The 72,089-nt window shown below is 39.3% G+C and overlaps 3 protein-coding genes across 3 annotated transcripts; all 3 read left to right on the top strand.

Moving 5' to 3' along the window:
- The first annotated feature begins 31,832 nt into the window (after nt 1–31,832).
- On the top strand, nt 31,833–34,090 carry LOC140152399 (uncharacterized). The gene has a single exon (XM_072174705.1). It carries the CDS (start codon nt 32,054–32,056, stop codon nt 34,088–34,090), a length of 2,037 nt encoding a protein of 678 aa, XP_072030806.1. The 5' UTR covers nt 31,833–32,053.
- Nucleotides 34,091–40,500: 6,410 nt separating this feature from the next.
- On the top strand, nt 40,501–43,988 carry LOC140153720 (iodotyrosine deiodinase-like). The gene is made up of 3 exons (XM_072176546.1): nt 40,501–41,030; nt 42,259–42,575; nt 43,547–43,988. Exons 1-3 carry the CDS (start codon nt 40,577–40,579, stop codon nt 43,727–43,729), a joined length of 954 nt encoding a protein of 317 aa, XP_072032647.1. The 5' UTR covers nt 40,501–40,576; the 3' UTR covers nt 43,730–43,988.
- Nucleotides 43,989–50,556: 6,568 nt separating this feature from the next.
- Nucleotides 50,557–66,625, top strand: LOC140153719 (uncharacterized). The gene is made up of 8 exons (XM_072176545.1): nt 50,557–50,770; nt 58,217–58,295; nt 58,408–58,507; nt 59,558–59,682; nt 60,938–61,172; nt 61,947–62,084; nt 63,075–63,182; nt 63,926–66,625. Exons 1-8 carry the CDS (start codon nt 50,653–50,655, stop codon nt 64,016–64,018), a joined length of 996 nt encoding a protein of 331 aa, XP_072032646.1. The 5' UTR covers nt 50,557–50,652; the 3' UTR covers nt 64,019–66,625.
- Nucleotides 66,626–72,089: the final 5,464 nt, after the last annotated feature.

Genomic DNA, 72,089 nt, shown 5'->3' with positions numbered 1-72,089 from the left:
GGCGATCTTATACCTTAAAGTCATACCAGAAGATTGCGGAGTAAGGGGTAATATCGCGTGGGGCGATCTTATACCTTAAAGACATACCAGAGGATTGCGGAGTAAGGGGTAATATCGCGTGGGGCGATCTTATACCTTAAATTCATACCAGAGGATTGCGGAGTAAGGGGTAATATCGCGTGGGGCGATCTTATACCTTAAAGTCATACCAGAGGATTGCGGAGTATAGTAAGGGGTAATATCGCGTGGGGCGATCTTATACCTTGAAGTCATACCAGAGGATTGCGGAGTAAGGGGTAATATCGCGTGGGGCGATCTTATACCTTAAAGTCATACCAGAAGATTGCGGAGTAAGGGTAATATCGCGTGGGGCGATCTTATACCTTAAATTCATACCAGAGGATTGCGGAGTAAGGGGTAATATCGCGTGGGGCGATCTTATACCTTAAAGGCATACCAGAGGATTGCGGAGTAAGGGGTAATATCGCGTGGGGCGATCTTATACCTTAAGACATACCAGAGGATTGCGGAGTAAGGGGGAATATCGCGTGGGGCGATCTTATACCTTAAAGTCATACCAGAAGATTGCGGAGTAAGGGGTAATATCGCGTGGGGCGATCTTATACCTTAAATTCATACCAGAGGATTGCGGAGTAAGGGGTAATATCGCGTGGGGCGATCTTATACCTTAAAAACATACCAGAGGATTGCGGAGTAAGGGGTAATATCGCGTGGGGCGATCTTATACCTTAAAGACATACCAGAGGATTGCGGAGTAAGGGGTAATATCGCGTGGGGCGATCTTATACCTTAAAACATACCACAGGATTGCGGAGTAAGGGGTAATATCGCGTGGGGCGATCTTATACCTTAAAAACATACCAGAGGATTGCGGAGTAAGGGGTAATATCGCGTGGGGCGATCTTATGCCTTAAAAGACATACCAAAAGATTGCGGAGTAAAGGGATAATATCGCGTGGGGCGATCTTATGCCTAAAAGACATACCAAAGGATTGCGGAGTGAAGGGGTAATATCGCGTGGGGCGATCTTATGCCTAAAAGGATTGCAGAGTAAATTAGTAACATCGCGTGGGGCGATGTTATGCCTGAGAGGTACCTCAACTAAGTCTGAGGAGTATTGTGGCTTTTGAGAGGATATCATTTTGGTGAGTTTTATATTTTATAAACAAGAGAGGATTTTATTTGGTGAGTCATGTTTATTTTTATTATGTACGTGATTAGTGCACATGCTGTTGGAATCATATTGTTTTATTATGTGTATATAGATTTTATGATGATACTTTACCAATACATGCTTGCATGCGTTCGTAAGTGTCATTACTATTAGCATGCGCTGAGCGGGGCTACTATGCCCAATTTTTCATTTAGTACCAAAATAACTTCGACTTTTGTAGGCCTTTCATGTTAAATTGTATTAACACATTTTCCCTATTGATTCTCATCCTTGCTGTCAGGGGGTGCTAGCTGTGTGGTACTGCAGGGGTAGTGTGGGAGTAGGAAGCTAAAGTATAGGATGGGTGTGACTAAGTCTTGTATGCTGTAGTTTGGAGTAATAAAATATTGTTGTGGATAATTAAGAAAACTACTACGTGATATTATTTGGATGCATTTCTGCTTGTAAGAGATATTCTAACAGTGGGGTTCTGCCCCACGACTTACCCACGTCTCACGCAAAACTTTTCGTGTTCCTATTAAGGAACTGGTGTCAATCCGGCCACCTGACTTTCACATTCAACATTACTGAGCTAATCAGGTTTACATTAAACACTCATTGAGACATTCACTCATCTCGGCAATCGGCCGTCCCGCCACAAATTGGTGTCAGGAGTGGGATCTGAGTATTATAAACAGACCTAAAAGTGCAGTCAGGATGGGGAGAAGAGGCAGGAGAAGGAATAGGAGGTTGCGTGATCGCCAGGAGGAGGTGTGTGAGGCCGTTATGGTGGAAGCAGGTGAAATAGACTGGTTCATCGAGATTATGACAGGCAGGTGTGCTGATGATAGAGCCCAACGTGGGGATATGAGTAAGGAGGAGAGAGTAGATAAGGATGACGTGGATGAGAGAGGTGAGGAGTTACCACCGAGAGTAGAGGATACTTGTGAGCGGTATTTGGAGCGCAGTGATGGGGAAGACAGTCATGACAGCGGTGTATATCTTTTTGGAGACTCAGGGGTGGAAAGCGTAGACTGGGGAAAAGTAGGAGAGGCAGAGGAGGTAGAGGACATACCCGTTGTGGATGTGGAGAATAGTGCTGATGATACTCAGCCTGTGGTGTTGAGATTGCTTGGAGCCGTCAGTGACTCTGAGATTGACCCGGGAGATAGCACCAAGGAGGGGGAGTATAGAACCGATCACTTGTGCGCTGGAGAGGAGAATGTGTATGATGACCCAGACTCTGGTAATTATGACATGAACGGTGAGGTGGATTACCAGTTAGAACTTGCTAATGTCGTAAAGGAGGCAGAGGAGAAAATCAACGTTGAACTAGAGACGTTGACTGCGATGAAGAGAGGGCATAGGATGGAGGTGGAGTTGTGGGAGAAGAGGAACGTAGAGGAGAGAAAGGAGGTGTTCGAACAGATGGGGTATAACCAGCAACGGAGGAGAGAGTTAGAAGAAAGAGAGAGGGCATGGGAAGGTGAAAGGAGACGTGAAGTTAGTAAATTGGAGGAGCGACGAGCTGCCTTTGACTCGCAGGTGGAGGCCTGGGAAATAAGCCTGTCTGACTGGAAGGCCGGGATTGAGGAAAGAGAGAGGGCATGGGCAGTTGAGAGGGGACGTGAGGTTGCTGAATTGGAGAGGCGGCGAGCTACCCTTGATATAGAAACGAAGACGTGGCAAGAAAGTAAGAGCAGTGAAAAGGAGAGTTTTCTGGCAGACGAGAGAGCTGAGGAAGAAGGAAAGGAGAGGGCGCGTGAGATTAGTGAATTGGAAGAGCGACGAGCGGCCTTTGAGAAAGATATGTACGTTCTCAACATACAACATGATAGACGGGAGTGGGAATTGAACTGTAAGATGAGTACCCTGTCTGATAGGAAAGAGGAAATTGAGGAAAGAGAGAGAGATGTGGGAAGCTGAGAGGCAACTTGAGGTAACGAAATTGGAGGAGCGGCGAGCTGCTTTTGACGCCGAAGTCGGGAAGTGGGAGGAGATTAGGAGCAGCGAAGGGCAGGATATGGATGCCAAGAGGAAAGGGCATAGGGAGAAGTTGAGAGTTAGGATAGCAGAGATACATGATAGGGAGGTGAGGTGTGAGCATGAGAGAGAGGAGTGGGAAAGAGAAGTGCAGATGTGGGAGGAGGCGAAGAGTAAAGAGATAGAGGAACTTGGTGCTCGGGAAGTGGAGTATGATAGACGAGACAGAGTACTAGAGCAGAAAGCTGTTAGTTTGAGTAGTGAAGCGACTAAAGCCGAGAGGCGACGCACAAAGTTTGAGACTGAGAAGAAAACTTGTGAGCAAGTGTTCAGGGAGAGGCAGGAAAATTTAAAGAAATGTGAGGCAGAGTTGAAGGAAAGGGAGCAGGGTCTGAGAGAATTGGAAGACCAAATAGAGGTGAGATCAAAGATGGTGGAGAACCAATGTTCTCCTGCTGTTCATGATGGTTCGTCTAGTGAGCATTTAGTTGAGGCGAGAAATGAGAAGTGTCCGTTGGAATTTGATGGGGGGACCCCGTGGAAGGATTTTATCATACACTTTGAGGCATGTAGGGAATACAACCAGTGGACAGAAGAGGCTGCCAAGTACCAACTGGTTACGTGCTGTAAGGGGGATGCCCTAGCGGTTTTGAGTGTCAATGATGTAGATGCGAGGAATATATCCTATAAAGATCTAGTGGCTTTATTACAGAAAGAATTTGGGCCCCGGGAGTGCCCGGAGAGTTATTTTCAAAGATTATCCCAGAGAGAGCAGCTCCCAGGGAGACCATTGCTGCCTTGGCCCGTGAGATTTTAAAACTGGTGGGGTTAGTATACCCCGAAATGAGCCAGGAGAAGAGAGAGGAGATAGCCAAGCTGCATTTTGGGCGAGCGCTGGGGACTGTGGAGCTGAGAGAGGAGGTCTTTCGGGGGAGGTCCAAAACTTTTGGGGAGGCAATAAGTAGTGCAGAGGCCATGGAGTCATTTCTCCACAGTGAGGAGGAACGGGTGAGGAATGGTGTTCATGGCGAGAAAGTTGGGCCAGGAGGTTCGGTGTCGGTAGGAGTGTATGCAAGGCCAAATAGTGCTAGGTCCCAGCAGCGGGTGGCTATAGCCGAGGGACAAGATTTGCGAGCCGGTAATTTAGAGTATGGTGAGCAGTGTATGTCCCGGCTGGAGGCAAAGACAGATAGTAAGGTGGCAGAGATGGAAGCGAGAATGGACTCGATAGACACCTCACTGAAAGCCGTTGAGGTGATGTTGCGGAATACTGCCCCAAAGAAAGTAGAATTCAAAAGTGCACGGGCCCCTCAGACAGCTGAAAGACCACCGAGGGGGTCAGTGTCAGCAGGAGTTTATGTGAGACAAAGTGTGTGTCTCGGCTGTTGACCGTAGAGGGGGATAGTAGTGTCAGTAGTGACACGACTGAGGTAGTCGGAGAGAGTCAGGGCAGCATGGGAGGTGATAGGAGGCTAAGGAAGAAGGAGGTAGTAGGAAGGTCGGAAGGAAGTGTGTGGAAAGGAGATCAGGACTGGGAGGGGGCAGTAGTAGAGAAGGAGGTGTACACGGTGATAGGAGGCTAAGGAAGAAGGAGGTAGTAGGAAGGTCGGAAGGAAGTGTGTGGAGGAGAGATCAGGACTGGGAGGGGGGGCTGTAGTGGCGAAGGAGGTGTAAGAGGAGGATCGATTACTTTGGAGAGCATAAGGGACATGCAATTACGAGATAGGGTGACTGGCCCTGTTTTGAGATGGAAAATGGAGGGTAGGAAGCCGGTGTGGGGAGTAGTAGCGAGGTTTTCTTCTGCGACACGGGCGTATATGAGGCAGTGGGACATATTAAGTGTGAGTGAAGGGGTGTTGGTTAGGAGATGGGAGAGCGATGATGGCAGGTCGGTGAGGTGGTTGGTTGTGTTGCCGGAGAGACTGCAGGAGGAAGTACTGAATGAGTTATGGTCAAAGAGGGGTACATTGACTCGGGTGAGAAAGAATTATTATTGGGTGGGGATGTATGATACTGTGCAGAATTACCTGATGGGACGGGGAGTTACAGTTGCTGAGACTTTTCATAACCAACGTGGAGTGGATGCCGGTGTACGACCAATGAAGCCAAGTTTTCGAGTCAAGCCTGGAGAGTTTGTTTGGGTGCGGGGTGATGGGCCCTATATGGTGATGGCTAACCTAGCGGGAGGCGCGGTTCGTGTACAGAGGAGCAGGGTTAGTAGGCCAGTGGTTGTCAGTGCGGACGGTTGACAGTATGCGAGGGACTGAACTTGGAGCCTTGGAAGTGTGGGGTGCCTGTGGTGGAACAGGAGCGGCGGCCTTTGGTACATGTGCGAGCTCTGAGGAGTGGAGCTAACTAAAAGTCACCAGTAGTCAAGAGTAGTCAAGAGGTGGAGGAGTGTAAATAAGTGTTGTTGCAGATTTTCTTTTTGTTGTGTTTAAAGTTGCGTGAGGTTGTTGTATTTTCAAGTCAAATCAAACGTGAGGCTGAAGTAGTTTGGAGATGTCTTCATCGGTGATTTTTGTAGCTGTGTGTGAGGGATGAGTTAATATGGGTGCATGGTTCTTCAAATAATGTGTTTTCTACGGACGAGACAGGGAGACTGTACTTTGGGACTTGTCGCGTTTATTTCCTTATAGGAGTATGGAAATGTTGTCAGGACAACGGGGAGTCAGTGATAGTTTCAGGAGTTATATGCTATGTGTTGTGCCAAATATAGATGGTGGTGATGTCTGTACGTCACCGGACTCCTTGGTAGCGCCTTGAGGACGATAGCTTGGGAGAGTCAAGGACACTGGTTCGGAGTGAAGGTCCAAACCGTCCTATTACCAATGCAAACAAGTAGAGATGAGCTTACCAACCAAACTCCCATGACCATGACTTATGAAGAGAATAGAGGAGGGGAATAGACAGGGAACCAGGGAAGAGACGGAGGAAAGGAAGACGGGGAAGCGGAGTAGCAGGAGTATCGGGGGAACTTATGAAATTCTGGTGGTACACGCATGTTAGGGTGATAGGCTGGTCCTTTACCAGAGCGAGGGGACAAGCTCCCTCCACCGCCTTAGCCGTCTTTGTACTGCACCTTCTGCAGTACCCTTTATTATTTTGTTTTTCTTTCCGAGTGACGTTTGGTATTTGCAGTGGTTTCTTAATGTTATGAATCACAAGGAGGAGTGTTCAGAGCACTAGATTATTCCAAACTTATATGTATAGCTGCGGTGTTTGAGGATACTTACCGTGGTGGGACCACCAGACTTTCATTCCAGCAGTATGGAGATAACTGGGTAGAGTGACGGTTACCACCAAACCGTCTCTTCTTCCAATACCTTTCTAGCCGTAAATCAGCCAACCATTTCCCCATGACCATGACGTACATACTTCAGAAGATGGTAGCAGTTAGACATTCGAGTGGTTTTTGATGAAGGACAACCAGCATCGCAGATGTCAGAACTGACAGACTGATACAGACGATAACCATGAAGACCGCAGTGCAAGATTGAAGACTTAGGCCATTTCCATTTAGTTAGGAGTAGAGTAGTGTAGTACTAAGATAAGGCAGCATTTACCAATGCCGTTTTTATTTTTTTACGTCCATGTGCCAGGGACGGCACATTGTGGGAGGGGTGCTGTGAAACGGTATTGGTAAATCAAGCCAACACATAATATTATTTTTAGGTAATTCCCATTTCATTTTCCTACCCAAATCGCGAGTGTTCCTTTAAATTGGATTTCCTGGTACGGAGAAATGAAACCCGTATTTATGGTCGCTCTGCGCATATTCGGTTCAATTAATTATCACCCGCGCTTCTGCCCATGTGCGGTTCAATCAATTATCTCCGTCAGCCAATTAGCGCGCCGTACGTATCCAATCAATTAACCGTCAGCCAATTAGCGCGTCCGACATGCTAGCCGGCTGGGCGACCTCATGTCATTCTCATCCTTGCTGTCAGGTGAATATATACAGCTTTTCTTTGTCGTATTTTTAAAATTATTATTTTTAGAGTATTATTATGTTTTCGGAATTAAAGAGTTCCAAATTAAGTTAGGATATTGGTATAGAACGCGTGGAGGTGGTTTTGAGATCGTGGAATCAGTTTTTAAATGTGTTTTGGACGATTTTCTTCATGCGTAAGTTGGGTGATTTGGCTATGTTGTTTCGCACGTGTAAGCGGTGTGCATGGCGCTGCATCCAAATTTCTTGTCGTTCATGGTTTCAAATGCACCTCCAAATTCATGATTTCTCATTCTAGTATTTTATCATCATAGGTCCGAAACCAGACAGCATACCTTTGCCCTTACTATGGTGTGCAATTCAGCTTTCTAGGTAAAGTGGGAAGTGAGAAAGAGCTGAATTAGTTTGGTGTTGTGAATTATTTTATATTTGTAATTAAATATGGGTTCCATCATTGTGTGGGTGCTTACGTGCGAAGGTGATGGATGACCTTTCTTCGAGGTCATAGGTGCGTGTACAGCACGGGTACATTACTGGGAGTGCATACAATGTACATGTGTTAATTGCGTCAATACGGGGTTTCCCCGTTTTATATTTTCGGATCTTTTGATTTAATTAATTATTTTAGACGTGGCATGTTGTGCATTAATAGGGATCATTATATTTTCGCGGTGTATTATTTTCGTTTGGAAAATAATATTCACACTCTTTCTCACATTTCACAAATTATTATGTGTTGCAATGTTGCCTGACCTTTGACATTATTCGCGATTATTATCCAATATGCAATAGGCCTCAACCAAAAGTAGTCTTGTAACGGAATTACAATTTGTTTCAGATCATAGAGGCTTTAACATTTAGATCATAGTATTCATGTACAAGTCACACCCAAATGCTACTTCAAGATAGTTAGGTTTTTGTTATGAGATTGTCATATACAGGGCCTATAATCTTATTTAGGCATATGTGTTGTGTGAAAAGGTATATTTAAATATTCATATATATAATTATGTGAATGTTAAGCGTTCACTGAAAGATGTGGTGAGTCGATATGGTATATTGATTATTATTTATTTTATTATTGATTCCAACAGAAATGTGTTATGGCTCCGTGCACGTGATGTTTGCTTTTCAGATATCAAAAGATTGCGGAGTAAAGGTGTAATATCGCGTGGGGCGATCTTATACCTTAAAGTCATACCAGAAGATTGCGGAGTAAGGGGTAATATCGCGTGGGGCGATCTTATACCTTTAAGTCATATACCAGAGGATTGCGGAGTAAGGGGTAATATCGCGTGGGGCGATCTTATACCTTGAAGTCATACCAGAGGATTGCGGAGTAAGGGGTAATATCGCGTGGGGCGATCTTATGCCTTAAAGAGATATCAAAAGATTGCGGAGTAAAGGTGTAATATCGCGTGGGGCGATCTTATGCCTTACATACATACCAGAGGGTTGCGGAGTAAGGGGTAATATCGCGTGGGGCGATCTTATACCTTTAAGTCATATACCAGAGGATTGCGGAGTAAGGGGTAATATCGCGTGGGGCGATCTTATACCTTGAAGTCATACCAGAGGATTGCAGAGTAAGGGTAATATCGCGTGGGGCGATCTTATACCTTAAAGTCATACCAGAGGATTGCGGAGTAAGGGGTAATATCGCGTGGGGCGATCTTATACCTTAAATTCATACCAGAGGATTGCGGAGTAAGGGGTAACATCGCGTGGGGCGATCTTATACCTTAAAGTCATACCAGAAGATTGCGGAGTAAGGGGTAATATCGCGTGGGGCGATCTTATACCTTAAAGACATACCAGAGGATTGCGGAGTAAGGGGTAATATCGCGTGGGGCGATCTTATACCTTAAATTCATACCAGAGGATTGCGGAGTAAGGGGTAATATCGCGTGGGGCGATCTTATACCTTAAAGTCATACCAGAGGATTGCGGAGTATAGTAAGGGGTAATATCGCGTGGGGCGATCTTATACCTTGAAGTCATACCAGAGGATTGCGGAGTAAGGGGTAATATCGCGTGGGGCGATCTTATACCTTAAAGTCATACCAGAAGATTGCGGAGTAAGGGGTAATATCGCGTGGGGCGATCTTATACCTTAAATTCATACCAGAGGATTGCGGAGTAAGGGGTAATATCGCGTGGGGCGATCTTATACCTTAAAAACATACCAGAGGATTGCGGAGTAAGGGGTAATATCGCGTGGGGCGATCTTATACCTTAAGACATACCAGAGGATTGCGGAGTAAGGGTAATATCGCGTGGGGCGATCTTATACCTTAAAGTCATACCAGAAGATTGCGGAGTAAGGGGTAATATCGCGTGGGGCGATCTTATACCTTAAATTCATACCAGAGGATTGCGGAGTAAGGGGTAATATCGCGTGGGGCGATCTTATACCTTAAAAACATACCAGAGGATTGCGGAGTAAGGGTAATATCGCGTGGGGCGATCTTATACCTTAAAAACATACCACAGGATTGCGGAGTAAGGGGTAATATCGCGTGGGGCGATCTTATACCTTAAGACATACCAGAGGATTGCGGAGTAAGGGGTAATATCGCGTGGGGCGATCTTATACCTTAAAGTCATACCAGAAGATTGCGGAGTAAGGGGTAATATCGCGTGGGGCGATCTTATACCTTAAATTCATATAGTATAGTGCCTTAGGGTCGAAATCGTTACACGAGTGACAAAAGTGCCAAATTTGGTACACAGGTTTGTATGACCCTAAAGTTCATGAAAAGAAGCGGCTCCAAAAATATGGACTTTATTTTGGCCTTTTTGGGCTAAAAACCCAATTTTTGGTCAAAAATACAACTTTTTTGATATTAATGTATCTAACCTATAGTCTAGGGGTGGGCACTGACCCAAATTTTTTTCAGGAAGCAGTTTTTCTATGGCCATATTTCATCAGGAAAAAGAATCTGTCAAAAAAAATTTCACCAGATGAAGTCTTCGGTCGGGTTTTGGCGAAAATTCAAAATGGCCGCCAAAATAGGTGTTTTTAGGATTTTACCACTATTAGTATAGTTTTAGTCCAAAAGCACCAAGTAATATGTCTTTCTATATGTTTTTGAGACCGCTTATTCTATATCTGCCATTAATATAATGGCCATATGAATATCTAGATGGCTAAAATTCAAAATGGCCGCCAAAATAGGTGTTTTTTCAAGATTTTGCCACTTTTTGTATAGGTTTAGGCCAAAATCACCAAGTAATATGTCTTCCTATTTGTTTTTGAGGCTGCTAATTCCAAATCTACCATTTCTATAATGGCCAAATGAATATTAGGTTAGATAATGGTAACAATTCAAAATGGCCGCCAAAATCACCTTTTAAAAAAAAGACTTTCTGCGGACAGTGAGCCATTTATATTGATATATTGAGTAATGTGTCTTTTTAGGTGTTTTCATTTCGCAGACTATGAATCTCTAGATATGATTAATAGTGGCAATAATCACCGCAATAATCAATGTACCGCACCAAGGCATTTGTTTTTTATATTATTGGTAGGCACGACTGTATATGGTGTCAATTGTGTCATTTCAGCTTCATAACAGCTCACCATATAACAGCGGAAAAGCAAATATGAAGCCATAATATCGCTAAAGTGTTGCTGGATCACCGGCTAGTTCAGCTCTACAGCGAGGAATGTATGGTTATTAGTCTTTCGCTAATCTAAGAAATGGATCCTTTGTGATCGGTAGAATGATATTTCAGTGTCTAAGGGCTAAAGAAGACAATGAACAATAGAAGCAAATGGTGCCAGCCAAATTGAGGCAAGTGAAATGACAGAGGACTGGATCAAGAAGAGTGTCTGATGACAACATAATCTCTGGGCAAAAGAATCCTCGCTGACTATGACCAATTCAAATCTCTAATCAAAAATCTGAAGATTGGTTTGATAAAGTCAGGCAATTCAATTGGGATGAACGAAAATACTTAGCAGAATTTGATGTCAAAAATGACTATAGAGGACGAAATCTACATGGAAAATTGCATCGGGGAATACTTTTTACAAAGCTACTTTCAATGCTACTGTTTCCAACTCATGGATCCGAAAGAATAAACAAGGAGCATCCAAAACCTAGGGCTAGAGAAAATGTGAGAATCGGAAAGAGAGAGACAGAGAGAGAGAGGAAGGTGTTGTTAAGAGACTGCAGATGTAAGCCTTGAATTTTCGATAAAATGTCACTTGGAAAATCAACATTTTCTTGTTCCCAACTCCTGACCAAAGACAATGTTTACTGTGTGAAATATGATGCCTGCTAGATCATCCAGACTGACTTCATAGTCTGGTAGGCATGACCATATATCTGGATTTGATTTACCATTTGAAGCTTAACAGAGCTCGGAGTACTTAATGGCATGCTTCTTGTAGTCTAATTGCTAGTGTATAGGCATTCAAAGTGCTCAACTCTGACAAAATATTGAAGTCAGGGTATACCAACTTGTTTATTGGATTCAAGGCATCCTGCATCTGCAGGCTCTTAGCAACACTTTCTTCTTGAATCAGTCCTCTGTTAGTTCACTTGTCACAATTTGGCTGACATTATTTGCGAATATTGCATGGCTACTGTCTCTTTGACACTGAAATATCACTCTACCGATCAAATTCAAGCATCCATTTCTTAAATTAGCGATAGACTTGAACTTGCATTCCTCATTGTAGGGCTGATCTACCCGCTGACCCAGCAAGACTTTAGCGATATTGTGGCTTCGTGTTTGTTTTTGAGCTGCTATGGTTAACCTGAAATTACACAATTGACATACAGTTGTGCGTACTAAAAAACCTTGGTGCAGTACATTTGTCATAATGGTGGCTCTTGTACCATTATAAATATATTATCAGATATTGCCACAATGATTAATCAAATTTGATTATTACCGAGTAGAGAATCATGGTCTGCGACATGAAAACACCTAAAAAGACACATTTTTATTACTCAATATGGGTCCCTGTCAGCAAATTCTTTAAAAAAAGGTGATCTTGGCGGCCATTTTAAATTTTTGCCATATTTTGATCTAGATATTCATATGACCATTATATTAATGGCAGATATGGAATCAGCGGCGTCAAAAACATATAGAAAGACATATTACTTGGTGCTTTTGGCTTAAAACTATACAAAAAGTGGTATAATCTTGAAAAACACCTATTTTGGCGGCCATTTTGAATTTTAGCCATCTAGATATTCATAAGGCCATTATATTAATGGCAGATTTGGAATCAGCGGCCTCAAAAACATATATAAAGACATATTACTTGGTGCATTTGGCCTAAAACTATACAGAAAGTGGCAAAATCTTGAAAAAACACCTATTTTGGCGGCCATTTTGAATTTTCGCCAAAACCCGACCTAAGACTTCATCTGGTGAAATATGTTTTGACAGATTCTTTTTCCTGATACAATTTGGCCATAGAAAAACTGGTTCCTGTGTAAGTTTGCAGAAAAAAGTCCTTGTCAAATACATTAATATCAAAACAGATGTATTTTTGACCAAAAATTGAGGGTTTTTAGCCCAAATATGGCCAAAATATTGTCCATATTTTTGGAGCCGCTTATTTTCTTAAACTTTAGGGTCATACAAACCTGTGTACCAAATTTGGCACTTTTGTCACTCGTGTAACGATTTTCGCCTTATTTGACCCTAAGGCACTATACTAATACCAGAGGATTGCGGAGTAAGGGGTAATATCGCGTGGGGCGATCTTATACCTTAAAAACATACCAGAGGATTGCGGAGTAAGGGTAATATCGCGTGGGGCGATCTTATACCTTAAAAAACATACCACAGGATTGCGGAGTAAGGGGTAATATCGCGTGGGGCGATCTTATACCTTAAAAACATACCAGAGGATTGCGGAGTAAGGGGTAATATCGCGTGGGGCGATCTTATGCCTTAAAAGACATACCAAAAGATTGCGGAGTAAAGGGATAATATCGCGTGGGGCGATCTTATGCCTAAAAGACATACCAAAGGATTGCGGAGTGAAGGGGTAATATCGCGTGGGGCGATCTTATGCCTAAAAGGATTGCAGAGTAAATTAGTAACATCGCGTGGGGCGATGTTATGCCTGAGAGGTACCTCAACTAAGTCTGAGGAGTATTGTGGCTTTTGAGAGGATATCATTTTGGTGAGTTTTATATTTTATAAACAAGAGAGGATTTTATTTGGTGAGTCATGTTTATTTTTATTATGTACGTGATTAGTGCACATGCTGTTGGAATCATATTGTTTTATTATGTGTATATAGATTTTATGATGATACTTTACCAATACATGCTTGCATGCGTTCGTAAGTGTCATTACTATTAGCATGCGCTGAGCGGGGCTACTATGCCCTTTTTTTCATTTAGTACCAAAATAACTTCGACTTTTGTAGGCCTTTCATGTTAAATTGTATTAACACATTTTCCCTATTGATTCTCATCCTTGCTGTCAGGGGGTGCTAGCTGTGTGGTACTGCAGGGGTAGGGTGGGAGGAGGAAGCTAAAGTATAGGATGGGCGTGACTAAGTCTTGTATGCTGTAGTTTGGAGTAATAAAATATTGTTGTGGATAATTAAGAAAACTACTACGTGATATTATTTGGATGCATTTCTGCTTGTAAGAGATATTCTAACAGTGGGGTTCTGCCCCCACGACTTACCCACGTCTCACGCAAAACTTTTCGTGTTCCTATTAAGGGAACTGGTGTCAATCCGGCCACCTGACTTTCACATTCAACATTACTGAGCTAATCAGGTTTACATTAAACACTCATTGAGACATTCACTCAACCGGCAATCGGCCGTCCCGCCACAACGGCATCCTTAAAGCCTCTTGCTGTAATTCTCTAATCGATATCTATTATAGGACAGATTTTTTGAAATCCATACAACCGTGTCAAATGAAATAGTCTCGAATCATAATTTGTGCACGATACAACGTTGGGAGTAACTACAGAATACCCCTCTCGGGGGTATAGTTATCCCGGGGGGGCCACTCGAATGGTGAAGGGGGGTATCAGGCGCGTCCGTAAATGCACGTAAAAAGGGTATTTTTTCAGACTAGGGCACGTTACGTGCGTAACGCGAATAGGGTATCAAATCCATGTAAAATTGGTGTAAAAGGGTATGTTTTTGGAGCTCTTACGTACTTAAGGTAGTTTTGCCCCGGGGTTTTGCTAACGGACTCAATTCTTTTGACACTAGACACTTAACCCATACCAAACTGACAAAAATATACATCATTTTTCTCCCGACCTTCGTTGATGCATGCACATTAAAAAATTATTTAATAGACCTACGGAAACCATCTTGTTGTAGCCTACAACAAGATGGTTTCCGAAATAATTTTCTCCTGCACATTAATATTTTAATAACCATCTAATACTATGTCTTCTGAAGGTATTCAGTTAACTATTTAGCTCTAGTGGTGCAAAAGAATAAGAATAAGCCTACGGTTTCCGACTGCGTTATTCTCCCGACTTTCGCATGATGCATGCACATTAAAAAAATTATATGGATAGGACTACAAGATGGTTTCCGAAAGAATGTTCTTCCGACTTGCTGATTTTTCATGCACATTAATATTTTACTTAAAACCATCTGATGCTATGTCTTCTGAAGGTATTCAGTTAACTATTTATAGCTCTATTGGTGCAAAAGAATAAGCCTACAAGATGGTTTCCGACTGCGTTATTCTCCCGACTTTCGCATGATGCATGCACATTAAAAAATTATATGGCTAGGCCTACAAGATGGTTTCCGAAATAATGTTCTTCCGACTTGCTGATTTTTCATGCACATTAATATTTTACTCAACCATCTAATGCTATGTCTTCTAAAGGTATTTAGTTAACTATTTAGCTCTATCGGTGCAAAAAAATAAGCCTACAAGATGGTTTCGGACTTTGTTTTTCTCCCGACTTTCGCATGATGCATGCACATTAAAAAAACAACTATATAAGCCTACAAGATGGTTTCCGAAATGATTTTCTTCCAACTTGCCGATTTTTCATGCACATTAATATTTTTTATTAACTATCTAACTGCTACACATGCATTGTCTTCTGAAGGTATTTAGTTAACTATTTAGGTCTATTTGTGCAAAAGAATAAGCCTACAAGATGGTTTTCGATTTTGTTTTGTAGTGACTTTCTCATGGTGCAGCACGGGAACATTAATTTTTCTTTAACCATGCATAGACAACTGCTATCATAGTATTCTAATTGACATTGACACTTGACTGTTTTAATGATGTATTGATCAATGATTTTCTGAAATTAGTGGGTTGCCAGTCCTTTTCATTTAAATTAATAATTGATAAATACTAAAAAATGATGTTTGACCACTTTACTGATGTCCTATTAACTCCAAATTCAAAACCTGGTTGTTTGTTTTTTCGCAATTTAGCCAGTTGCCAAATTGAATAAATTAATAAATTTAGGACTTACTTTTTTAGGGATTTTGCCAGCTCAAATTTTGAGAAAACATAGTTGTGCATCCTTAAACTATTGTTTTAATGGAGGCTACTACTAGTACTATAGGTAAGCTCTGTGAATAAGTGACTTGTGATTAAAAAGCAAGCTCTTGGAAACCTTAAATTTCTCTGTCAGACGGCGGAGCTCTGTCCAATTTTTTCAGAAAAGCTTTATTTTAAAGAGCTCTAGGCCTATCTCTTGATACAGTTCATATGTACGTAGGGGGCTCAGTTTTCAAGTTATGAACCTTTGAAGTTGAAACTTTTACATTCAACATGTTCAAACTTTTCATAACATGCATTTATTTAATAAAGGATTAAGCAAAAACACGTTATTTCCAAAATTGACCAAGGCAACAGCTTATACTTATTTTATGGTTAAAAGCACCTGTTTCTTAGTGTTGTTTAGGGGTAATAATTGCATCAATTGTTTAGGGGTAGAGAAAAGACAACTACTTGTTTAGGGTAGCAAATCACGCTACTTATACTTGTTTAGGGGTGCAAATTTCGGTCTCAGCAATACTTGTTTAGGGTGCTTTTTGTGAGTCCACGGACGCGCCTGATACCCCCCTTCACCATTACAGTGGCACCCCCGGGATAGTTATATAAAGTTGTAACATGTTTGTATGTATTGGAATAGGGTGTTTTGTGCTTGAGTGGGGTATTCTGTTTTAATGATTTGTGTATGGTAATGTTGTGAGTGTGTTATTCTGGAGACTAAGTATAGGTCTTGGTTTTTTTTGGGCGCAGTTGGCGCAGACGTAGTCGAAAAACCGACAGAGTTGGCGTTTGACGTGGACGCAGTTTAAATTGGCGGGTTGATCAATGCAGCGTAGATGCATTATTTAAGTTGCAGTTGCAACAAAGGAAGTATGTTTGCTGGTACTACTCGGGAGTAGGCCTATAGGCCCTATAGGTGTCGGTTTTTAACAAGGCGCAGTCGGCGCAGACGTAGTTGAAAATTGACAGGTTTTTATAAATGGGGTGTGGACGTAGTATTGCGGGGGGATTTGTCCCCGTTATACCGTTGAAGGAGTTCAAAATGTGGTATTTTTTGTGTGATTGTATTTGAATTAGTTGTTGGTACATGTATAGGCCTACTAGGACAAATTCTATGTCTAGTTTTTATGTCGGCGTAGTCGGCGCAGACGTAGCTGAAAATTAACAGGTTTGGGCTTTGGGCTTGGACGTGGATAAAATTGGTGATTTTATGAATGGGACATAGTGTTTGGGGGATTTGTGCCCATGATGTTGAATTAGTATAATATGTTAAATTGTGTGTGAATGTGGTGGCAGTACATGAACAGTATGTTGGACATAGGTCTTGGTTTTTAAGTCGGCGCAGTCGGCGCAGCCGTAGTTGAAAATGGCATTTTTTTTCGTTTGGGCGTGGACGTAGTTAAAAGTGGTGATTTTAAAAATGGAGCGTGGACGCAGTATTGCGGGGGGATTTGTCCCCCAATGGCGTTGAAGTAGTAGGCCTACAAGATGTTGTTTTGTGTTTGATAGTGTTTGAATTTGGGTGATTTTATAAATGGGGCATGGACCGGGGCATGGACACAGTGTTGGAGGGGGATTTGTCCCCGTTGAAGTTGAATTGGGATGGTATGTTGTTTTGTGTTTGATACCAGAAGTGTTTGAGTGTTTTGCTGCTACATGTTGTGTTTGGACCGTAGGTCTTGGTTTTTATGTCGGCGCAGTCGGCGCAGACGTAGTTCAAAAATAGCAGGTTTTGCGTTTAGGCGTGGACGTAGTTAAATTATGTTAACTGTATCAAATAAATACCCTTATCTGGAATGAACTTTTGTTTTGACTTTTAATACTGGAACATTTACGAAAATATTGCAGGCTATTCTTTATTTTTTGCTTCAGGACTAATGTTGCTAAAGTTTTTACAGCCCCCCCCTCTAAGTGCACAAAAACTTTTTAACCCCCCTGTTCATACATCCAAAACTTTTGAATCCCCTCTATATTCAGAACTCCAAAATTTTATAACCCCCCTACATATTTTTCAGCCCCCTAATAATTGAAGATTCAGTATGTTTTGAAAGTGATATTAGTTCTTTAAGGATGACTTTGGCTATAGGGGTGGGCTTTGGCACGATTTTATGGCACATGATTATTTTGTTCATTGCAATTTTTTCGCGCGCATTTGTCCGGGTAATTAATGTTTTTTAGTTGAATGATGCGATGTGGAAATTTTGGCCCCTGACTCCGGTATCCCCCTTCGCATTTTAGCATTGATAGCAAATTTTCACGGGAAAAGAGATTTTTTGGGACAGCTTGGAAAAGTTAGGTTACAGATCTGAAGGGCCAAAGCTGAATCATGTTGCCTTGCACAGGGCACCCCCCGAGAAAATGGTCTCTGGCAGGAGTGATGATGAGTTTACTGACCTTTACAAGTTCAACCATGGTTCAACAAAAGTCAATACGATTACGTAATTGTTCATGTGATGACACACACAGAGGGAAAGTCAATATTTACATTTCTTGGTCATAAACCTCACCTCCATGCAGTAGCCCTTATAATATTAATATGTTACGCATTATAGCTGATCTGGGTATAAATCAAAAACCAGAGAACATCTTCTCTGTCAAAAACAAATCTACCCATCGTGGCTTAGGGTTTTAATAACATGCTCAATTTCCGGGATTGATTGAATTTAAATAATGGATACACATTTTAAGTTTAGCATCAGTTTTTGTTATTTAGTTAAGTTGGGTTTTGAGAATTAAAAAAATATTTTGCTTAAATCATTAGAAAATATGTACCATATTGGCTGAAATTTTAGGTTGAAAAGTCGGGTATGAGAAGTTAGGGTCACAAATTGTACCAACCCGAAGTTTTTATCACTTTGTAATATTTTCATTTGGTATGTTTCTTATTAATATTTTTTGAGGAAAAAAGTGAGGATTTTTTATCACTTTGTATAAATTTTTTCATTTGTTATGTTTCTTATTTATAGTTTGTGAGGAAAAGTGATAGTTTTTCATCACTTTGCACATTTTGAATTTTGTATGTCTTTTATTATTTTGTGAGGAAAAAAGTGAGAATTTTGTCATAACTTTGCAAATTTTTTATTTATTATGTTTCTTATATTTTTCTGGTGAAAAAAGTGAGGATTTTTACTACTTTTATATTTTTGATTTTAATGTTTTCTATCATTTTGTGATGACAAAAGTGAGGATTTTTCATCACTTCGCAAATTTTTCATTTGTTACGTTTCACATTATTTTGTATGGAAAAAGATTTTGAAATTACTTCGGATTTTTTTAAATTTTCTGTATAATGTACAATGTTGCTTTAAGCCCATGGATTGAGAAATTTAATATTATTATTCCATGCCTTGATATTGTTTGATTGCATTTTGTAATACTGTTTTCAAAGTGATGAAAAAAGTGATGAATTATTATGATGTCCAAAAAATAGGTGCCAAAATGTCTCCCCCAAATCGTGCCATATCTAATTATATTTCGAATGTGATAGAAATCCTCACGTATCTCATCACAAAATAATTTAAAAAAATGAATGAAAAATTGGCGTCGTAATAAACAACTTTTTTCATCACAAAATAATAAGAAATATAACAAATGAAAACATGCCAAAGTGATACCAAAATCCTCACCTTTTCCACACAAAATAATAAGAAACGTTAAACATAACAAATGAGAAGTTGGCGAAATGATGAAAATAATTCTCACTGTTGTCATCACAAAACATGATGATAACAAGTGAAAAATTTCCAAAGTAATACAAAAATTCCTTACTTTTCCTCACAAAGTAATAAGAAACATAACAAACGAGAAATTTCTAAAGTGTTAAAATATCCTTACTTTTATCATCACAAAATAATAAGAAACATAAAAACTGCAAAGTGAGGATTCTTTCTCATTTTTAACTTTCCTTAAATCGGGCCTCAATTGTCTGAAATTGATAACATTTTATTTTTAAAGAGGGACTATGAATTTAATTCCAATATCATATTATTGAAATTCTCATCAATATTAACTGTATAGCTACTACTAGCTAAAACTACTGTTCTTTGAATGGTACAAAATACAGATGTTCAATCGAAATACATATTAGGCCTATGCAATATAGGACTGTCCGCATTTTTTTAGGTGGGTAATGTGTATAAAACAAATGAATATCTACGTCATTATCATTTGTTTCCCAATTTTAAAACAAGATGTTTTAGAAAAGGAAAACAAATCATACATACACATTTTTGACCAAAAACACCTTCCAACCAAAAAATCACATTAATTTAGACCAAAAGTCACATTTTTGATTTTGACCAACAAAAAAATCAAATTATTGATCAAAAAGCACATTTTAGACCAAAAACTAATTTTTTGATCAAAAATCACATTTTAAACCAAAATATCACAATGTAAACCAAAAATCACATTATAAACCAAACATCACATGAATTGAGTAAAATTACCCGGTGTTGAGTAAGGGGAAAGATTTTACTCTGCTGTTTAGTAAAATTTTGCACAATACCGTACCTGGGCAAATGATAGCATTTTTTGCAAATCATTTTATTAGACGAGTGGATTCTATAGCCATTTTGGGTGCTTAAACCGAATCCGGAAAGCTTTTTTGCCCCGGGAGGCACTCCCTATCTGAAATGGCAGGGATGTGCCTCGGCCATGTTAAAAAGTAGGGGCATTCAGGTCAAATGTACAATGACAAAAATATGGGGTCATTCAGTACACAACCTGAATAAAAATGAGGTCATTCGGTATTAAACTTTGAAAAAAGGATGGTCATTAAGGTAGCAATTTGTAAAATGGGAGTCATTGGGTACAGGATTGCCAAAAGAATATCATTAAGTACACATAAATAAGTGCGAAAAAACAACTTGGCCAACTTGGAAATTTGAGAAATCTCATTATTTCTGGAGGAGGACACAAATACCACCTAAATTTGGGAATTAAAAAGGGGGGGCATTGGGTAGCAGGAAATAGGAAAAGGGTGGTCATTGAGTACATTAATTTTTTTAAAGGGGGTCATTGGGTAATAGGTAGGACCATAACACAAAAAAGGGGGTCATTGGGTACAAGGCGGTTTGAAAAAGGGGGTCTATCCCGAGGCACATGATGCATATCTGTTATGGAAATGCCCCCCCCGGGTTTTTGCATAAAATGTATCTACATTGGTTCAGTGGATTTTTTCAAAATGGCCGGCAGTATATTGTGTTAGGGTTAGGGTTAACCGGCCAATATTAAAAGTACATGACCTAAAATTACAGCTAGGTTAGATGTTCAGAAATTTGGTACTTTGGTAAAATAGTGAGTGAGGGCAAGGCATAGCTAGCCAACTCCCGTGTTAATTGAATGGAGATTTGACCGAAAATGTTGGTAAACGGACCGCTCACTTCTGAAGAATGCCACACAAAACGGTACAAGCTACATTTAAAGTACTCTCTGTTCGATCATCATGATGAGTTTCTTATATAGTATGCCGAAATGGGGTACTGAAGGTGATTGACAAAGGGTCGTACTTCGCTGATGAGTAAGTGACAGTGAACATGAAAATCAGCGCCCATAACCCAAGTTAGTAGCTAGTTAGCGGAGACCGTCGCGGGACTGATTATTGATTATTGAAGTGCCTTATTTTATAGATATACGCACGATTTAGGGCAAAAAAAAAAACCCGGGACACTTTTGGAGACATCATCATCATCATCATCATCATCATCATCATCATCATCATCATCATCACTTTCTTTTTTTCTAAACAACATACTGTTTTAATAAGATTTTTTCTTAAAATGCATGTAACTATAATTATTGTTTAGAGCGTGATGAAATAAAACATCACGATTTTCATCACAAAACAAATATAATGCATAAGAAATCGTTTGTTTTAGAGCGTGATGATGAAATAAAACATCACGGTTTTCATCACGAAACAAAGTAATACATAAGAAATCAATTTTTCGAGAGTGATGAAATAAAACATCACAATTTTCATCACGAAACAAAGTAATACATAAGAAATCGTTTGTTTTAGAGCGTGATGAAATGAAAATTGAAAGTGTTATACAACTCCCGGATACATCTTAAAAAACAAATTTCCATCTCATGATTGAATAGGAAATTTGGTCAAATAGAGTATAAGGCATGATATTGATAATAAATACATCAGTCTTATAGTCTTAGGAAGCAAAAACATTGTTTAAAATTTCAACCATTTACTAGAAACATTTTACCTTCATTTGTAAATATTTATAAAAACGAAATATTTGGAGTAAACATCGTTTTCAAAATATTTTTTCAACTCCAAAATAACATTATGTTTAGAATGATTTGTACAAAGTTTTCAAAAATGTTATAAGAACGTAAAACATTTTAATAACATTTCAATGTCGCATTATATAAAGGTCGTGAAAACATTTTAAAAACGTGATTGTAAATACTTGGACAAACATTTTTTTCAAAATATTTTTTTCAAGTCCAAAATAACAGTCTGTTTAAAATGATTTGTACCAAGTTTTCAAAAATGTTTTTGGAATGTTATAAAAACGTAAAACATTTTAATAACATTTAAATGTCGCGTTATATAAAGGTCGTGAAAACATTTTAAAAACGTGATTGTAAATACTTGGACAAACATTTTTTTCAAAATATTTTTGCAACTCCAAAATAACATTCTGTTTAGAATGATTTGTACCAAGTTTTCAAAAATGTTTTAGGAATGTTACAAAAACGTTTTTACATTGTTGAGCAACGATAATGCTGTAGGATGTAAAACATATAGCCCTTAAGTTAGGCCAAATAAACAAAATTAACATGTTTCACGTCTTCTTTGTTTCCTTTGTTGAGGTTTCTTCAATTAAATTTGTATTTTGTGAAAGTCAGTTATTTTAACAAAACAAATATTCTTCATATAGCCTTGCTAATAAACTAGAAACACTTTAGGAATGTTTTGAGATAAATAAGGGGGTCCTATATGTCAGTATAACAAATAAAAAGATTTCTCCTCTTTTGTGCAGACATAGTGTATGCTAGAATAACTATAATTATGGGTATTCACGATTCTGCTCTAAAAATAAAATGCCCTTTCCTCCACCTTGTTTTGAATAAGTCGGATGTAAAACAGGTTGTTTATTATTGAACTTGGCCTTCACTATATAATACATTAAAACATATTAGAAACACTTTGACCAAGTTTCAGGGCAAATTTATGCAAAATAAAAGTACCCCGAACATTTATGCATGGATTTTTAGCAAAAAATTGACAAAAATATATGTTAATGAGCTTCTCCAGTCATTTTAGCTTATTGACTTGATTGATTATTGATAAAGACAATACGATACAAAGAAAATATAAATTGATGTATTTTGAAAACCGTAGGCCTATGTCCGATTCATTCCAAAGAAAAGGTATATTGATCAGTGTACTTTGGTCTACTCAATTAATCTGTTTAGAGCACTTTTATAATGCCTGCATACCCACCTTAAACAGCTCAAGACACAAAATGTAGCTAAATGTTAGGCAGTAGTCCAGTTTAAATATTATTTTCTTCATGTATTAATTTGTAAGTATTTAGTGGTGGAGGGTTTTATGTAATGTTATTCTTCTATTTTGTACAGAGCACAGTAAACATACGAACACATTGTTCACCCAATTGTAATTAGGTAATGTAAAACAAAGCTTTAACATAGAACTTATTATGTGTTACAATCAACAATATCATTCGGAATCCGGCAATCGTACTTTCGTTTAATATAAGAACATCAAGAATGTAGCAATGGAAACAGGGCTTCCTGTTGAAGTCAAATGTTTATTGCTTCGGAATGACAATGGGCTGAGATTGAACGTATCAGCCCAGAGGATGATTTAAGGAAGGCCCATCATGCACTGTAAAAGTGTTATCACTAGAGTTTCAACTGCCACTATATTTTTCAAATCCCATTGAACTCTGTGCAAAAGATGTTGTTTAAGAATTGTCCGTGTGTCATTATTACTTGGTCGATTTCAGATGTAAAGTGATGTATGCATGAAGGATAAATCACACCTTCTGTAGATAAATCGACCAACTTTTTGAAGGTGTTTTTATTGTAAATATATCTGTCCAAATTCAAATTGAACCATGCACGTGTACGTGTGTATGCAGTGGGCGGGCAGTGGTGTCATGTTCACCCCCACAGCTATGCTAACCGCAAGACTTGCTGGGAAGTGCTTAATTCATCCTCTGGGTACCAGCCGTAGGACGTGCAATACATCCTCCCCGTTTTGGGCCCGTGCTCCATAGCCAAAATTATCAAAAAGTATCATTATCACCTTCAAAACATGCGGAATCTTCAATTACATGCTTATGAAGCTTGCATATTTTCAAAAGAAAACACAGTTAACATGAATGACACATAGCCATGATTACCATTATCAACTCTATTGTACACCATTCTGTATTTCTTAATAAGGCAAACAAATTCGTGTACATTCTAATCTTGATATAACTGTATGACTACAATCATCTCACTTATATTTGCATCCAATTTTGTAAGTATATTTTGTTATTACTATCAATAAACCATCAAGAATTTAACAATAATTGTGTATATCTCTGTCTTTGAGTCACATTTGTATAACTTGGACCTCGGGGACAGGGGGGCACTCAACTTTGGAAGTGACGGGTATGTGCCTACCGGAGTCGCGAAGTAGGGGCCTATCGCCATCGGGTACAAAGCGTTATTTTTAAAACTAACGGGGTCATTGGGTACAAACAAAATAAAAAAGGGGGGCATCGAGTATAAGATTGAAAGAAAGGGTCATCGGGTAGAAAATTGTGAAAAAATGTAGCAACATTTTGAAACTTTCGGCATAATTTGGAAAAAATGAAGCAAAATTGGACAGTTTCGGCATTTTTTAGTTGCATTTTGATGATGCTATTATAGAAAAAAGGGGGTTATGGGTAGCCGCAACCAAAGAAAGGGGTTCATTGGTTCAAAAGGGGGGGTCATCGGGTATGGATTGTAAAGTCCATTTTATCACGTTAAAATTGGGACAATTCTCCCGCGAATTTATGGCTTTGGAATAAACTGAATTCTAAAAACAATAGAATCCAAATTATATGAGTTTGGTCTTGTTGCGATGCATTGCACTATTACACATGTTCTTATACCAACAAACAGCAAAATAGATAAAAAATTAATGAGACTGATTGAGACTCTTTTTATGGTTTTTACAACTAAACTAAAAATTTGATACGATTGATTCTAAATATATTACAAAAAGTAAGGTCTCTCGTCCCAACGCCCAGTCGGGCTTTCTTGTTAGAACGAGGCATTCCCTCATACATTATGTTTAGTCGTGCATTGTGTTTAAGTAAGGAACACTGCGAGTTCTCAACTATGAGGTCTATACCTACACGCAAGTGTGTCCATTAATTACGGAACACTGCGAATTCTCAACTATGTCCACGCCGACTGCGGCGAGGTCAAAACCTACACGCAAGTGTGTCTATGTCCTGTTAAGAAGCATGCTGTTTTCAAAGCCCCATATCGCATTCAGAACTACGTCTACGCCGACTGCGCCAACATAAAACCAAGACCTATAAGCCCTCTATCGAATTCAGAACTACGTCTGCGCCGACTGCGCCAACATAAAACCAAGAATTGCGTGCATATCCTATTTGGACATGGACGCATTTGGTTAATGGCCCATGGTGCGGAACCTTGGACGTACTCAAATAATGAGTTTTCAATTGCGTCTACGCCGAATAATACCTTATGGCTAAATCGCCCTCTCTGTGTACAAGTGTGTTCGGTTATTTGCCCAATTACCAGAATCCAAGACATTAAGACGTGACTGTAGGGGATTATTTGTCCAACTACTAGATAGATGGCGCTTCGTTGAAGACACTGCGTCTACGCCGACCAACACCGTCGGGCTGTTTTCAATCAACACGCCCTCTCTGTCTGAAATTATTTGTCCAAATACCAGAATCCAAAAAGCCATGTCGTGACTGTAGGGGGATTATTTGTCCAACTGCTAGATAGATGGCGCTTCGATGAAGACATTTGTCCAAGAACCAAAATGTAAAAGAAATTATGATGTGACTATAGGGGGATTATTTGTACAAGAAAATATCAAATTGAGGGGGCTATTCCCGTCGAAGCAGCTCGGGCTGTGCCCATGGTGTGGTGGGTATTGTGTAGTTATGCCCAACGTTGATACGTCAGATTTCGGAATTTTATTAAAAATAGGCATAAATCACATTGAACAGGTTGAATGCTGGCAAAAGTAGATAAAATAACTATGGGGCGAATTTACATTAATCAGTGTCCTGGGCCAGGATAACATTTAGGACTCCTTCGAATTCTAAAACAATACTTCACCAAATGTCCTTGCTTTCATTTTCTCATTTAATTTGTTTTAATTTTAATTACTTCTCGTCCATTACCCGTGTTAATCTATTTACTTATTAAAATGCACCATCTATTAAATTCCTGTAATACAATGTATAGGCCTGGTGTATTTGATAACAAATTTGTTTTTATTTTTGATTGGAATTTTGGTTCCATTACACGATTTCATATATTATATAAAATATGTTTGGGCATGGCGGAATTAGTATATGATTAAAAATAGACATACTCTTAGGCCCCCTTTTTTAATGTTTGTATATTATTAATATTAATATTTATGTACAAAATGCAAACGAATGTATATATATTTGATTGTTTTGTAAACATTAAATTTGATGTTTACTCATAATTATGTCTGGAAAGTCAGGGAAAAGCTAAGGAGTATCGGTATTAGTTTCCTGGGAAAGTGGATCAGATGAGCAGTGAGTAAAAACATTCGCCCTAAATCTTTATTTGATTTTGATTTTTTATGAATTTATTAGGCCTACTGGTAAAGTGCAGAAAAAACCTCCAAACGCACTCTAGGATTTGTCATCAGCAGCAGTAGAAATTTCTCTTGCATAGATTTTCTGGTGACCTCGCTTGGATTTAGCAAACAATGAGTTATAGCGCGTTATTTAATCTGATTCAACTCGTCGTGGCACGTATATTTATTGCAAGTGTAATACTTTTTGACGTCACGAAAAGTATTGTACATACAATATATTGTATACGTACAATACGGAGTCTGAAGCCCGCTTTAATCTTTGGATACCGGGGTCCAAAATGATGAGTATCTCCCGTAAATGATTTCGTTTAAAGAATGGCAGATCTGGTTCCTTGCACTTGAACATAGGCCTATATGTTCAACAGATATTATCGTCGGTTAGCTAGCGTCTTGAGAAACTAGCGTGCGTCTTGAGCTCACGAAAAAGTGACCAAAATTCAGATTTTAAATAGCGCAGCGTAGACCCTCGTGGAGGTAGTCTCGGGCCAGACTGTATGTGGCTATCACGAACATACAGGATCGACGAGTGTCAGACCGACTGACACAAACTGGCTGTGTAGGAGACTATCGTAGAGGCAGTCAATGACAATGGCGTATGTATGCTCGCTGACCGTACAGAGGTCAGTCACAGGCTAATGTCATTAGCCTTAGTCGGATGTCCTTCAGCCCATTATCCGTTTAAAAACTATTAAACAGGTGGGAACCATGGCCATGCGTGGCTGTGGATTCAACCTACCATGGCATTTTCTGCCATGAAGATATCGGGGCGATGACACTGTGCAGCGCACCTAAGAGAATGACAGCAAACTGTAACGCCCAGCCAGCACTTGAAGTCTACAGTATACCATATATATTTCATTTCAAAAATACCAAATGACAATTTGAATGACTATTATCCTTCATGAAACGGTATTGGTAAATCAAGCAACACATAATTTTATTTTTTTAGGTAATTTCCATTTCATTTTTCTACCCCCAAATCGCGTGTATCCCTTTAAATTGGATTTCTTGTAATTTTCAGTCAATCAATTATCTCTGTCAGCCAATTAGCGTACGTATCCAATCAATTAACCGTTCAGCCAATTAGCGCGCCGTACGTATCCAATCAATTATCTCCGTCAGCCAATCAGCGCGTCCGACATGCTAGCTGGCTGGGCGACCTCGTGTCATTCTCATCTTTTGCTGCAGGTGAATATGACAGTTTTTCTTTGTCGTATTTTTAAAATTATTATTTTTAGAGTATTATTATGTTTTCGGAATTAAAGAGTTCCAAATTAAGTTAGAATATTGTGTATAGAACGCGTGGAGGTGGTTTTGAGATCGTGGAATCAGTTTTTAAATGTGTTTTGGACGATTTTCTTCATACGTAAGTTGGGTGATTTGGCTATGTTGTTTTGCACGTGTAAGCGGTGTGCATAGCGCTGCATCCAAATTTCTTGTCGTTCATGGTTTCAAATGCACCTCCAAATTCATGATTTCTCATTCTAGTATTTTATCATCATAGGTCCTAAACCAGACAGCATACCTTTGCCCTTACTATGGTGTGCAATTCAGCTTTCTAGGTAAAGTGGGAAGTGAGAAAGAGCTGAATTAGTTTGGTGTTGTGGATTATTTTATATTTGTAATTAAATATGGGTTCCATCATTGTGTGGGTGCTTACGTGCGAAGGTGATGGATGACCTTTCTTCGAGGTCATAGGTGCGTGTACAGTACAGGTGCATTACTGGAGTGCATATACAATGTGCATGTGCTAATTGCATCAATACGGGGTTTCCCCGTTTTATATTTTCGGCTCTTAGATTTAATTAATTATTTTAGACGTGGCATGTTGTGCATTAATAGGGGGCCATTTTATTTTCGCGTTGTATTATTTTCGTTTGGAAAATAATACTCACACTCTCTTTCTCACATTTCACAAACTTATTATGTGTTTGCAATGTTGCCTGACCTTTGGCATTATTCATGCTTATTATCTAATATACAAACTTAGGCCTCAACCAAAAGTAGTCATGTAACGAAATTATAATTTGTTTCAAATCATAGAGGCTTTAACGTTTAGATCATATGTACAGTCACACCCAAATGCTACTTCAAGATAATTAGGTTTTTATTATGAGATTGTCATGTACAGGGCCTATGATTTTATTTAGAACTTTGTGTGAAAAGGTATATTTAAATATTCACATATATATTTATGTGAATATTAAGCGTTCACGGAAAGAGGTGGTGAGTTAATATGGTATATTGATTATTATTTATTTTATTATTGATTCCAACAGAAATGGTTATGGCTCCGTGCACGTGATGTTTGCTTTTCAGTGCATCAGAAGATTGCGGAGTGACTTAAAAGGCGTAACATCATCCTGAGGGAGGTGTTATACCAAGATTGCGGAGTAACTTAAAAGGCGTAACATCATCCTGAGGGGGGGTGTTATACCAAGATTGCGGAGTAACTTAAAAGGCGTAACATCATCCTGAGGGGGGGTGTTATACCAAGATTGCGGAGTAACTTAAAAGGCGTAACATCATCCTGAGGGAGGGTGTTATACCAAGATTGCGGAGTAACTTAAAAGGCGTAACATCATCCTGAGGGGGGGTGTTATACCAAGATTGCGGAGTAACTTAAAAGGCGTAACATCATCCTGAGGGAGGGTGTTATACCAAGATTGCGGAGTAACTTAAAAGGCGTAACATCATCCTGAGGGAGGGTGTTATACCAAGATTGCGGAGTAACTTAAAAGGCGTAACATCATCCTGAGGGGGGGGGTGTTATACCAAGATTGCGGAGTAACTTAAAAGGCGTAACATCATCCTGAGGGGGGGTGTTATACCAAGATTGCGGAGTAACTTAAAAGGCGTAACATCATCCTGAGGGAGGGTGTTATACCAAGATTGCGGAGTAACTTAAAAGGCGTAACATCATCCTGAGGGAGGGTGTTATACCAAGATTGCGGAGTAACTTAAAAGGCGTAACATCATCCTGAGGGGGGGTGTTATACCAAGATTGCGGAGTAACTTAAAAGGCGTAACATCATCCTGAGGGAGGTGTTATACCAAGATTGGTGGAGTAACTTAAAAGGCGTAACATCATCCTGAGGGAGGGTGTTATACCAAGATTGCGGAGTAACTTAAAAGGCGTAACATCATCCTGAGGGGGTGTTATACCAAGATTGGTGAGTAACTTAAAAGGCGTAACATCATCCTGAGGGAGGGTGTTATACCAAGATTGCGGAGTAACTTAAAAGGCGTAACATCATCCTGAGGGAGGGTGTTATACCAAGATTGCGGAGTAACTTAAAAGGCGTAACATCATCCTGAGGGGGGGGGGTGTTATACCAAGATTGCGGAGTAACTTAAAAGGCGTAACATCATCCTGAGGGGGGGGGTGTTATACCAAGATTGCGGAGTAACTTAAAGGCGTAACATCATCCTGAGGGGGGGGGTGTTATACCAAGATTGCGGAGTAACTTAAAAGGCGTAACATCATCCTGAGGGAGGGTGTTATACCAAGAGTGCGGAGTAACTTAAAAGGCGTAACATCATCCTGAGGGGGGGGGTGTTATACCAAGATTGCGGAGTAACTTAAAAGGCGTAACATCATCCTGAGGGAGGGTGTTATACCAAGATTGCGGAGTAACTTAAAAGGCGTAACATCATCCTGAGGGAGGTGTTATACCAAGATTGCGGAGTAACTTAAAAGGCGTAACATCATCCTGAGGGGGGGTGATATACCAAGATTGCGGAGTAACTTAAAAGGCGTAACATCATCCTGAGGGAGGGTGTTATACCAAGATTGCGGAGTAACTTAAAAGGCGTAACATCATCCTGAGGGAGGTGTTATACCAAGATTGCGGAGTAACTTAAAAGGCGTAACATCATCCTGAGGGGGGGGGGGTGTTATACCAAGATTGCGGAGTAACTTAAAAGGCGTAACATCATCCTGAGGGGCAGTGTTATACCAAAAAGAGACACATCAGAGGATTGAGGAGGTCTGGGGGCCTACCCACTGAGTAGAGTACCTTTTGGTGAGTTTATATTTTATAAACAGGAGAGGATTTTTATTTGGTGAGTTATGTATATTTGTTTTATGTATGTGATTAGTGCACATTCTGTTGGAATCGTATTGTTTATTATGTCGTAATTTTAAGAGGGATGATGCATAGGGATACATACGTCATGTATCATAATGATACATACATATGTCATTTTTATGTATTGTTGAAAATCTGGTCAGCACCTAGAGGGGAGCCTCTATGTGCAAATTTTCAATTGCGTTCAAAAACTTAGATGTTTTGTCAAAATATTAATATGTGCCAATGCATACTAGTATGTCATTTGCATGTATTATACCTATTGGCATGCGCCGCGTGGGGCCATGCTGCCCAATTTTTCGTATGCCAATGGGTAGTTGTGTTTTATAGGATTTCTGAAAATATTATGATGATACTTTACCAATACATGCTTGCATGTGTTCGTAAGTGTCATTACTATTAGCATGCGCTTAGCGGGGCTACTATGCCCAAATTTTCATTTAGTACCAAAATAGCTTGGATTTTTGTAGGCCTTTCATGTTAAATTGTATTAACACATTTTTCCTTGTCATTCTCATCTTTTGCTGCAGATGAGGGAGGGTGCTAGCTGGGTAGCATTGCAGGGGTAGTGGAAGTAGTAGGAAGCTAAAGTATAGGGGTGTGACTGAGTCGTGTACGTTGTAGTCTGGAGTTATGGAAATAAAGCACTGTTGAAGTTAAAGAAAGAGAACTCATACGTGATATTATTTAGAGGCACTTCTGCTTGTAAAAGGTATCGGAAGGTGGGGTTCTGCCCCACGACTTACCCTAGTCTCAATAAAAACTTTTCGTGTTCCCATTTTGGGAACTGGTGTCAACCCGGCCACCTGACTATCATATCCAACTTACAGTTAACCAGGTATCCATCTTAATAACCACATTGAGACGTTCGTGCTCTGCTCTCGGCAATCGGCCGTCCCGCCACAAATTGGTGTCAGAAGTGGGATCTGAGTATTATAAGCAGAACTATAGGTGCACTACTATGTCGGGGAGAGTAGGAGAGGAAGGTAGAGGAGGTCGTCGGGGGAGAATGGGGAGGAGGAGTAGAAGGAGGAATCGGAGGTTGCGTGATCGCCAGGAGGAGGTGTGTGAGGCCGTTGTGGTGGAAGCAGGTGAAATAGGCTGGTTTATCGAGATTATGACAGGCAGAGGTGCTGATGATAGAGCCCAACGTGGGGATATGAGTAAGGAGGAGAGAGTAGATAAGGATGACATGGATGAGAGAGGTGAGGAGTTACCACCGAGAGTAGAGGATACTTGTGAGCGGTATTTGGAGCGCAGTGATGGGGAAGACAGTCATGACAGCGGTGTATATCTTTTGGAGACTCAGAGGTGGAAAGCGTAGACTGGGGAAAAGTAGGAGTGGCAGAGGAGATAGAGGGTGTTGATGGGGCTGAGGGAATATGTGATGGCCCTGATAGTGCTGAGGTGGCTGGGAGTGCGGATGGCCCTGGAGGAGTTGGATTGTATGTGAGGCCATTGGATGACGATGATGACCCAGATGCTGGTAATTATGACATGGGTGGAGAGGTGGATTACCAGTTAGAACTTGCTGATGTCGCGGAGAAGGCACACGGGAGGATTAGTGCCGAATTAAGGTTAATGGAGGTGATAAGGAGGGAGTTGGATGAGAGGGAGAGTGCTCTGTCAGACAAGAAGGCCGAGATAGAGGAAAGAGAAAGGATGTGGGAGAGTAAGAAAGAATTTGAAGTAGCTGGATTTGAGGAGCGACAAGTTATCTTTGATTCACAAGTGGAGGCATGGGAGATAAGCCTGTCCGACAGGAAGGCCGGGATTGAAGAAAGAGCGAGGGCATGGGATGTTGAGAGGGCACGTGAAGTGGCTGAATTGAAGAAGATACAAGCTACCGTCGAGATAGAAGCGAGGTCGAGGGAAGGAAATAAAAGCAGTGAGAGGAATAGTGCCCTGTCTGACAAGAAGGCCGAGATCGAAGAAATGGAGAGTGCCCTGTCAGTCCGGAAGGCTGAGTTCGAAGAAAGAGAGAGGGTATGGGAAGGTGAAAGGGAGCGCGAAATTAGTGAATTGGAAGAGCGACGAGTGGCCTTTGAGAAAGATGTGTACGTTCTCAACATACAGAGCGATAGACGGGAATGGGAGCTAGGTAGGAGGATTAGTGCTTTGTCCGATAGGGAAGCTGAGATAGAAGAAAGAGAAAGGGCATGGGAGATTGATAGAAAGATAGAAATAGCTAAGCTGGAGGAGCGACAAGCTACCTTTGGTGCAGGAGTTGAGACGTGGGAGAAGTCTAAAAGCAGTGAAAGACAGGCAATAGATGCTAAAAAGAAAGGGAATAAGGAGAAATTGAGAGAGAGGATAGCGGAGATACATGATAGGGAGGTGAGGTGTGAGCATGAAAGGGAGGAGTGGGAAAGAGGAGTGAAGGTGTGGGAGGAGACGAAGAGTAAAGAGATAGAGGAACTTGGTGCCCGGGAAGTGGAGTGTGATAGACGAGACAGAGTACTGGAGCAGGAAGCTGTCAGTTTGAGTAGTGAAGCGACTAAAGCCGAGAGGCGACGCACAAAGTTTGAGACTGAGAAGGAAACTTGTGAGCAAGTGTTCAGAGAGAAGCAGGCTAAGTTGAAAGAATGGGAAGCAGAGTTGAAAGAAAGGGAACAGAAAATGAAGGACTTGGTAAACCAACTAGATGAGAGAAACGAGTTGATGCAGGGGCAATGTTTACCTTCTGGTCACGGTGATGAGAAGTGTGACGACTGTGTCGAATTGAGTCCGTTAGAGTACAATGGAAAGACCCCGTGGAAAGACTTTATTATCCACTTTGAGGCGTGTAAGGCATATAATCAGTGGACAGAAGAGGCGGCCAGGTATCAGCTATTCACCTGTTGCAAGGATGATGCCCTGGCGATTTTGAGTGTCAATGATATAGATCCAAGAGAGATATCTTATGAGAATTTAGTTGAGCTATTACAGAAAGAGTTTGGGCCTAGGAGAGAGTGTGCCGAGAGCTATTTCTTGGAGTTGAAGAGGCGTGAGCAGAGTAGTGGAGAAACTCCACGGAGTCTGGCCCGTGATATTGTACGGCTAATGGGACTGGTGTACCCGGAGATGAGCCGTGTGAAGAAGGAGGAGGTTGCCAAGTTGCATTTTGGGCAGGCTCTGGGAGCAGTGGAGTTGAGGGAGGAAGTCTTTCGGGCGAGGACTAAGACTTTTGAGGAGGCAATAAGTAGTGCAGAGGCTATGGCGTCATTTCTCCACAGTGAAGAGGAACGGGTGAGGAATAGTATTCGTGGCAAGGAAGAGGGGCCTAGGGGGTCAGTGTCAGCAGGAGTATATGTGAGACAAAAGTGTGTGTCTCGGCTGTTGACCGTAGAGGGGGATAGTAGTGTCAGTAGTGACACGACTGAGGTAGTCGGAGAAAGTCAGGGTAGTAGTAGAGAAGGAGGTGTACACGGTGATAGGAGGCTAAGGAAGAAGGAGATAGTAGGAAGGTCGGAAGGGAGTGTGAGGAGAGAAGATCAGGACTGGGAGGGGGGCAGTAGTAGAGAGAAGGAGGTGTACACGGTGATAGGAGGCTAAGGAAGAAGGAGGTAGTAGGAAGGTCGGAAGGAAGTGGGAGGAGAGTAGATCGGGACTGGGAGGGGGCTGTAGTGGAGAGGAGGTGTGAGAGGAGTTACCGTGGAGAGCATAAGGGACATGCAATTACGAGATGGAGTTGTTGGGCCTGTGTTAAGATGGAAAATGGAGGGTAGGAAGCCAGTGTGGAGAGTAGTAGCGAGGTTTTCTTCTGCGACACGGGCGTATATGAGGCAGTGGGACATATTAAGTGTGAGTGAAGGGGTGTTGGTCAGGAGATGGGAGAGCGATGACGGCAGGTCGGTGAGGTGGTTGGTTGTGTTGCCGGAGGGACTACAGAAGGAAGTACTGGATGAATTATGGTCAAAGAGGGGTACATTGACTCGGGTGAGAAAGAATTATTATTGGGTGGGGATGTATGATACTGTGCAGAATTACCTGATGGGACGGGGAGTTACAGTTGCAGAGACTTTTCATAACCAACGTGGAGTGGATGCCGGTGTACGACCAATGAAGCCAAGTTTTCGAGTCAAGCCTGGAGAGTTTGTTTGGGTGCGGGGTGATGGGCCCTATATGGTGATGGCTAACCTAGCGGGAGGCGCTGTTCGTGTACAGAGGAGCAGGGTTAGTAGGCCAGTGGTTGTCAGTGCGGGACGGTTGACAGTATGCGAGGGACTGAACTTGGAGCCTTGGAAGTGTGGGGTGCCTGTGGTGGAACAGGAGCGGCGGCCTTTGGTACATGTGCGAGCTCTGAGGAGTGGAGCTAACTAAAAGTCAGCAGTAGTCAAGAGTAGTCAAGAGGTGGAGGAGTGTAAATAAGTGTTGTTGCAGTTTTCAGTGTGTTTCAAGTTGTGTTGAGGTTGTGCATTCGAGTAAATTAAAACGCGCGGTTAAGTAGTACGGAGATGACTTCATCCGTGACTTTTGTGGTTGTGTGTGAGGGGTGAATTGATGTGGCTGCATGGTAAATATGTGTTTTCTACGGACGTGACAGGGAGAGTTTACTTTGGGGCTCGTCATACTTATTTCCTTATAGGAGTAAGGAAATGTTGTCAGAACAACGGGGAGTCAGTGATAGTTTCAGGAGTTATATGCTATGTGTTGTGCCAAATATAGATGGTGGTGATGTCTGTACGTCACCGGACTCCTTGGTAGCGCCTTGAGGACGATAGCTTGGGAGAGTCAAGGACACTGGTTCGGAGTGAAGGTCCAAACCGTCCTCTTACCAATGCAATCAAGTAGAGATGAGCTTACCAACCAACCTCCCATGACCATGACTTATGAAGAGAATAGAGGAGGGGAATAGAGAGGCAACCAGTCGGCGAAGAGACGGAGGAAAGGAAGACGGGGAAGCAGAGTAGCAGAAGTATCGGGGAACTTATGAAATTCTGGTGGTACACGCATGTTAGGGTGATAGGCTGGTCCTTTACCAGAGCGAGGGACAAGCTCCTCCACCGCCTTAGCCGTCCTTGTACTGCACCTTCTGCAGTACCCTTTATTATTTTGTTTTTCTTTCCGAGTGACGTTTGGTATTTGCAGTGGTTTCTTAATGTTATGAATCACAAGGAGGGGTGTTCAGAGCACTAGATTATTCCAAACTTATATGTATAACCGCGGTGTTTGAGGATACTTACCGTGGTGGGACCACCAGACTTTCATTCCAGCAGTATGGAGATAACTGGGTAGAGTGACGGTTACCACCAAACCGTCTCTTCTTCCAATGCCTTTCTAGCCATAGATGGGCTGACCAACCATTTCCCCACAACCATGACGTACGTACTTACGAGGATGGTAGCAGTTAGACATTCGAGTGGTTTTTGATGAAGGACAACCAGCATCGCAGATGTCAGAACTGACAGACTGATACAGACGATACCCATGAAGACCGCAGTGCAAGATTGAAGACTTAGGCCATTTCCATTTAGTTAGGAGTAGAGTAGTGTAGTACTAAGATAAGGCCGCATTTACCAATGCCGTTTTATTTTATTTTTACGTCCATGTGCCAGGGACGGCACATTGTGGGAGGGGGGCTGTGAAACGGTATTGGTAAATCAAGCAACACATAATTTTATTTTTTTTAGGTAATTTCCATTTCATTTTTCTACCCCCAAATCGCGTGTATCCCTTTAAATTGGATTTCTTGTAATTTTCAGTCAATCAATTATCTCTGTCAGCCAATTAGCGTACGTATCCAATCAATTAACCGTTCAGCCAATTAGCGCGCCGTACGTATCCAATCAATTATCTCCGTCAGCCAATCAGCGCGTCCGACATGCTAGCTGGCTGGGCGACCTCGTGTCATTCTCATCTTTTGCTGCAGGTGAATATATACAGTTTTTCTTTGTCGTATTTTTAAAATTATTATTCTTAGAGTATTATTATGTTTTCGGAATTAAAGAGTTCCAAATTAAGTTAGAATATTGTGTATAGAACGCGTGGAGGTGGTTTTGAGATCGTGGAATCAGTTTTTAAATGTGTTTTGGACGATTTTCTTCATACGTAAGTTGGGTGATTTGGCTATGTTGTTTTGCACGTGTAAGCGGTGTGCATAGCGCTGCATCCAAATTTCTTGTCGTTCATGGTTTCAAATGCACCTCCAAATTCATGATTTCTCATTCTAGTATTTTATCATCATAGGTCCTAAACCAGACAGCATACCTTTGCCCTTACTATGGTGTGCAATTCAGCTTTCTAGGTAAAGTGGGAAGTGAGAAAGAGCTGAATTAGTTTGGTGTTGTGGATTATTTTATATTTGTAATTAAATATGGGTTCCATCATTGTGTGGGTGCTTACGTGCGAAGGTGATGGATGACCTTTCTTCGAGGTCATAGGTGCGTGTACAGTACAGGTGCATTACTGGAGTGCATATACAATGTGCATGTGCTAATTGCATCAATACGGGGTTTCCCCGTTTTATATTTTCGGCTCTTAGATTTAATTAATTATTTTAGACGTGGCATGTTGTGCATTAATAGGGGGCCATTTTATTTTCGCGTTGTATTATTTTCGTTTGGAAAATAATACTCACACTCTCTTTCTCACATTTCACAAACTTATTATGTGTTTGCAATGTTGCCTGACCTTTGGCATTATTCATGCTTATTATCTAATATACAAACTTAGGCCTCAACCAAAAGTAGTCATGTAACGAAATTATAATTTGTTTCAAATCATAGAGGCTTTAACGTTTAGATCATATGTACAGTCACACCCAAATGCTACTTCAAGATAATTAGGTTTTTATTATGAGATTGTCATGTACAGGGCCTATGATTTTATTTAGAACTTTGTGTGAAAAGGTATATTTAAATATTCACATATATATTTATGTGAATATTAAGCGTTCACGGAAAGAGGTGGTGAGTTAATATGGTATATTGATTATTATTTATTTTATTATTGATTCCAACATAAATGGTTATGGCTCCGTGCACGTGATGTTTGCTTTTCAGTGCATCAGAAGATTGCGGAGTGACTTAAAAGGCGTAACATCATCCTGAGGGAGGGTGTTATACCAAGATTGCGGAGTAACTTAAAAGGCGTAACATCATCCTGAGGGGGGGTGTTATACCAAGATTGTGGAGTGACTTAAAAGGTGTAACATCATCCTGAGGGAGGGTGTTATACCAAGATTGCGGAGTAACTTAAAAGGCGTAACATCATCCTGAGGGGGGGTGTTATACCAAGATTGCGGAGTAACTTAAAAGGCGTAACATCATCCTGAGGGAGGGTGTTATACCAAGATTGCGGAGTAACTTAAAAGGCGTAACATCATCCTGAGGGAGGGTGTTATACCAAGATTGCGGAGTAACTTAAAAGGCGTAACATCATCCTGAGGGGGGGGTTATACCAAGATTGCGGAGTAACTTAAAAGGCGTAACATCATCCTGAGGGGGGGTGTTATACCAAGATTGCGGAGTAACTTAAAAGGCGTAACATCATCCTGAGGGGGGGGTGTTATACCAAGATTGCGGAGTAACTTAAAAGGCGTAACATCATCCTGAGGGAGGGTGTTATACCAAGATTGCGTGAGTAACTTAAAAGGCGTAACATCATCCTGAGGGGGGTGTTATACCAAGATTGCGGAGTAACTTAAAAGGCGTAACATCATCCTGAGGGAGGTGTTATACCAAGATTGCGGAGTAACTTAAAAGGCGTAACATCATCCTGAGGGAGGGTGTTATACCAAGATTGCGGAGTAACTTAAAAGGCGTAACATCATCCTGAGGGGGTGTTATACCAAGATTGCGGAGTAACTTAAAAGGCGTAACATCATCCTGAGGGAGGGTGTTATACCAAGATTGCGGAGTAACTTAAAAGGCGTAACATCATCCTGAGGGAGGGTGTTATACCAAGATTGCGGAGTAACTTAAAAGGCGTAACATCATCCTGAGGGGGGGTGTTATACCAAGATTGCGGAGTAACTTAAAAGGCGTAACATCATCCTGAGGGGGGGTGTTATACCAAGATTGCGGAGTAACTTAAAAGGCGTAACATCATCCTGAGGGGGGGTGTTATACCAAGATTGCGGAGTAACTTAAAAGGCGTAACATCATCCTGAGGGAGGGTGTTATACCAAGATTGGTGAGTAACTTAAAAGGCGTAACATCATCCTGAGGGGGGTGTTATACCAAGATTGCGGAGTAACTTAAAAGGCGTAACATCATCCTGAGGGAGGGTGTTATACCAAGATTGCGGAGTAACTTAAAAGGCGTAACATCATCCTGAGGGGGGTGTTATACCAAGATTGCGGAGTAACTTAAAAGGCGTAAGATCATCTTGAGGGAGGGTGTTATACCAAGATTGCGGAGTAACTTAAAAGGCGTAACATCATCCTGAGGGAGGGTGTTATACCAAGATTGCGGAGTAACTTAAAAGGCGTAACATCATCCTGAGGGGGGGGGTGTTATACCAAGATTGCGGAGTAACTTAAAAGGCGTAACATCATCCTGAGGGGGGGTGTTATACCAAGATTGCGGAGTAACTTAAAAAGGGGTAACATCACCCTGAGGGGCAGTGTTATACCAAAAAGAGACACATCAGAGGATTGAGGAGGTCTGGGGGCCTACCCACTGAGTAGAGTACCTTTTGGTGAGTTTATATTTTATAAACAGGAGAGGATTTTTATTTGGTGAGTCATGTATATTTGTTTTATGTATGTGATTAGTGCACATTCTGTTGGAATCGTATTGTTTATTATGTCGTAATTTTAAGAGTGATGATGCATAGGGATACATACGTCATGTATCATAATGATACATACATATGTCATTTTTATGTATTGTTGAAAATCTGGTCAGCACCTAGAGGGGAGCCTCTATGTGCAAATTTTCAATTGCGTTCAAAAACTTAGATGTTTTGTCAAAATATTAATATGTGCCATAATGCATACTAGTATGTCATTTGCATGTATTATACTACCTATTGGCATGCGCCGCGTGGGGCCATGCTGCCCAATTTTTCGTATGCCAATGGGTAGTTGTGTTTTATAGGATTTCTGAAAATATTATGATGATACTTTACCAATACATGCTTGCATGTGTTCGTAAGTGTCATTACTATTAGCATGCGCTTAGCGGGGCTACTATGCCCAAATTTTCATTTAGTACCAAAATAACTTGGATTTTTGTAGGCCTTTCATGTTAAATTGTATTAACACATTTTTCCTTGTCATTCTCATCTTTTGCTGCAGATGAGGGAGGGTGCTAGCTGGGTAGCATTGCAGGGGTAGTGGAAGTAGTAGGAAGCTAAAGTATAGGGGTGTGACTGAGTCGTGTACGTTGTAGTCTGGAGTTATGGAAATAAAGCACTGTTGAAGTTAAAGAAAGAGAACTCATACGTGATATTATTTAGAGGCACTTCTGCTTGTAAAAGGTATCGGAAGGTGGGGTTCTGCCCCCACGACTTACCCTAGTCTCAATACAAAACTTTTCGTGTTCCCATTTTGGGAACTGGTGTCAACCCGGCCACCTGACATTACATATACCAAGTTACAGTCTAATCAGGTATTCATTTAACACTCATTGAGACATTCACGTGTTTTTCTCTCGGCAATCGGCCGTCCCGCCACATTCACTTTTAAGCAATTTATAAACTATTTTGTTGCACTTGCGATGGGTCTTAATAAATGGTAACATCACTAACATGCACCAAATGCAACCCAAGCATTAAAACTCCCCACAGCTTCATGTCAACTCTCTAATTTATAACTCCAAACCTTCTTTTCTGTCTTTCATTTTTGTTTGTCTTTTACAGCTGCCTCCAAACGAAATAATTAAATCCGCGGTTGTTGACCCTTTATAAGAAAATATTATAAATATGTACTATGAACTGACGTCACAACGAACACGCCATTGATTACAGGGAACAAAGTTCAGGAACTTTAGAATGAAGCCGCGGGCAACCAGCATGTGTCACGAAAACACGAAGCGAATGTACGGTTGGACAACAACTTCAATACAACACGAAAGTATATCATAGTTTATAATCATGGCTGGACTTGGTCAAATTGCTCCGTTTATTTTAACGTATTGGCAACATTTCTTAGCACTTCTTCTAGGGTATGTATTAGCCGAAGTATTCAGATCAAGAAGTTCGAACAAACCGAGGAAAATAGAAGCAATTTCAACAGATAAGACGGGGATAGTGCGTGAAGCTGATATTCAATGCGAGCCACCCAGTGCTAGTACTGCCAGTGAAAAACAACCCACTATCAAGACAAGTGATGCGGCAACAGAAGAAGAACATCCATCACCCGAAGAAGATGCATTCGATCTGGAATCGGGAAAACATATTCCTTATTCAATTGAGAGATATGGCGAAGACGAAATGAAGAAAAGATCTCAAGAATTCTATTTAGAAATGAATAAAAGAAGATCTGTTAGATATTTCTCGAATGAACCAGTTCCGTTGGAGGTGATTGAGAATATTGTACGAACAGCAGGTAAGTTGAAATTCAAGGTTAGTGACTATTTTAAACTGTTGCGATTTGTTAGTTCACAGCATCTTGCGAATTGTAGTGAGCTTTGGCAAAATTGCATTGATGATTTCATAACGAGTGTGTAGAAGAATTCAAATATCACATATACTTTTGTATGGTTCTTGATCAAAGTTATGTTGTAAAGAGAGCTGAATGAACAACAACACTTTTGTAAAACGTGCATAACTCATTAACAACAAAAAATCACGCAAGATTTGTACATTTTGTAGAATGAACTTCAAGTTTGCAAAACATCAAAGTTTTATTTTTCAATAATATATTAATTTAATTAGAGAATGAAAGTTGATTTTTTGGCTGATATCCCAGCTGCTTCGACCAACAATACCTATAGTCTACCTTATTAGGGACCGTTCACAAACACTTGTATAAGAGATCTTAAAAATTTCAGGGCCCCCCTTTTTGAACATGAAAATTATGGGTCAACCCCATAGAAAAGCATATAAACTCAATTTTCAGCCCCCCCCCCCTTAGGAGGGTTTTCAGGCCCCCTTTTTGCATCATCAGGCCCCTAACAAGTGTTTGTGAACGGTCTCCTATGATAAATTAAATAGGCCAGTTTGATTTATGTTTTTCTTGCATCAGTGCATGTTTTCATAATCTATACAATTTACATTGTCAAGTGTTGGTGACCTTCGGCAAACACTTCATCATAGAACCACAGTTTGATTTTCCGTTTGAGCAACTGGTATTAAGGGTACGGTTAAAATACGCCATGTCAAGAACTATTGATTTAGGTCATGGTAAAATCAATGTTTTGATTATTAAAATAATAGAAAATAAAACACAAACAGAGTACACCATGTATAATATTTCAAAGAATAATACCTCCATGGTATAACCATAAAAAAGAGATTATTCACAAAATAAAAATGTGCTATCTACTGTAGATAGCATACGTGACTCGTGTTGTTTTACAGGACACGCATAACTTCACGCACGTTTCGACGGTTTGAACTTTGGACAATCATTCTGTGCAAATGTGCATGAAGTTATGCGACCGGCAACTGTTCTGTAATTTTATAGGGAAATAAAGTTAACCTTACTGAACATAGGCCTGAACACCCTTTAGGCCTGAAAACCCTTTAGGCCTATGTCCTTTTTTGGTATAAGTATATGTATGCCAGTGATTGTTGCTAATCTTCTGGGAATTCGTTTTTGCTGTTGATTTCAGGTACAAGCCCAAGTGGTGCTCACACTGAACCATGGACATACGTAGTCGTCGCAGATCCAGAAATGAAAGCACAAATTCGAGATCTTATAGAAGATGAAGAACGAGTCAACTACGAGAAGAGAATGGGTCAGAAATGGGTTGATGATCTAAAACCAATTGGAACCACCTGGAAGAAACCATACATGACTACGGTGCCATACCTGATTATAGTGTTCAAGCAGGTTTATGGGCTTACTGACTCGGGTCACAGGAAGACTCATTATTATCACGAAATCAGCACATCCATTTCTGTTGGGATGCTTCTTCTTGCCATTCATGTAATTGTTATTCTTTGTTGTTTTCAAGTGTTTTAAATGTATCTTTTATACCTGCATGGCCAGTATTGACTTTCTCTCTTTCCCTTCCTCCCAATTCCTTGCTTGCTTGTTTGCTTGCTCCTCCCTCCATCTTTAATCCTCCCACTCCCTTCCTTCCCCCCAGTCCTTCCTCCGTCCATCATACTTCCTTCCGAACTTCCTTCATTCCTTCTTTGTCATAATTAATTCCCTACAACACTCAGAAAAGATGCCCAATCCATCTTTCCTTCCTTCCTTCCCCTCCCTCCCTTCCTCCTCCAAGTTCCTCCCGAACTTCCTTTATTTATTCCTACCTTACCTACCTACCTACCTACCTACCTACCTACCCACCTACCTACCTACCTACCTACCTACCTCTTCCTTCCTTCCTCCCCCCTTCCTTCCCCCTTCCTTCCTCCGTCCATCACACTTCCTTCCGAACTTCCTTCATTCCTTCTTTGTCACAATTAATTCCCTACAAATTGACACTCAGAAAAGATGCCCAATCCATCTTTCCTTCCTTCCCTCCCCTCCTCCTCCAAGTTCCTCACGAACTTCCTTTATTCCTTCCTACCTACCTTACCTTACCTACCTACCTACCTACCTACCTACCTACCTACCTACCTACCTACCTACCTTACATACATACCTACCTTACCTACCTACCTACCTACCTACCTCTTCCTTCCTTCTTTCCTCCCGCCCTTCCTTCCGAACTTCCTTCCTTCCTTCCTCCCTTCCCCTTCCTTCCACCCTTCCTCCTAACTGTCCTTCTTTCCTTCCTTCCTCCCACCCCTTCCTTCATTCATGCCTTGTCGTAATTATTTCTCTGCAATTTGAAACTCAGAAAAGATGCCCAATCAAGATTAATATGATTTAATCGGCCAAAAAATAGCATAAAAAAGGCATGGAGTCGTTTTAATGATATTTGACATATTTTTCGTTCGTTTCAGCATGCCGGTTTGGTAACATTAACCAGCACTCCGATGAATGCAGGTCCTCGACTTCGTGTACTTCTAGAACGACCAGCAAATGAAAAGGTTGTGTTGCTTCTTCCCGTTGGCTATCCAGCAGAAAATGCACTTGTTCCTGATTTCAAAAGGAAACCTTTGGATGAAGTTATGGTGCTAAAATAAACTTTGTGCACGAAGATCTCATTTTGCCACAACCGGCGGTGTATTATACCTAATGGTATCTCTGCCATAAAAGTTAACTCAGGACAAATATATAAATGATTAAGAGTTTGTTAGCAACTTTGTATAGTATATCCATGATATCGAAATGGTCTACAATGTAGACCTCGTGCAGTTTCCGAACTATAGCGAAACAAACCGGTGGGTCGCACCTGCCGTAACGACCAACACGAACGTAACTCTGATCACGAATGAACAAAACTGTACAAAAACCACCAAAAGAAAGTCATTTTCATCCATAACATAAAACTGAAGCGGCAAATTGTAGATTCAAAAACATCGATGCGGGGAGGAGAAAACGCATCGTTTGACGTGAGAAAAACGCACGCTATAAGCATGCGACAATATAATATAGGCTAAACCAGGCCACAGTCCCATAAGATAAATATGGAATGAGAAATAATAACTCTGGTACAAAATCTTTCTCTACGTACCATGTCAACGATATTTATTGGCATTTTCATCATCATCATCATCTTTTCATCATCATCTTTTGTTTTTAAACAAAACATTCAAAAAATTAAAACATTAATAAAACGTAGAAATGAACAGAGCAAAAAAATGCTCAAACTGCTTTTTAGATCGCGACGTTTTGATCAAAAATATAATTAACTGAAATGACTAGCGACCACCGCAAGTACATTAACATTTTACATTCCCTATAAGGCCAAATAAAAAAATAAACATGTTTCACGTCCCTCCCGCTTCCTTTTTGAGGTTTCCTCAAATATATTTTTATTTTTTGAAATTCAGTTGTAACTTTTCAAAAAATATGTCTAGGAAGTTGGGATGCATTCTATAGCCTTGTTAAGATACAAGAAACACTTTAGGAAGGTTTTGTGATCATTAGAGGGGGTGTAACTCTCAGAACAACAAATAAAAAAGGGCCTCCTCCTTTTTCCAGGCATTATTGTATACGCTAAAACAGCTCTAAGTATGGGTATTTACACCAATTTTGCGATAAAAAATAGAAAATAAAAAGCCCCCTCTTCCTCCATTTTTCGAAAACCCGGACGTGAAACTTGTTTTATTTTTTACTTGGCCTAATTAAATTAGAATGAATGAACTATTTTACTTTCAGTAAAAAACAAAAGAATTAATACAGTATAAGAGTTTTCATAAATGAGTTGAAGACAAAAAAAGACTATTTTCCAACTTTCTTTTACGTTGTAACGTTTTTTAATAGATATATCAAACTGGTAATAACTTGTATTAAAAATATATCTCATGACTTTTTTTGTTTAAAATTAATACTAAGAGAGTTTCCAAATTATGATATAATGCCTGAAAAAGTATATCTTTTGTAAGCAGGACTTTGTGTGACTTTAGATATGTTACTTTCATTTGCCTGTGTCTGAAATATTATGTTTATGGTTGGGCTTCAAAATAAAATAAAAAATCTTCAGGATTGGCAGGTTTACCATAAGAGAAACTGAATATTGTATTGCAAAGAAGAAGGGAAAATCTCCTCAACATTAAAAAAAGATGGAGATTCGAAATTTAATCATCTCTGAATTTTGTAACATTTGATTTAACATGCAGCTCTGACATGTATAATTTTGTTTTTGATTGCTACTATATATGTATTGGTTGTTTGTTTGTTGATATTTTTGCTGCGATTTTGTGATTTTTCTTAAGGGATCCAAAATGAGCGTTTATTGCGTTTCGACAGTATTTTTTTTGTGGGACATGAGAGCACCTCAGACCTATCGAATTGCATTCTGAATACGAAGCATGTCTTTCTAATATCAAATAATTTTCATTTTTTGAAAATCACAATATAATACAAATTTTATGACAAATTATAAAAAATTGATATTTTTCAAATTTCTAATATAGCCTATAACAGTCCTCGAAGTAAATTATATAAATCTAATGATATATTCTTAAAGTGTATGTAGCAGGGAGGAAAAGCCGACGGTCAATTGAAAAGTTTGACCTTTCATATTGAAGATATCCATTTTTTCCCAAAAAGACCTTTTTTTTTTGGTGTTTTTGGGAAAAAAATCCATTATCTTTAATAAGGTCAAAATTTTCAATTGATCGTCGGCTTTTCATCCCACCTACATACACTTTATAGTATAAATCATCAGATTTATAAAGTTTACTTCAAGTACAGTTAAATATCAAAAATATCAATTTTTAATGACTTTGCCATAAAATGTGTATTAAATTGCGAATTTCAAAAATCATTTGATATCGGAATGACATTCTTCATATTCAGAATGCAATTCGATATGTCTGATGTGCTCTAATGTCCCAAAATAAATACTGTCCAAACGTTCATACCCCAGCCCTTAATAAAAAGCATTAAGATATAAAAACAACTCTCGTGCAATAATGAAAAATGCAATAGTCGAAAACTGTATTACGAGCGTAAAGTTTGCAATAATGTTGCCTTTATGAGTGTATTATTCAAAAAAAGAAAAGTCAAATCTTGTTGAAGCAAAGTGACTATGCATGAAGGCCTATACCTGAACTATGTAGCATGAGATCATGGAGATCGGCCAAAAACATTTAGTCCAGTAGCCTACAATAGGCCCCACCACAAGTGAAATTGCCCAAAGTTGACCAAAATAGTCAAAAAGGCCTAGGGACAACAATTTCGTAAAAAAATTGTGCTACACTGCGCAAAGTTGTCATTCGGCTTTAATTTTTTTTTTTGCAATTTTGTACAACTTTGCATAATACAAAAGTAACTTTGCACAGTTTTATGAAAATATTCGGGCAACTTTGTGCAACTTTGTAAAATGTTTAGGCAACTTCATGCAGTTGCCTAATTTTACTATTACACACATCATTTAGCTCTCATTTGTGGCAAAATGCACGTAAAAACATCGAACTGTTAAACGGACCTGTAATTAGTGAAATGCCCCCACCCCGACTTTTGTGCCCCCCCCCCCCATTGCTCCCTCAGTAAAAGCCCAAAATTTCCACTTTTTGCAGCACTATAAGATTTCGGTGCAAAATTTTGTTGACCCCTCCCTGAAATTAACTTTGGCCCCCCAAAAAAACCCTGGCACCGCCACTGCCTTATTTATAGGCCTATAGAAGAAGCACAATCTTTCAAGATGGTGCAATTACACTGGCAAAAGTAGATTTAGCAGACCTGTAAATCTGAAAAGGAAGTAGCCACGATGAGTCAAGTCGCTTCCCAGACAAACGTTTGAGTGTGAAATTAAAGGACCGGACCCGATGGACAACCTCATCCCATATTTTTCTTCATTAAAATGTGAGATTTTGGTATCAAAAGAAAGCTCATTTTTAATACCCCACTAAAATTTAACGCCCGAAATATTTTTCGTTTAAAGGGGCATTTCGTGATCCATGATCCCCCACTATGTTGAGATTTCACTGGTTTTTATACCATTAAAGCTCTGTCATGAAAAAAGCAGAGGAGGTCATGTCTGAATCCCAAGCCGGCTTTCGACCTGGAAGATCAACAGTCGACCAACTTTTCACCTTACGTCAAATCGCAGAGAAATTCCTTGAGAAAGGCAAGAACCTGTATTGCTGCTACATTGACTTTGAAAAGGCCTTCGACACCATATGGCAGGATGGGCTGTGGAAAGCAATGGGATTCTTCGGCTTCCCAAGTAAGATCATCAGGCTCCTCAAAGCACTATAGGCCTACAGTATATCAAACAGTGCTGTGCGTGTGAATGGCGACCTGACTGAGTGGTTTCACACAACAGTGGGAGTGCGGCAAGGGTGTGTGATATCCCCACAACTCTTCAACATACTTCTTGAACTTGTTATGCTGTACGCAACCCATGACACCGACATAGGAATATTGATCCAGGGACATATGATCTCAAACCTCCGCTTCGCCGATGACATTGTCCTGCTAGCTGACTCTGCTAGTCACCTGCAGACTGCAGTGGACAACGTCTTTCGTAGCAGCTCGAACCTCGGACTGAAGATCAATATTGGTAAAACCGAAGTACAGGTTATCAGCAGCCAAAAGTCAACCTTAACATCAACATTAATGGCAATCTGCTCAAGCAAGTGGATGAGTTTGTGTACCTGGGAGGCACCATATCTCAGAAGGGCACAAGCAGAGAAGACATCAAACACAGAATAGGAAAAGCTCTAGGAGCACTCCAAAGACTTCATCATAGCATATGGAATGCAAAGGACATTCAACAGGCCACCAAAATTGAACTATACAGAGTCCTAGTACTATCTATCCTAATGTATGGAGCCGAAACCTGGACCATCAAGAAAGAAGACGAAAATCGACTTCTAGTCTTTGAAATGATGTGCTTGAGAAAGATCATGGGCGTATCACGACTGGACAGAATACGCAACACCATAATACGGGACACACTTGGACTGAACAACACAATCATTGATAAAATCACCCAAAAAGGATCCGCTTCTTTGGTCACATTCAGCGAATGCGAAATGACAGATACCCCAAAATTGTGATAGAGGGCAATGTACATGGAAAAAGACCACGTGGAAGACCTCCCAAAAGATGGATGGACACTATCAAAACAGACTGCTTGGCTAAAAATATCACCTCCATAGCAGCAGCAGGAAGAATGGCCAAAGACCGAGTGGTATGGCATGGATTCACCATGGATCAGATGGCAAGGCAGAGTGCATCAGCATCCGTGCCGACGCCTTAGGTCAAGGTAGGTCAAAGCTCTGGCAACATAATGTGAATATTTATTTATCGTTTAATTGGTCGTAAGTGGAAAAAGAGAACCATTATACCTTTATCATGATAAAACATTAAAAACAATTATGTATTGTTGTGTAATTGATGCATTCTTTTGATTTCACGAAGGAACTCTTGATAAACTTGATGCTATCATTGATTTACATGTACAGCCCTCTTCCCTAGTAAAAGTGGCACAATTGTGATTTTACCCTTTCGTTGTTAAGCAAGCATATCTCAAGATTAAAACAAGCAAATTGAACAGACTGAACGGTATTTGAGAGCTAAGTCTATGCCCTTGACGTTGATGTAAGTATTATGTCACAACGGTATTTTCTAATGGTCACAGAGGGCGCTTTTCACTTGCACAATTTTTTTTGAGACAGGCTGTATACATAAAATTTCTTGCAGATTAATTCGTTTAGCAAAAATATCGTCAATTTTGTATTACGTTCTGTGCATGTTCATGTACCAGAACGAAATTACAACATGGTAGCCTGAGATGAAGGGGTTACCGGATCATTAGGAGACCTGTAAAAAGTAGGGGCCGTAAAAAGCAAAGAAAAGACATCGTATAATGGGCAGCCCTGCATTGGGCTTTTCCATTTAAAATCCACCCTGGAAGATTTTGGAAATATCTTCCATACTGAGGCAAGAGCGTCAATCCGAATGTGAGAGCGGGGGGTTGAAAAGAATGACCACAAATTTTCCTGGAAAAATTAAGTTTGTATGCTTTTCTATGGGGTTGACCCTTAATTTTCATGTCAAAAAGGGGGGGCTGAAATTTTTGAAGTCTGTAAAGGGGGGGGGGGGCGAAAAATTTTCGTGATGAAATTTTTTGGCATCAGGCCCACCTTACAAGTGTTTGTGAAAGGTCCCTAATTTGGATCCGTGGCTATTATGATAGTAGGCCTACAAATGCGCGCGAACCGCGCACAAATTTTGGACATATTGAAGCTTGAATGGTTAAATATTGTTAAAAGCTGTTAAAATTGGAACTAATTTATGCGAAAAGCTAAAATGGTCAAATATGAGATTAATTTGGTCACGCAAATGTACCGGTACACAGGTATCACTTTTGGCCCCAAAGACCGTGGCACCTGTGCCTGTGCCCACTCTGCCCTATGGTCAATCTACCAATGTGCCTATGTGTACAAAATAATTTTGCAATGAGAAATAGTAAACTGAAGTGTGCCGTTTACGTGCAAAGAAATCCCAATTTATTTGCAATATTTTCTTGATTTAGTTGTATTTTGATCAGATTGGTACATAATCATGTTTGTAGCCTACTTTGAAGCGATATAAAATTCTATGATAAAAAGTGCCATTATTTCTTAGACCAACCCAGATGTTGCATGTTGCTGATCATCTTTTATGTTATATTAATTAATAGATATGCGTCCTATCATTTTTTCAAACCAAAGCACTGACCAAACTTGTGATATAGGGCCTAGAGCTTAAATTTTGGGTTTTAAAGCGGAAAACTTTTTGCCCCCTCCCCTTTCCTACCACCTAAAACTTTTTGGTCCGGCCTCTTTTAAGGTCCAAAACTTTTTAGCCCCCCCCCCACTTTTTACCAGCCCCCCCCACCAAAGTATTTCTGAACACCCCTTAGTAGGCCTAATAATAGGCTACTCACTGCCATATATACCGTACCTTATCCATGTAACTGCCAAGAAGAGTTGTTGTCTATTTTAAGCTGAAATAACAAGGTAAAGTGAAAGAAATCCCACTGGTTAATATTTTGACCATTTAACACGCAATTGTAGGCCTATGGGAGGACATAAAATCATAATAAAAAAAGTTGTGAACAAATTTAGTTGTGTGTAAAGGTTTAAACTCAACCAATAGTGCCTATAAAAAAAGTTATGACTTTATGTCGAAGTTTGAAAAAATTTACCAATTTCAAATAATTATGCCTATTCAATAGGTTATTGATCGTGCATAATATGGCTTTGAGAAATAGAAAAGTTTACATACATTTTAAATGCATGACTCACCCTGTAAGTTTTATAGAGTAAATTATTACAATTTAAAATGAGTACGCTAATTATGAGCGGAAGCAACTAGAACGTACTATTTTAGTGAGGGCGATATGACTCATGCTAAATAGGTAAATCCCTGAACAGTTGACAAATCACTGCAGTATGTGAGCGTTCGCGAACCGCAAACAAAGAGAATTTTCTAATTTTATGAAAAGATGGACGGTGAAGACGATCAAAACCATGTTACCCAAAGTCTCCTGTCAGCTGTGCTAACTGAGACAGCAAATGCTCTAGCAGATGTACTTGAATCGGCAAAAGAACAAATTAAACAAGGTGACTAAAATTGAACCTGACGAATTCTGCAGTTATGGCACTTGCTGTGCATGCAGATGATCTGCACTCCAGCATGCAGCAGCTGTCATAATTAATGCATGAATGTTTGTAATAATAAATGTGATATATCTGTGGCATGGTGGATTGGGCTGTGTAGTGTAGTAAAGAGATTTTTTAATACAAACATGATGTTTCTGAGTCTGAGACTGAGACATTGTTGAATGTTGTTTTTGAGTCTTGAGACAAGTCTAGTTCACCACGTAAACTTGTATGGCTCAAAATTCAGACCGCTCTAGACTTGCTTGCCAGTCCTATATACGCCGTACCTATGTATATTAAGGACTGGCTTTATGCCCATTTTGGATGTCAATGGGAAATACACACTTAACGATTTGCGCCAGGTTAGAAACTTTAAAAAAAAAAATCTTAAAAATTTTATCAATGTATATAAAAGTGGTACCAACCTTATTGTGCTTGCTAATTTAAGACTCGGTTGAAACAAAATTAAGGATCGAATGCATTTTAGTGTCCAAAAGGCAAAATTATCGTCAAAAGTTCTGCGAAATCGCACCCTTATGAAGGGTTCAGAATTGAATCGAACAAAAATATCTGATCTTTATGATCAAAAACACAAAATTACAACTTTAAACATACTATTGGCAAAAGACATTATTACCAAACAATATAGAATAGAAAATTTGACATCATTTTCTCAAATTATTGAAGAAATTTGCTCACTAGACATCGAAAAAGTACGCAATCCAATTCCTGTTCAAACGCGTGAGAAACTGAAAGTGCATAATCCCGACTAGACCGCTCGCCATTTAATAAGTTTACTGCTTTCTGTGTTTTGAAATTTGTTGACGTTTTAACGATCCCCGATTCCCGGTCGATTATTTTAGCTGTGTCACGTCACATGCATGACGCTGGTGGGTACCAACCAAACTTCAGAAAAAACCTCGATCGCCGATAACGATGTGATATGGGACTTACATAGGATTACACAGAGATATTTCTTGCCAAAATTTGACCATTTCTAGGCAAGTTGGCCCTACTTTGTCTGCGTTATGTGAAAAAGGACAGTCTTAAGTAAGTATAAGTGCAACGCTTTTGATGTTTTGATGTTTCGGGAGACTGGGTACACCCATCGTATGTGTGAGTTACGGCTTTTCACAACCCTTAAGATGGTTTATATACCGGCTCCATACATTCGATGTATGTAGAGACTGGGAGGGATAATAAAAAAATGATGGAGCCTATTCTTGACTGTGTAATATTCCTTCACCACATTGCCGTACGGTAACGTAACAGTCTTATACGATGGACATATAGTTTGTGAATGAGGACATCGTATAAGTTCCTTGTACTAAGACGAGTCACCATACCCTACTACTATGATCATGTACATTGTACATGTATAGGTACAATGTATGCCAGGCAAACCTTAGACTTTTTAGTTAACACATTTGCTAGTCAGCGAAATTCGCCTCCTCTAGACCGCGGACCAAACACAATACATATTACATAGAAATTTCAATTTTTTTCAAGAACAGGTCGGTCAAGGAAACCTACATAAATATGTTTTCTATACTTACTTCACTTGACCCAAATATATGATTTTTTATGGTGATGAGCAGTGTTGAAATTTTGGTTGTCCGTCGCCTGGGACAACCAAAACATGCACCGACAACCAAAATAATGCTCTAGTTGTTCGGGCGGACAACCAAAGATCTACAGCCAAAAGTCACTTTTTCCAGCATGTCAGTTTGCTCAAACCTGACACAACTGATGAATTGTTAAATATTTGAGAGTAATTATTCATAAATTACTCCACTTTATTGGTCACATGTAGTTGTTTTAGATTGTGGTACCTTACGGACAACCACAAACTTTGGTGGACAACCAGAAATTACAACCTGGTTGTCCGTGGGACAACCCCTTTTATTTTCTTAATTCGGACACTGGTGATGAGACACTCACTCATGGAATTTTAGAGGGATTTTGATAGCAGTTCCATTAAAAAAAGCAGCTATCATCATGAGACTAAGATCTAGAAACACCCCCGTAATGCTGTTTTTGGGAATTTTGCTAGCAGAATCTTTTTGATGAAGGTCGATCTTTGAAAAGATGTAACTTTGCCACGGAAAGTGCTATGACAAAAAGGTTAAATTCAGTTTTGCCTTTCTTTACTCAAGGGCTTTAATTTGATATGGTATATAAAATGATGCAGTTTGATGGCAAATTTAAATTCACTTGGCATACCTAGACTACATTGTAGCTTAGCTAGTGTAGAAAAATTATTAAATTTGTGTACATCTTGGAACATTCAACTACGGTACGCTTGTTACTCCGCGACTAATCATGTTAATACACGAGCGTACAACGCGCGCCACTGAGCCTATTCTATGTGTCCATATTGCGAGGTTATCTGCGTACAACAGCTTACTACGTACAGCCACGCAAAGAGTATGTTCCACGATGTACACAAATTAAGTAATTTTTCTATAGTAGTCTAGACATCTTCAAGTCCAGACTTCTACTTCTACTTCTACGACGATACTCGACAGGATCCATAAGTAAGGATGTAGTGTCAAGGAAACTGGTCATCTCATGCACGGTGCAAAGTCCAATGTGCTAGGTGCTTTATTTACAAGTTGACAGTCGTCGTGCGAGTAAAAAGTGAACATGCCTAAAGTTACATGGCATTTGAGACAGCTCCCCGGAAGGCCTCTACTGACGGAGAGGTCAGGATTGAAGCGGGGAGGGCATTCCACCAGGTGATTGTTCTGGGGAAAAAGGCGTACTGGTAGAGTTGAATACGAGCAGGAATGATCTGGAATTTGTTAGGGTGGTAGTACCTGGTGTTTGAAGATGGCAGCTGGATAAGGATATGATCTGCATTGATGGCCACAGACTTGGTGACGATTTTGAATATCAGAATTAGGCATGCTGATTTGCGCCGGTTCTCAAGGGACTCCCACTGCAGTTCGTGGAGCATAGATGACACGCTGTCCCGATGATGGTATCTTGAAAGGACGAATCTTGCAGCACGGCGTTGAACCATTTCAAGTCTGTCTGTGTCTTTTTTAGTGTGAGGATTCCATACTGTGCTGGTGTACTCTAGATGAGAGTGGACGAGAGAGATGTAGGCTTGCTGCCGGAGTTTTTGTGGACAGCCTCTGAGGTTGCGTCTGAGCAGGCCTAAGATCTTATTTGCCTTTTTGGTGGTGTTCGATATATGCGCTTGCCAGGAAAGGTTTAGGATATTCATTGACTGATGAGAGCTGGTTTCCTCCCGGGTGGTATTCACGGATGGTGTTGTTTCGACGGAGGGAGAACCTCAGAATGTGGCATTTGTCCACATTAAACTTCATCTGCCACTTGGATGACCACTGGTCCAGACGGTTTAAGTCTTGTTGGAGTAGATCGCAATCGCCAAGGCTGGACACAGGTCTATATAAAAGGCAATCATGCGCGAAGAAACGGAGCTTAGATGAAATCCCAGATGGAATATCGTTGATAAATGATAAGAAGAGTAGTGGCCCAAGGCCGTCCCCTGAGGGACTCCTGAAGTGACATCGACGTATTCAGATGACTGGCCATCAATGACAACCCGTTGAGATCTTTTAGCGAGGAAGTTTTGGATCCAATTAAGCAATGATGCATTCATCCCATAGTGCTGGAGTTTTACAAGCAATCTCTGGTGGGGGACGCGATCAAAGGCTTTACTGAAATCCAATACCACTGCATCTACCTGTTGCCGATCGTTCATGGCCTTTGCAAGATCTTGAGTTGTTGTAATCAGTTGTGACTCACAGGATCTACCTGAACAGAAGCCGTGCTGGAAGTCTGATAAAATCTGGTGCTTGTCATAATGATTCATGATTTGACTATGTATGATATGTTCAATAAGCTTGCTGCATATGGCAGTGATCGAAACGGGGCGGTAATTTGCTGGAACGCTCCTGTCGCCCTTTTTGTAGATTGGCACAATGTTGGCGACCAACCAATCAGAAGGGACTATACCCGTGTCTAAAGATTGCTAGAATATGAAGGTTAATATGGGCGAAATTTCTGTAGCACAATCCCTCAGGATCCGAGCAGGTATCATGTCGGGTCCAGTTGCTTTCCGGACTTGGAGAGACTGGAGAAGTTTCAAGACTCCATCTGATGTCACAATAATGCGGTCCATGGGAGGAGCCACAGGCTTACCTACATGTAGCACTGGAATGTTACATTTGTCTTCTTGAGTAAATACAGATTTGAACTGATTATTGAACGAAGTGGCCTTGCCCTTGGCACTAAAAATAACACTGGAGCCATCTTTCAAAGATGTGATGTTAGTAGTGTCCTGCCTTTTCAAACGAATAAATCTCCAGAATGACTTGTTGTTCTTAACGTCGGTGTCATTGAACATTTTGTTCTGATACTCCCAATAGTTATGGCGAACAGACTTCCTCAAGGTTTTCTGGAATTCCTTGTATTCGCGCCAATCGGTTTCATTGCCTGAGCGGGATGCCTTGTTATACAATCTCTGTTTCCTTTTAGATTTTCTCTTGATTTCATTAGTGATCCATGGATTTGACTGCGAAGTCCTGGACATCTTGGATGGAATATATTGATCCATTGCAGGGACAGACTTAAGTTTCAGTTTTCTACTGGCCCTCCGGGCCAGTGGAATGGCAGATCTAGTGGCCCTGCAATAAATTTACTGGCCCAGCTTTTTCAATATGTTCAAACAAAAAAAAAACTAATTTTTTTCTTGGTGTTTTGGGGGAAAATCTATATCAATTTTAATAATTTGCCATAAAAATGTGTATTACCGGTATATATCACAAGTTAAAAAAAAATCAAAATTATTTGATATCAGAAGGACATTCCTCGTTTTCAAAATGCAATCGATATGTCTGATGTGCTCTAAAGTCCCACAAAAAACATGTGGAAATGTCGCTATCCGAGTCCTTAAAGTCAAGCAAACCGTAACGCGCGAAAATGTGGACAAATAAGGCCTATACACTAATTAATTTTGGTTACTAGATGTTGAATATCTGTCTTAAATGTTCTTACAATTGATTTTGTGCTGAAATGCGCGCAAAATTTTTGACTTTCATCGCTTGGAGGGGCGCAGAATAGATGCTGAATTGGTCAATGTGGTGCCCCCTAAGGGTGGCGCCGGGGCATGTTGCCCCCTCTGACCCCGTGAGTTTACGCCACTGGTCCTGCCTTTGTTAGTTCCAAAAGTTGACAAAGTTTCAAATATGATGCGTATCGCTATCATCATCAGATAGAGCTTGGAAGTAGTAGGCTACGTAGGCCTACTATCACCGTAAAAAGCGGCCGTATATTTCCAACTTGCTAGAAATGCAAGAATAACAATATAATATACAAAAAATCATTGAATAAAGATATAAATTACAGGTGACTGGCGGAGCAGAAACTATGTAAATAATGTCCATGACTGATTATATCTTGTCTCATGTGTTGGCTCAAAAATCTAGTGGCCCGCCGGGCCAGCGTTGTTGGAAGTTTACTGGCCCGATGCAAAATCCACTGGCCCAGGGCCACCGGGCCACTGCTTAAATCCGTCCCTGATCCATTGTGGCGTCTCCTTCAGTCACCTAACCAGTCCACTTTCCAGTCATTTTTTAGCTGCGTATTCATCTTGTATATAGTTTTGGATCAGCACCAGTCCTTGTCTGCACTTGCTTGAATGCACTACAACTATAGTACTTAGTAGGAATTCCAATTGAATGAACGCAGCTTTCAATAGCGTGACGGAACATTTGTGTACACTGTGCGATGTATGCCAGCGTGTGCGACTGTGCGTGAGTAACGCGGAAGTGAATCCAACCATGCCAACGCACTCGTGACTGGTTAGCATTGTATCCAAGGTTGTGCGTTCGCGTTGTAGTTTGAAATATTTAAAGCGATTATACAATCGCTGTTGGATCGAGTACAGCTGTTGAAAGCTGCGTTCATTCGATTGAAATTCCTACTATAAATGTGCGAGTATACACAAGCGGAGGTTTCTGCACAGTAGGCCTATTGGAAGATCTACATGTATGATGATGATGATGATGATGATGATAATGGTAGCCCTTGCCTGCGAAATTTTGATTTCCCTGCACAATTTCATTTCCTCTGCAAAATTTGAGTTTTTCCGCACAATTTTCGTATAAAACAAAAACGGTCATTTTGTTGAATTGTCAGGCTTTTTTGAAGCATCACCATTGTTGTCACAGTCATGTCAATCATTTGCTAATCTGTCTTGTACAAGTGTTGCTTATAGTTTCGCGTATTTATCATCATCTTAAATGTTTGTCTTTACACGTGTAAAGAAACTTTGAGGCCTATATTTATGTTGGAATTAATGCTATGTAGTGGGGTTGACAGTATTGATTCTGTGACCAAATCACAGGGAATAAGAATTGAAAATAGTATCTTATAATTTTACACTTTGAAGCATGGATAATCATTTAAGAAGTATGCAACCTTGTCAAATGTTGGGTGCTTTTCAAAATGGCTGCCAAACTGCTTTATTGTCAAAATTGATCATGGCTTTGTTCTAAATTTAGGACATTTTCGTCCTGTATACAAAAGAATAGAAATATATCCTGATGCTCTCAAAGTCTGTTTTGTATCAAAATAGGCAGATCTATATCTTTTAAAATCACTCAAGGAAACTAAAAAGATTTTGCACTGAGGAAGAAAGAATATATATTCCAATTGTGAAAGAAAATTCTGAACCATCGCAGCCAGGTTCAGCTCCCCTAGTTCCAACTTCCCATACTGGTAGCCAAGATACAGTGGCTTTGTTAAGGGTTGTGGCACCTAGGGGCAAGGAATGCCCCCGCAATTCTTGAAACAATTGCAAAATTGTACCACTAGCATTGACAGTTAAATTTTGGTCTTAAAATGGTCTTTCAAATGACTATTTATGTTGCAATGCGAGCAAAATGCACAGAAATGTTGATATATGGTGACACTAACTTGGTCGATTCGGTGCCCTCCTAAGATGGCGTCCAAGGCATGTGCCCTCACTTGCCCCCCCAGCTACACCACTACCAAAACAACAATGTTAGAAATGAGCTCAAATAAAATTTGAATAGTCAAGAGAACAAACAGGAATGGCCTGGGCTCAAACTCGCATTGTCACACACAAATGCACCAGAGTCTCCTAATCACCGACTGAGCTTAGTTTGTGTAAACATACATGTAGAGCTACATGTATGTACAGCCCTGGTACTAAAATATCTGTATGGCATTTGCATAAATTTCAAATGACAAAATAATGCAAAATGCCAAAAGGAGTAACATTCTGTTCCTAAGAGTAGGCCAAACATGTTACTTTTTGATATTTAGTTCCTACTTCCTAACCCATCTTTCAAGTTCTTGATTTAAATAATTGTACTAGAAATAAAATTGATTTGCTTTTTATATTTCTAGTTTTAGTTGACAGCTTCATGACATCTCATGTTGGAAGCCTTGGCAAAGGAATAGGAATATATTTCTCAGCATTTTCCAGGTAAATATTTAAATTAACTTTACATTCTTCTAGTAGTCGCCCACATATTTAATATTAAATGTTTCCTTGTTATGATAAAAATATAAAATTTTGTGTATTTTTTGTTTCCTAGGTTGGGTATTACCTCAAAAAGTAGTCTCGATGGTCTACTGGAACAGAACTTTAGGTACACAGAAGTTCAAGATGCGTATACAGAACTTGATGATGTTGAGGTGAGTGAGACAGTCTGTACATTTATGCTGTCCTTCAAACCATAAGCAGTGGCATCAAGGGGACACATCCAACCCCCTTATATTTCCATGGGGGGAGTCCTCCCTAAAAATCCTAAGAAGAAAACTAAAGTAATGATTGCCATGAGCATCTTCATTTTTAACCCGAAAAGTGAACATTATGGGCACTTTGCACACCCTAGCCCATCAAATAGCAAAATTGCAAATTTCTCCCTATACATATGTATATTTTAATGCTTCTGCTACCACTGCTTCAAACAGCTATTTGGTTTGAGATAAGATATTTTGTTGTGATGCTTTTAAGTTATGAATGCAACAGCATGCCCTATATGGTTAGTTTTTTCACCTTCAAAAGTTGGGTCTCAAATTATTAGGTAAATAATTTCTTTCCTGAAGGCACCATGTCAACAATGCTTTTGCCTTGTGAAATTACCGACATCGTTCATCATTATCTGCGATTCCTTTTCTCAGATGAAGGCACCAGATGAATCAATCCCCTCCCTTTTACACGATACTAACCATTTTACATGCTACTGCTATGTGGAGTTTTATTGTCAAGATCTTTAAGACATGAAATAGTTTCTCTATCTCTGACTATTATAAAGCTTTATCATTCTACATATGGGTCTAGTAGTTTATTGCAGGATAGGTTAGCCACATTTGCAAATATGATAAATTTGAATGACTTGATCCTGATCCTCAATTCGAACTCGTGAGAGAATGCTTGTGATAATATACCTGAATATAACTTGATGGTAAATCAGAGTCATATATGATGAACATTCAGGGTCAGAAATTCGCAACCAAGTGCGATTCTCCCAGTGGAATTTTGCAAGGATCCATGGACTTGCCATATAACTTTGTATGATAAATTGAAATATTTACGAGAATCCATTTAGATTCTTGCGATTTTGTTGACGAGAATCTTTGCGAGAATGGATTCTCGGATTCTCACCGAATTTCTGACCCTGACATTTAACAAAATGATTTTTAAACTTATCATTGCTTGTATCTGATGTCATAATTTTACAGAAAGAATGGGACAATTTTCTACATGAAATTGACCATCAACTCAAGGGAGACCAATCTACTAGTCAACTAACTGTTGGTTCTCAAGGGCCATGCAATATGCAACTCATAGATGCAAGGACTGAAAGGTTGGTGTAATGTGTGTGTATATAATAATGTGCATCAGCTGATAAGATGCGTTAAACATCCCAAGGGCTTGTTTCTGACACTTCACCTCTTCATTGGCGGTTTGTCCTGATCATAATATATGATATGTGCTCTTTTAAACCTTTTATTAGTCACAATATCAATATTTTGAAACCCAACATTCACATAACTAAGGCCCACAAAATAAGCAAGTCTTTATTGTTGAGTTTGCAATGTAGACTGGCAACAGCTTTTTGTACATTGAAAATAAATTTCCCATTAAAAAAGGTCAAAAATACTAGCCTGTGTATTGTCTAAAAAGTAGCTACAAAATGATGAACGGAAGCAACAAAAAGAAGTCTGTAGATATCTGACATATTCACAAAAGTGATACATGTTGTTAAGGGAAGGGGTATGAACGTTTGGACAGTATTTATTGTGGGACATTAGAGCACATCAGACATATCGAATCGCATTCTGAATACGAAGAATGTCCTTCTGATATCAATTAATTTTGATTTTTTGAAATTCTCAATGTAATACACATTTTATGGCAAATCATTAAAAATTGATATTTTTGATATTTAACAGTACTCGAAGTAAACTTTATAAATCTGATGATTTATACTTAACGTGTATGTAGGTGGGATGAAATGCCGACGATCAATTGAAAATTTTGACCTATTCAGTATTGAAGATATGGATTTTTTTCCCAAAACACCAAAAAAAATTAGGTCTTTTGGGAAAAAATCCATATCTTCAATATGAAAGGTCAAAATTTTCAATTGATCGCTGGCTTTTCCTCCAGCTACATACACTTTAAGAATATATCATTAGATTTATAAAATTTGCTTCGAGGACTGTTATATATCAAAAATTGAAAAATATCAAATTTTAATAATTTGTCATAAAATTTGTATTATATCGTGATTTTCAAAAAATAAAAATTATTTGATATCAGAAAGACATTATTCGTATTCAGAATGCAATTCGATACGTCTGAGGTGCTCTCATGTCCCATAAAAAATACTGTCGAAACGCTCATTTCAGATCCCTTAACTGTTTAGAAAAGGCTTGCTTTCTTAAAATAAAAATGTATTAAAATTTTGCTATTATACTAAAGATTAAAGTTTGCATTTTTCTTGTGTTGGGAAAAAAAAGAAAAACACATATTCTGCAATAGACTTCAGCCTTTTACTATCACTGGAAACATACTGTTGTTGTCGTTTATCTGTGATATTTTGTTTAATTTATTAGGTCTACCACACTCCAGGACTTCCTACCAAAAGGTCATCTACACTTGGTGCTTCTACGTCACTTTGCGTGACTACCATGACGTGATCACCTCCAGCAGATCTCCAGTAGAGAACAAGAGATCAAAGCTGCAGGGGGTCACATCATTGTTATCTCATTTGGGTCAATAGAGGGCAGTAGACAATGGTTGGATGTGACTGGATGCCAATATGATATGTTACTAGATACAGACCGAAAGGTATGTGACCTTTGGTTCCATCGCCATTCCCCTGGGTCTGTCATGGGGTGGGGACCAAATGTGATGCTGCTAAAATTGACATTGGTCAATACCCTGGGTCTGTCATGCCCATCTTGGGTGAACCACTCGTCGGACCACCCGATAATCTGGCCTCCTGTTCACGGGTGGGTGGTTTACCGTAACTTAATGAGAAATAAATCTAATATTATATTGGAACTTACTTATTGCAGGGATGAGTTTTAAGGTGTGAGAGTGCAATCGCACATCATTAAATGCACACTTTAAATCGCCTGTCCGAGTGTGATTTATAGCACACCTCATTCCTAAACTTCTTGCCAATTTCATAGCACACCCTGTGACTAGTAACTTACTAGTCTCAGGCACACCTGATAGCCATTCCCAGCTTGCTTCTTTGTATCTGGAACCAGAAGACTTCATCAGGCAAAAACTGGTCACATGATAGGTGGCTAGGTATTGTCTTGATGGCCTGATCTCATGCATACAATAAGTTATAGGGTAGTACTTCCTTGTTCAGTGATGGTTCCAGATGCAATGTAGAAAGTGTATTCCAGTATTAGATTGATTTTCTAAATTGTTTCAAGTAATTTCAAGTACTAAATGTCCGAGAACATTCACTCATAAAGGGCTAATCATTAATAAAGTATTAAAGTTGCATGTTAAACTCACAACATATAAAGTACATTCATGTAAAATTTGGCAGCACAGGCTAATACAATACACAAAACTTATCAAGAGATATTTTATTTATTTCAGTTGTACTGTGCTGTTGGTCTTGGGCGCTCAGTTTCCAAAGTGTGGAATATACAGACATTAATCTACTATGCAGAGCAGAAGGCTGCCGGCAGAACATTACCAAAGAAGTTTGAAAATGTTGAGGATGATCCACATCAGGTAAATGAACTCTCTTCAAGCGGGTGTCGACTGCAGACGACATGTTTCCAAAAAATTTTAAAATTCAAAAATTTCAGAAATGTAAATTTTCATGACCATATTTGGAATCAGCATGAAAATGCATTAAAACGAGTACAAACAAGCCTAGTATTGGTCCAGTAGTTCTTAAGATAGCTCTTGATATTTTGAGAAAATATTTCAAAACTTCAACTTTTTCCGTTGAAGCGCATGTCTAGCACGCAGAGCATTAAGAATACAATCTAAAAAGGGGGTTGTGAAACCTTAATTTTGAATCCCTATTGCGATATTGTCCCTGTTCCAAATGAGTTTGGAATAGGTAAGTACTATAAAATGTGACCGACCGTCCATCAAAAATAGGATGTAAAGTCGGCTGTACTGTTTTTGAGATACCGGACAGGCAAATTCTCCTCAAAATAAGCTTCACAGTGATATATTGAAATCCATATTACTTGTTTGGAAGGGAGAAACATATCAATAAATAGGTTGAGATATCCTTCTTCCGGTTGACATTACTGCCTTTTTGAGGGGGATAGTCGAAATGAGCTCTGTTTGCTGTGTGTGTGCATGTAGGTTTATGCGGGGTTTATGTCAGCGAGCACATAATTTATTCAGTACTCTATTATTCCATAAAAATAAATGTTAAAAAAAATCTAATCTGGATTTGATTGCTGTCCAAAATAGTGAACCAAATTGACATTATTTAACTATTGAACCCTGATTGCACACTGTCCAGATTGAAAATTTTCAGAAGAACTCTTACTGCTATCAGCCAATTGCCTGGACTTTTCAATCTTGACAACATTGCATATCTTGACAACTTGCAGCAGAGCAAGTGTTAATGAAGGCCAGCAATTTCATCACTTACATTAAATTGGTTATTAGATTCAGCATTATTAAATCCATGCAAAATAAATGTTTAGGTGTGAATTTGTCCGAATTCAATATAAATTTGATTTCATTTTTTTCCAGATGGGTGGTGATTTCATCATTGACAAGGATGGCAATATGGCTCTCATCCACTGCAGTACATCACCAACAGATAGACCTTCTGTTGATGAACTTCTGAAGGCTTTGCAGGTTTGTAATATGAGTTTTTAAGATTCTTATGAAGTGCTCATTAGTAACATACCAATTTACCACTAGAGCTTTATTAACACATATCATCTATAATTTGGAATTTTCTTCTTTCAAAACCAAGATTGACAGTGACCTAACAGTTTTGTACGTCTTGGACGACATACTTCTTCAGACTGAAGAAGTATGTACAAGAAAACTGCAAATTAGAAAGAAGAAAACTGCAAATTATAATTATCTACAAACCTGGTGAATCTCTTCACATATCATGTATGTATTGAAATGGTGGTGTAACTGGGTGGTATCAGCTTAGCCATCAGTCAGGATCTTTCCCCCAATTGTGCTACCTCATTTGAGCTTGCAGTTTATACATGTTTTTTACATTAACATTTCAGACCCCCCCCCCCCCCCACATTTTTTCCCTCCCACACTCTTTATAAAAAGTTAGTTATGCTAATAAGATAGAATAGAGAAAAGATTATGAGAGACCAGATACAATATAAAAGTAAATAGTTGAAAATGAATGAGAGTAATTTGGTCCATTCACACTTGGATCAACCTTAACCCAATACATAACTCTACCCTCAACAGTCGCCACTACTAACAAAAAAAGTTATTTTAAAATTAGGCCAAAATCAGGTTGGATCAAAATGATTTCCATTCATGAAGGGCATATGCACTTGATTTCTTCAACCACTTTACCTTCCACTAATGCATCTGTTATCTTCCACTTACATATGTTACAGGGACTAAGAAAGAGAAGCCGTTTTGCCAGTACAGTCAATGAATCATCACCAAGAAAGCGTATGTGCCCAGACCTCACAAACAACTTGTTATAAATGCATCCAGTATCATTCCAGCCATTGTATAATGAACTAATGAACTAATAGAGGCCGTCAGCGTGATGTCATATGCCGCCATCTTGTGGGTACACGCTGTGATGGTCGTTTGATCTCCATGCGTGAACAGCAAAATCACTGCGTTGATGCGTGATAACAGCTGTGTGGCAAGCTGCGCCCTGTGCGTAGTGTTCGACGCATGAACACGCAGATCAATTGTACCCACAAGATGGCGAAAGGCTGACGGCCTCTACTGAAGTGCTAATATCTTAATGAAACAGTGGTTTGACAACTAAAACCAATTTGAGAAAATGTTAACTTTTTATTGGTATTGCTGAATGTTTAGTTTAATACCATGCTCCAGTGGTGTGACAATTAAATCAATTTGGTAAACATTTAACTTTTATTAGTTCATTAATATTAGAAATAGAAATAATATTATGATCAATGCAAGGAATCAATATCATAGTCAAATCTATGTATATAAGTAATATTTTAGTAAACTAATATATTGTCAATTTGAAAATCTGCCATGTAGCTTCTAGTCAAGCAATATATATAGGAGTGGTCAACTTAATGATCATAATATATTTCATAAGCTTCCAGGCTCTTTTGTTTCAATATCTTCACTACAACTGTACAAATTCTGTATTTATGAAGGGCCAAGTTGAAACCGTGCAACGGAAACTTAGTCTGGATGTTCCAACAGAATTTGCATAGGATTGTGATAAGAAGATTAAGGCCAGTAAAACAGTGAAACTGGAAGTGTATTTTATCATTATAAGTATTGTTTTTGGTTTCTACCATTTGTTGCAGGCATAAGGCCAAAAAAAATTATTGTTGTGTTGCCCTCAAACGGGAAAGTTGGGTCGGACGGTCGGATTTCTTTTTCTTTCTTTTTTTTTCAAACCTTCAGTTGTTTAAAAATCCCCTCAAATATTAAATAATGCTTCTTCAGTTAGGAAACATTTGTCAATTTTGGCTCCTGGATACCTGTTAGAGATCAATTAAAGACTAGTCTTTCAATAAAATATTAATTTTAAGTGAAAAACATTGATTTTTTAAACAAATCTGTAAAAATCATCACTAAAAAAAAAAATTAGGGTGGGGCGGTTGAGGGCAACACAACAATTTTTTTTTTTTTTGCCTAATGTACAGTTATTTTGTTGCAAAGGTAATGTACATGCAGTTACTTTATAACTTTGTATTTGTTTTATGAAATGTGACACGGTCTGGTCCAAAGGAGGCATTTTTGAAAATTAAGTTACTGTAATTATTACATTAAAAATACAATAAGCTATCATTTACTGAAAATACCAAAGGCCTAGCATAATTTGTTCTAAAGTTATGAAGTTTTTTGATGTATATTTTCTTATGTATTTTATTGTGTTTTAACTCCAGTTTTTACCTTGATCTTAGTTTCAAATTTGTCGCCCTTGACCCCATGGACTAGATTGTGTCACATATAATGAAAGTAAATATTTTTATGGAATTGTTAACTATGAATTGGTAAATTATTTATGTACCATATTCAACTTAGAATTAGTCCATAACCTTTGCGTATCACACCACATCATATGAGAATTAGTCCATAATCTTTGCGTATCACACCACCACATATGTGCATCCCGGAATAATTCTGGTTGACCCTGCTTACAAGTATACCCCTAACCCTAACCCACCCTAATTATAACCCTAACCCTATTAACCCACCCTAATTATAGCCATAACCGGATAAGTGCTTATTTCGAACACTGGCCATAACCCTAAAACACAGGGTGTGCAGGGGAAACCAGAATTGTACTGGCATCCCAATAAAATTGCTCTTTAGATGACATACACACAGGCATGTAGGTTATTGATATCCATCAATGACTTCCATGTGTGAATGCTTATTATTATGCTCCGAGTCGATGACCATCAATAATATGGGTACAAATCCCTTCAGGCAACAAAAGCCCTGTTCTACAGGCCCGGCCAACCAAGAAGTGGTGCTTTGGAGAAATTATTGTTATTTTTTAACTTTGCTAAAATCCTGTAAAATCAGCCATTTTGGGGCCAAAATTAACAATGTTAATTTTAGCTGAACGTTTTTTAGAAAATATGTTTGCAAAAAACTTCAGATTTTGGTGAAATTTAAGGGTAATTTTAGTCTCCTGAAAAAAACCCGCCCAACCCTACTTAAATCTGTCCATGTGTCTGCCCATAGAACAGGGTTTTTTTGTAGCCTTTTCCCAGTTTTTTTTAATGTAAACTTCCCAAGTGTTACCGATTTTGTTCTTATTAAAGTATGGTCTTGGTTTTTCATCATCCGCATAAGATTGTACCCTGATGATTTACCAAATTTCATTCAAACAAGTGTAAAAGAAAGGAAATGCTTCTGATCATTCCGCTTTTCAAAAGCAAAAGTGGTATCTAGCTGTGAAATGGTCTGTGACTGAACAATGCAGGAGTCTTTTAGAAGGTGCCTAAAATGCAATTAGTTTACATTGAAATGTTATCAGCAATGTTGTGATATTAGTTGCTTCTGTAAGCTGTTATGTATTGAATTACTGGCAAGGTAAATGCCAAATGATTTTTAAATAAAGCAAGAACAACATTAAAGAAGCTGTCTTATAGGTGGTTTTGATGTTTTTTGTATGAAGTAAAGTTAAGTACCTGGTAATTCTAAACGCACCAATGCAAAGCAGTATCAAAAGAAGAGCCTTAGGTGAGTCAAGTGCAGGCACAACTATAGACCCTATCGAATACTACGTCACTCTTCCTCATTTAAATAATATTCTGTCCACCATAAGGTACCGGCCACAGGGCAATTCGCACGATAATACAATAAAACATGTGATGGGTATGAATGGATTTGGAATCGAACTAGACACCTGTTCCTCTGTCACTTAAAACTTAGAACCAACATGGCTGCCATTTCAATTGTTATACCGTTGGGCTTGAGTTTATTCAATACGGTCTATATAGTGCGCGAAAGAATTATGGTACCAGTTATATTCACCCCTTTGGGTATTTGGATTGTTGTGTCTTTATTTCTTGAATGATTTCAACAAATGAGGTCTTAAATTTGAGCTAAAAGAGGCAGCTATTCCAATTATGGAAGGGAGACCAATATTTTGGACTGGCCTTCCATTCTGTCAAGTCAAAATTGAAGTTTATTAACTATGTGCAACCCATATCTTTTTGTATTGTGCTTGGCTCTTTAATTACGGTTTTGTAGCACATCTGCAACTAGTCCAATTTCTTGTATTGGGGATTGGAGCTGCACCCAAGTTGAGGGGTCGGATGTAATTTTTCTCTTATTTGAGGGGGTCAAACAGATCTACCCATAGACCCTACAGTAGGGTCTTATAAGTATAACCCGGGGGTACTCAGTAAAAATGACCATACGGGGCGTGCATAAACATGGGTAGCATTTTCGGCCTTCTGGTATATCAATGACCCCTTTTTAAAGCCTATTTTGGTATATGAATGGGTCTTAATTTGTAAAAACTAAGACAATTTTGGTTAAATTCGGCCGAAAATTTTGACTTTTGGTATATCAATGGGTCCAAATTTCTTGAAAAATTGGTATATTTATGGGTCCACTTCCAAAATCTCAGCGGCACGTCCCTACCAAAACCAAACTTGAGTACCCCCCACCGGGTATAACCACACTGGCCCCACATTGTAATGGGGCCAAAAAGTAATACAAGACACAACCAAACATAATTTTCCTATATAATGTACACATTTTGTATACAATTTATTAGAAGCAGATAAAGCAGCATGTTTTGTTCAATTTTAATATTTAATAATAAATATATACAGAATATAATTATGAACAATAAATGCCAATCTAATACATACACATGTACACAATAGTGCAGTGCATAACAAATTTGATTTTGGAAGTTCTTTTGTATTTTTTGTTTCTTTTTTTTTTAACTTCCAATATCAACCATACAAATCTTTCAAAAATTATTTCCTTTTTCAGTGTTAGCTGATGTTTTGAATTTTGCAAAAACAAAATCAAAAGTAATTCTTTAGATCATTATTTGAAATTCCAATCTTCAATCTTTCTACCAATTACATAAATATAAAGGAAACTGATGAATCAATCTTTAGAAAAAAAAGGTTAAGAACATACAGGGCTTGAAATAATGTGAATTATCAGCTAGATAGTAAACATCATTTAATACCAGAAATGAAAACAATTGTTTCTTTTTCTGCTGTTTAACTTTTACTGATAAGCTCCTCAAACTGCTGACCTACAAGCATTTGTAATTACAGTCTAACTCTTGAATGCAAACTTTCCCTAAACTCTTTGTTAAGTTTTAAGCACACACCCTGTTTTATGTATTCCAAACCCAGATTATATTAAATAACTTACTAAAACTTACATACTAAAATGAGTGGCCCTGACAATTTTGTGTTAACATGGTTCCACCGTAGTAGCCTGTATAAAGATTCAAATTATTTCAAGCCCTGTGAAAAGTCCAACATTCTGGTGCTAACTATGTAATGCAAGTGAACTATATCAGAGCATATATACTACCTACAAGTACACATAGGGTCAGTCCATGTCAAAACAGATTGAGTGTACACCCATCCTCTTTGATTTTGCTCTCCTTTGGCTCAGGGGTACCTTTTATGGATCCCTAGGTGAGGTCACAAGAAAAAAATTCAAATTCCATTTCGTTTGCGAATGGCGGGCAATCAAAGTTTGGCGACCTCGACCAAAATTGGGAATTTAAGGGGTCCAAATGACAAAGCGCTCTCTTTGAGGGGCACTTTCTTCTTAATTGAATCAGTTGTGATCCTCTTTTTGAATGTGGTCACTCACTGGCTGTGTCTGTAATACCTAATGCCAAAAAAGATAGATTTCGGAATTTCGTTGGGATTTCAGAGGGGGTCAAAATCAGCACTTCGTACTGTTCAATCAAATTATCTTGATTTTGAAGGACCCATGATAATGTCACAGTGCACTTATAGGTCCTAATTATGTTCAGAATGGATTAACCATATGCCAATGTCTATGAGCAATTCAAAAAGAGAAATTTCTAGACCCTACAGAATTTTAGGCCACCCCTAAAGTGGTTCAGCCACAAATGGCGCTTAAAATCTGCAAATTTTGACCCCTAATAACTTTAGGTGTACACCAGATATGAATTTCTAGTCTTTTGCATCTGAAAGAATGTAGTTTAATGTTACTAGGAACATAAGATTTGTTTTGTATTTTTTGTGTTTTAGTATTAAGTTGACGCTTTCAAAAATAGTCATTTAGCCATGCATACAGGATACGGTACAAAATGCCAATTTTAGTATGATATTTTTTTATATTTTTGATCACTTTATAGCCATTTGTATTATTTATCCTGATATTTCAAGTTGCTCTTGAGTCAAGTAATAAGAAAAACTACTTTCTAATCCTCTGTATGGATTTTTAAGGGGTCAAAAATGCACTTCCTGGCAACGATGCACATGCAAAGTACAGGTTATGGGGGTCAAATTTTCAGAATGCTCCCAATTATGTCAAGTAATATATCAAATTACTCGTATGGTCATGAGGATTCCAAAAATTTATAGTTTGTTATGTGTCAGACCTTTCAGGAGGGCGCTATGATGAAAAATGTTCATAGGTCAACAACCTTTTTGAATTCTGACCATAGTTAACAACGTCTGATTTTGGTGTCTAATTATATATGTTTTCTTGCATGAGAAATACAACTAAAGCAAATTAAAACTAGAGCGATAACCGCACCATAGCTGAACCATGTGGCTTCGGCAGTATATTGTGGTAGGCCTATACCACTGTCACCCGGAGGTATGACCGCCCGAGTGGTGTTAATGAAAGAGGAGAAGTAAAGAATATAAAATGAACTAGAGGAACTGTGCCCTTTGCAAGGGCACGAGGTACCGTAAGTTAGGCGGATGACTGTGACGATCTGATCAAGCAGCAATACTGTGCAGGATAGGGCTAGTATTAATTTTAATCAGACTGTTTCATTAATTGCCGTTTTAATATAGGCCTACCTTGATCGTGAGAAGCTGGCATTTTGAAAACTTGACTTTTGGCCTCTGTATGACCCCCTTAATGAATTTTAAAATATTTAAAACATGTTAAGAATGTCATAAGGATCATTGCATTTAAATTCCAGCTCAATTGAAGCATTTTCAAAACATGACCTTTGACCCCTTTATTGCCCCTTAATGACCTTAAATGAATTTTAAAATATTTTCAACATGTTTAGAATGTCATACGGATCATTATGTTTAAATTTCAGCTCAATCGAGTATTTTGAAAAACGTGACCTTTGACCCCTTTATGACCTCTTAAGGACCTTAAATGAATCTTAAAATATTTTTTTAATGTTTAGAATGTCATAAGGATCATTGCATTAAAATTGCAGCTCAATTGGAGCATTTTGAAAACCTTGACCTTTGACCCCTTTATGACCCCCTTAATGACCTTTAATAAATTTCTAAATGTTTTAAACATGTTTAGAATGTCACAAGGATCATTGCATTTAAATTTAAGCTCAATCGGAGCATTTTCAGTTAAAATGACCTGTTTTGACCCCTGTGACCCCTGGATGACCTCCGACGTTTGGAAATATTTTTATCACATTCTTTATGTTTTCCTCTTTCATATGACACCACTCATGGGGTCATACCTTCGTGGCATTTAGAGATATGTCCATTTCAGACCAAATGGTTAGTCAGTAAGCTAGTAAGTAAGCTAGTAAGTAAGCTAGTAACATACACTCTTATAGGCTGATACCATTTCATGGTTCAGCAAAAACTATACAAGGAACCGATGACCCTCTTTTGCAACATGGCTGCCAAAAGCATCCATATTGTAATAAGGAGGTCATTGGTTCCTTGTACAGTTTTTTAAGTTGCGTAGTTGTATTTCTCAAGTCATGCAAGAAAACATAATTAGACACCAAAATCACCAAAATCGGACGTTGTTAACTATGTAATAACAGGATAAATAAGACAATTTGCTATAAAGTGATCAAAAATAGAAAAAAGGGCATGTTGAAATTGACATTTTGTACCCATAACCTGTACATTATTAGTCAAAAATTGGGATTTTTGGGACCATCAACTTAGTATCAAAACACAAAAATACAAAACAAATCTTATGTTCCTAGTAACATTAGACTACATTCTTTCAGATGCAAAAGACTAGAAATTCATATCTGGTGTACACCTAAAGTTATTAGGTGTCAAAATTTGCCGATTTTAAGCGCCTTTTGTGGCTGAACCACTTTAGGGGGGCCTAAAATTCTGTAGGGGGTCTAGAAATTTCTCTTTTTTTGAATTGCTCATAGACATTGGCACATGGTTAATCCATTCTGAACATAATTAGGACCTATAAGTGCACTGTGACATTGTAATGGGTCCTTCAAAATCAAAGATAATTTGATTGAACAGTACGAAGTGCTGATTTTGACCCCCTGAAATCCCAACGAAATTCGAAATCAATCTTTTTTGGCATTAGGCATTTCAGACACAGCCAATGAGTGACCACATTCAAAAAGAGGGTCACAACTGATTTAATTAAGAAGAAAATGCCTCTCAAAGAGAGCGCTTTGTCATTTGGACACCTTAAATTCCCAATTTTGGTCAAGGTCGCCAAACTTAGATGGCCCGCCATTCGAAAGCGAAATTGAATTTGAATTTTTTCTTGTGACCTCACCTAGGGGTCCATGAGAGGTACCCCTGAGCCAAAGGAGAGCAAAATCCAAGAGGGTGGGTGTACACTCAGTCTGTTTTGACATGGACTGACCCCATAGAAAGAAATGAAACCTGCGTAACAATTTCACATTTGACCCACTTACAACAGTCGGCATATGCATATATTAGATATAGAAGCCACAATTGGTATTGTTGTAAGTATATCTTGGGACAAAGAAAACCCAAGTTATCGTTAACCTTTTCAATAAGCCAAATTTCTATCAATACACCATTTGGGTTGACTCATGATATATCTGAACATTAATGAACTAAAACAATGGTCTTTCCACATATTTCTGGAGCCGCATTAATTGTGGGCATCTAGCTCAGTGGACCTGCTGAG

The sequence above is a fragment of the Amphiura filiformis genome, chromosome 5 (genome assembly GCF_039555335.1).
Source record: "Amphiura filiformis chromosome 5, Afil_fr2py, whole genome shotgun sequence".
In the NCBI taxonomy this organism is placed as follows: Eukaryota; Metazoa; Echinodermata; class Ophiuroidea; order Amphilepidida; family Amphiuridae; genus Amphiura; species Amphiura filiformis.
This window is presented reverse-complemented; position numbering and strand designations above follow the sequence as displayed.

Coding starts and splice junctions, on each gene's coding strand:
- LOC140152399 (XM_072174705.1), top strand. CDS start 32,054: ATGGGTGGAGAGGTGGATTACCAGTTAGAACTTGCTGATGTCGCGGAG.
- LOC140153720 (XM_072176546.1), top strand. CDS start 40,577: ATGGCTGGACTTGGTCAAATTGCTCCGTTTATTTTAACGTATTGGCAA. Junction 41,031..42,258: donor GAATATTGTACGAACAGCAG/GTAAGTTGAAAT, acceptor TGTTGATTTCAG/GTACAAGCCCAAGTGGTGCT. Junction 42,576..43,546: donor TGCTTCTTCTTGCCATTCAT/GTAATTGTTATT, acceptor CGTTCGTTTCAG/CATGCCGGTTTGGTAACATT.